Source organism: Ahaetulla prasina, chromosome 16 (assembly GCF_028640845.1).
Source record: "Ahaetulla prasina isolate Xishuangbanna chromosome 16, ASM2864084v1, whole genome shotgun sequence".
Taxonomy (NCBI): Eukaryota; Metazoa; Chordata; class Lepidosauria; order Squamata; family Colubridae; genus Ahaetulla; species Ahaetulla prasina.
Window position 1 is genome coordinate 1,988,234 of NC_080554.1, and position 71,329 is coordinate 2,059,562.

The 71,329-nt window shown below is 44.6% G+C and overlaps 2 protein-coding genes across 2 annotated transcripts; both read right to left on the reverse strand.

Annotated features, from left to right (window-relative positions):
- Positions 1-4,723: 4,723 nt before the first annotated feature.
- On the reverse strand, positions 4,724-5,191 carry QRFP (pyroglutamylated RFamide peptide). Its single transcript, XM_058159556.1, has one exon. The coding sequence runs from the start codon at positions 5,189-5,191 to the stop codon at positions 4,724-4,726; it is 468 nt and encodes a 155-aa protein (XP_058015539.1).
- Positions 5,192-18,033: 12,842 nt separating this feature from the next.
- FIBCD1 (fibrinogen C domain containing 1) lies at positions 18,034-49,670 on the reverse strand. Its single transcript, XM_058159371.1, has 6 exons — positions 49,197-49,670; positions 44,382-44,541; positions 42,004-42,140; positions 22,008-22,104; positions 20,858-21,037; positions 18,034-18,293 (listed from the first exon to the last, which is right to left on the reverse strand). Exons 1-6 carry the CDS (start codon positions 49,668-49,670, stop codon positions 18,034-18,036), a joined length of 1,308 nt encoding a protein of 435 aa, XP_058015354.1.
- Positions 49,671-71,329: the final 21,659 nt, after the last annotated feature.

Genomic DNA, 71,329 nt, shown 5'->3' on the forward strand with positions numbered 1-71,329 from the left:
GAGATAGTTCACAATTACCGACCTTGATCAGGCTGGGAGAGTGGCCAGGCCGATATGTTTCAGACACCCCACAATACTTGGCAAGAATGCAGGAATGAACTAATTGTCTCCTGCAAACTCCCCTCCCCTTTCGCTCCTCTTTTATTCCCCCTGGGAAGGGTCCTTCATCGTTCACCTGTAGCTTTACTCCTGAGTTGACCCTTGTTCTTCTCCTGGCAGCTCTGCACATGCACACACTGGGAACAGGCTCCAGCTGTTTGTCTGCCCCACTGATGTCTGACTCCGAAGGCAGCTGATAACTGGCATATGGCCCTGGCCCCCTCTCTGCCTCCGATGCAGAGCCCTCATCAGAGCCTTCCCCAGACTCCAGGACTGCCCCATGTTCCTCCCCAACCTCCTCACTGTCCAAATGTGCTGCCAGCTCTGCTGGCAGACCACAAAAGGTATAGGGTTTCCTGCTTGAGCAGCGGGTTGGACTAGAAGACCTCCGGGGAGGTCCCATCCATGATATTATATTCTAAGAGAAATGAAACCGGGCAGGGAGAACATTGCAACTGGAGTAAAAATAGACCCCTGAGAGCTCTAATCCATTAAAAGCAATACTTTGATGGACAGCTAGTGGACTCCAGCAATAGAGACTGCTTTAAAGCACCGGCGAGCCTTGACAAGCAGACAGGAGTGGGCAGCACCCACCCCTCCCTTGGCATCGCCTGCAGAGAAGCATTGAAAGGGCAGTTGCTTTGCAAGGCTAACACCAGTTACTCACATCCAGAATAATGCTAGAAAAGTGCATCCTACCATCGGTGTGGGGGAGTGGACCCCACTTTTCCTTTCTCCTGTCCATTAATGCCGACGTCCCTTCAGCCGCAACTTAAGCTTTGACAGTTACGAGATCAAGGAGTATAATTTCATTTCTTCAGCAGGGGGTGGGGATGGGGATGGGCTCAAAGGACTCCCCAGCTGGGTGACTTCACCTCTTGACAATTCCTCCTTCCACACGAGCCAGAAAAAGAATACGGATTTCATAAAAAAAAAAAAAAGAACCTTCTTCATCATTTGCGGCACAGAGAAGCCTCTAGGTCTGGAAATTATATGCATTAATTTCTTTCCCTGGATAACGATCGTATCCTGCTTTTATTTCTCTCACTTAGCTGGATACCCGTGCTCCGCTATGAAACTATGTGATCGGGCTTGATAAATCGACACGTACAGCTTGAAAATTAATGAGTAGTTACGATCGGCCTCTCCTTTCCTCTTCTCTCTCTCAGCCTTGCCCCATATAGGCCTCTCCTATCTTATCCCCTTCTCTCCCTTTCAGGTGGGGAGTAGAATGTCTAAACTCCCAGCCCACAGGCCGGATGAGTCATACCCTGGCCTAGTGGCAGTTGGAACAGAGTTCTTTTCAGGTAGGGGAGGGTGAGTAGAACGTCTTAATTCCTTAGCATCAGAGTGTGTTAATAATAATAATATAAGAAATACTAATGATCTGATGGTCATTTCGAAAAATCCTTTCTTAGCAAGCACCTAGAAGCCAAGAGGAACATACGTGCCAAATTTCAAGTTTGTAGGCTTTACGGTTCTGGAGATTTCGTGATGATGCATATATGTAGATCGGCAGTTCAGCGGTTCGAATCCCTAGTGCCGTGTAATGGGGTGAGCTCCCGTTCCCTGTCCCAGCTTCTGCCAACCTAGCAGTTCAAAAGCACGTAAAAAAAATGCAAGTAGAAAAAATAAGGACCACCTTTGGTGGGAAAGTAACAGCGTTCTGTGTGCCTTTGGCGTTGAGTCATGCCGGCCACATGACCACGGAGACGTCTTTGGACAGCTCTATCTATCTATCTATCTATCTATCTATCTATCTATCTATCTATCTATCTATCTATCTATCTATCTATCTATCATCTATCTATCATCTATGTATAAAATGTGCAGAGAGTTTTGGGGAATGGGTCTTGCAAGCATGGGGAAAGGTGGAGAAAGAGGAAATTAATTTGAATGATCTTAGAATTAATTCATTGGATTCATGCAGAATGCGAAATTACCAAGCTAATATTTCTAAGGACTGACCTAAGAATCAAAGAACTGCAACGGTTCTTGGCCGCTCTAGCTTTGGAGAACATTGCTAAGCCGTTCAATAAATTTTGCCTCCAAGTGCATATATTAGAAAAACACACACACACAATCCAACGTATGTTCACCAGGGCAAAGAATGCAGGGGGGGGGGGGAAAGGTTTATTTTATAGGAAGATGCTTGCTAAGCAAACCGCTGTTTAAATAAAAAAAAAAAAAGCGAACTGGCCAAAATGAAAAATAGAAACAGAGCTGAGGTTGGGGGAAATGTGTCCAAAATATGGGAAAGAATGCAAAGTGCAAGGAGTTTGCAGGTTTTTCCAGAGTGTTTTTTTTTTTTAATATAAGTAAAATGTTGGAAAAGTGGCTGAAACTAATCAGATTTCATTCACCTGGAATAAAAGAGACTACGTCCACCAGATTGATCAGGCCGTCCAAAAAGTTTCCTGTGATAGAACATAAAATATAAAATATTAGGCCTGGAAGGGACCCTGGAGAGCTTCTAGTCCAAGCAGGAGACTATACCCTTATGGACAAAAGGTTGCCTAGTCTCTTCTTAAAAGCCTCCAGTGATGGAGCATCCACAACTTCTGGTGGCAAGCTGTTCCACTGATTAATTGTTCTCACTGTCCGGAAACTTCTCCTTAATTCTAGGTTGGATCTCTCCTTGATAAGTCTCCATCTATTGCTTCTTGTCCTACCCTGAAGGGCTTTGGAATATAAATCAATCCCCTCTGTGACAGCCCCTCAAATATTGGAAGATGCTATCATGTCCACCCTAAGCCTTCTCTTCCTTGGGCTAGACGTTCCTACGTCCCTCCATCATTCATCATAGCCTCCAGTCCCTTTATCATGGTAGTTGCTCTTGTCTGCATCTTTTTTTTTTTGAATCTCAGCAAGCTTTTTGTGTTGTCGTGACCAGAATTAGACACAGTATTCCAAGGGGTGACTAGAACTCTTGTTTGGATCTTTGCCCATAGTTCTGGAGAAAATCTCCAAAATTATCCAGGTTGAAGGGAATTTGGGAAGACTTCTTAAAAGTCTTAATCAATCAATCAATCAGTCAATCAATCAATCAATCAGAATAGAGCTGGAAGGGACCTTGGAGGTCTTCTAGTCCAGGGGTCTCCAACCTTGGCAACATTAAGACTTGTGGACTTGAAGTCCACAAGACTTAACGTTGCCAAGGTTGGAGACCCCTGTTCTAGTCCAACCCCCTGCTCAAGGGGCCTCTGGTGGCTCAACAGGCTAATGCAGCCTGTTATTAACAGCAGCTGCTTGCAAGTACTGCAGGTTCAAGTCCCACCAGGCCCAAGGTTGACTCAGCCTTCCATCCTTTATAAGGTAGGTAAAATGAGGACCCAGATTGTTGGGGGCAATAAGTTGACTTTATATATAATATACAAATGGATGAAGACTATTGCTTAACATAGTCTAAGCCGCCCTGAGTCTTCGGAGAAGGGCGGGATATAAATGCAAATTAAAAAAAAAAAAAAGCAGAGACCCTGTACCATTTCAGAGAAGTGACTGGCCAGTCTCTTCTTAAAAACCTTCACCGATGGAGCACCCACAACTTCTGGTGGCAAGCTGTTCCACTGGTTAACTGTCCTGTTAGGAAGTTTCTCCCTAATTCCAGGTTGCTTCTCTCCTTGTTCAGTTTCCACCCATTGTCTCTTGTCCTGCCTTCCTTCTCTGATAATCCAATACTTACTTTTGTACTTGAGGGCAACTATGTGTGTGTACAATGTGAAAAGGGGGGAAAGAAAAGAAAAGAAATATAAGGCAGTTTTGGCTGGTGCTACAGATGTTTGATCTCAAATGCTTTTTTTTCCCCTTTGAGAAGCACATCTGCTGCAGAGCTGAAAAGTAGCATGGTGAAGGATTCGGGGCACGCATTCCCCCATCTGTCTTCCAGATGTGGAAGATGGCAACTCCCGCTGGGACCATTGAAGGTGGCATTCTACTGCACATCTGGAAGACCCACAGTTGCGCTGGTGTGTGTGTGTGTGTGTGTGTGTGTGTTTGTGGATCTGAAGAGGTGAAAATGGCAGGTGCTGCATTGTCTCCCACCAGGTAGCACCTGGCAAGCGAAAGTCCACCTTGGATGGTCCAAATGACCTTGGGTCTTTCAAAGGAACTGGAGAAAAATTGATTTGTGGCAGTTAGCTTGGATCTGTCTCATGCTCTTCCGAATAACAGAATACGAGAGTTGGAAGGGACCTTGGAGGTCTTCTAGTCCAACCCCCTATCGAGCAGGTGACCCTGTAACATTTCAGACAAAGGGTTGTGCAGTCTCTTCTTAAATTCCTCCAGGGATGGAGCGCCCACAACTTCTGGTGGCAAGGAGTTCCACTGATTCATTGTCCTCACTGTTAGGAAATTCCTCCTTAGTTCTAGGTTGCTTCTCTCCTTGATGAGTTTTTCATCCGTGGCTTCTTGTCCTGCCTTCAGGGGCTTTGGAGGATAGCTTGACTCCCTCTTATCGATGACACCCCTTTAGATATGAAGCCGACTCAATTTTGGGGACGGGAGGAGAAGAAAGAGAAAGAGCCAATTGGAAACTTTCAGATCCCTGGAGATTGCGGAGGTTGAGAAATGGCCGATGGGTTTAGGAGCACATCAAGCATTGCAAATGGATCGTGTCAGGATCACATCAAATGGATCCTGTCAGCTTTGGAGCTCCAGGAAAGCTACCTTTGACACAAAACGCTTCTCGTTTCCGCCTCCCAAACCAGCTGCTAAACCCGCTTTTCTTCCCGTTGTAGTAGCCGTTCCATTGTTCTGTGAGGGTCTCCAAACTCTTGGCTTCTTTCTCGCCGTCTTCCTCCAGCAGATCTGTGATGGCGTTGAGGTTCTTGTCTGCGTCCTGCCTCCCAAATCGGAATCGGATCCCCGCTTTCTCTTTCCCGAAGCTCTGAAGTTCTTTGGCGATGCTAAAAAGGGGGTTCAGATCGACGGGCGAACGCCGCCACTTCACACCTCCGGCCTCCCCAAAGCCAGGTTCATTTGGGAGCCCTTGGAATTCTTCTCCAGGGTGTTTCGGGGCTTGGAGGTTATCGGCAGGGAGAGAGGTCCCAAAACTCAGCAGGAGAAGCCAGGAGAGGTGCTTGGGGAAATTCATCTGTCGGAAAATAAACACCGTCAGATCGCCCGGTCAGTACTGAAGCCCAATGACAGGATGGCAGGTTCATCCATCCATCAAAATCTCACCCGCCTTTTACTCTAGGGCAGGTGTCAGCAACCTGCAGCTCCAGAGCTGCATGCGGCTCTTTGCACCCTCTGTTGTGGCTCCTTGTTGGGTGATCCCACCACTGGCTCTTCCCTCCCAGCCACTCCTCACCTGGCCTGAGAAGGTAAGGGCGATGGCGGGGGATGGAGAAGGGGCAAAGAGATACAGAGAGAGGGGGATAGAGGGGGGAGGGAGGGAGGGAGGGAGAGAGAGAGGGAGATATCTGGTTTGATCTACCTTGGTGGGGGGTGGGCGTGGTTTGACCCCTTCCCCAAAATTCTGCTTCCTTTAAGCAATGCTTCCATTGTTCTGGAAGCGTTTTTTTCAAAGCACTGCTCATACCATATTTCGTTATCCTGAGTCCCATTGATACCATATTTGTGCGTTGGTTAGGGAAATCAGGCAGGGCATCATGGGCTTTTCTACTCCGCAACCCCACCCCCATTTTGAAAGTTATTTCTCGCTAGTGACGGCTGTTCCCCTTTCGCTTTCCTTCAAGCACATGATGGTAATCAGAAAGAGCCAGAAGCTTGGTTTTATTTTATTTTTTAAAAAAAACCCACCCGTCTCAGATGAAAAGTGAAGCTTAATGGATTATATGTGCCAATACTCAGATTCCAGAGATGTGGGAAGACAATGGAAGAAAGTTTCTGAAGAAACCGGGTTTGTATTTGGTTTTTTTTTTTTGAATGAAACTTTCTTTAGAAAACAAAAGAGAAAAGAACTGATAATAACGTGACAAATGGTGAAAGCAGGGGTAAAAATGCTCCCAGTTTGCTCCGGTTCAGGCGAACTGGCAGCGGCTGTGGGATATGATTTGGCGAACTGGTAGCAGCCGCAGCGTGAGGCTCCGCCCACCCTCTCGGATGTCGTTACTTCCTGCGCGTGCACTTCTGAACCTGTAGGGAAGGTAAGTAGATTTCACCCCTGGGTGAAAGCGAAGCACAGGCAGTCCTTGCCATATGACCAAAAGGTCTCTAAGTGAGACATATGCTAAGTGAAGTTTTGCCCTGTTCTGCTTACGCAGCAATCAGGGAAAAGGAATCCAATTCTTTTTAATCCCACCCTTGTTTGCCTTCCTCAAATATCCCCACGGCAGAGGATAAAAGAGAGAATTCAACCCATTTGTCAGGCAAAGAATCCCCCTCCCCTTCTCCGATCCCACCTTTCGGAAAGCTCTCTATCTCGCGCCCGAGATGAGCCTCGGCAAACAAACCCCCCCCCAAAAAAAAACCCTTGCAAAGGCGATCAAATCTTTCGAGTTCAAAAGAGGAAATTAATTTCACAGCAGGAAGCAAGGAAGAGCCACAGACACAAATATTGCTCCATCTACAATCTCGCCTGGCATACGTTGCGGGTCAAGTTCTCCGAAGGATCTTATGCCAGGTTTTTTGAACCATAAAATAATCTTTCTGAGGGAGACTGGAATTCACATCCTTTCCCTCCCCCTCCCCGTCCCCCCTCTCTGTGTGTCTCTGTCTCTCTCCACCTTTCTCACTCTTTCTCCATCTCTCTCTCCCTTTCCCTCTCTCTTTCTCTCTGTCTCTGTCTCTCTCTTTCTCCATCTTTCTCTGTCTCTCTGTCTCTGTCTCTCTCCATCTCTCTCTTTCTTTCTGTCTCACTTTCTCTGCCTCTTTCTTTCTCCATCCCTCTCCCTTTCTCTCTCTCTCTCTCTGTCTCTCTCTCTCTGTGTGTGTCTTTCTGTCTCTTTTTCTCCGCCTCTCTTTCTTTCTCATTTCTATCTCTCCCTCTCCCTTTCTCTCTCTCTTTCTCCATCTCTCTCTCACTCTGTCTGTCTGTCTGTCTCTTTCTCCCAACCTGCCTGGCCAAATTAAGCTGTCCAAATACGATGATTCATTTGGGAGGCTTTGTGTTTGTGTGTGTGTATGTGTGTGTGTGTTGTTTTTTTCCTAGCCAGTTTGTTTTCATCTACAAGAACCTCTGCAGAAGCCGAGCAAGCCAAGATTGAGGCCTACGTAAACCAGCTTGGAGTTCACAGAACTAATAGAATGGATCCTCTGGAATTTTAATCAAGCTTGCAATCTATACAACGGCTCTTGGAAGTAAGACGGGGAAATATTCTCAAGCTGCGAGAACAGAGAATGTAATTAACATCCCAAGAGAAAACCTTAGGAAGCCCGCAGTTTTTTTGTGGGGTTTTTCCCCCCCTTCTCCTTCATCAAAGGGGCAGCCTTGCTGCTGAAGGATAAAAGCAACAGCTATTCGACTTGACTTTGGATGACTTTTAAGAGTCTTTTTTTTCTCTCCCCACCCCCCCACATTTTCTGGACCGCAAAATAGAAATTGTGTAGGCGTGTGTTGTTTTGGGATGCTGTTAAAGCTAAGCCGGATCGTAATCCAACCGGGTTTGATGGAACTCGCATTTCGAGAGTTTTACGAACAGTTTAGCAGCTAACAATTTCTGCAGTGCCTGCTTTACTAACTGGGTGTGTTCCTTCATGGTGGCGATGTAACTTAAGATATCGATCAGGTAGACAAGGACCCCACGGTATAAATGACGGGATGGGAATTCCAGAGTCCTTGACTTACAACCTTAGGCATGACTTCGACAACTTCCTGACCTCCGGACTTTTCGCCGCGAGCTGAAGACGTATCTATTCTTCCGCGCAGGACTGGCATAATTATATTAATTTTAATTGCGGTTTTAGGGTTTTTTTAATGTATTTTAATTATGGGCCAAATTTAATAAGTTTTTTAATATTGGTTTTAAATTGTATTTATTCGTTGTTGGTTTTATTTTTGGCTGTAAACCGCCCTGAGTCCTTCGGGAGAAGGGCGGTATAGAAATTAAATTATTACTATTACTATTACTATTAACAACCTTCTGTTCAGTAACCATTTGAAGTTAGAACAGCACTAAAAAACCGTGACTTAAGATCAATTTTCACATTTACAACCATTGCAGCATCACCTCTGTTCACGTGATTAAAAACATCAGACTGCAACTGGCATGTATTTATGATGGTTGCAGTGCCTCATGGGTCTTCGGATTGCAAAATGGGGTAAATTGTCTCAGTTGTCGTGATTTGCAATGGAAATGTATATTTATATAGTCATATAGTCTATAGTCATAAATCAAGGACTATCTGTAGATCACTCTGGGAAGTGGAAACAGAAAATATCTCAGAGGGCCCCATTTCTACATTGCTTCCAAGAAAGCCATCCGGAGGGGACCATACGATCACCAGATATCTCAGTTTTCTGTTCTTCAGGGAAGAAGCTTTTAATTAAAGAGCCAAAAAAACCCTTCAGGAATGTGGTGGATAATTTCTCTTTCTCCTGGAGAAATTGACCGTCCTATTTTTCCAATCCCTAAGGTCACTACTGCCCAGATGGATTGTCTCCTTTATCTTTCTGCCTATCTCATTCTGAAAGAAAGAGATGAGGTTATTTGGAAGAAAGTAACACCCAGCGACTTTTATCCTGGGTGCAAAATTTGATGGACAGGGGAACAAGGAGATCTTCAGGAATCAGCTGGACTCAGGGAGTTGGACGCTGCCACATGCTAACTCCATCTCCTTGAGTCCAGCTGGATTCCTGAAGATCTCCTTGTCAACGTAGGCCAATCTCAAAAAGTTAACCACGGACTCAAGAAGGTTCAATATTTCTATTTTTGGACCTTGCACCTGCTGTAATTTAAACCCTGATTTTTTTTAAAAAAAATATCTTTTTTTTTAAAAGGATAAAAGACTTGAACAGGGGATGGTGGTATCCAAAAAGATTATGTTTCTGAACGCTGTTATGTTTCCAGCACCATGGATAGCTCTGGAGAAATGGTTTATCTATAACCAGAAACCTTTTCAACAAATTTCGGTTACATCTACCAAACCACGGCTGATCTTAACAAGCTTAGCAGGAAAAGGCATATTTAGCATTGGATGGGAGACCACAAAGAGATCCCAGGGCTATTAGCTAGACTGGGAAGTTGAAAAATTCCAGCACAAGACAACTGCTTTCAAATACGCTGGCCCACCTCCACCTTCAACTGTTTTGGTTAATGACTGTTTTGAAGATCAAACAACACGGAACAAAAAGTGACTTGCAATTGGGTTGGACTAGAAGAGTTCTTCCGGATCCCTTCCAGTTCTAAGGCATTTCAGACGGATGTAGGGCACCACCATCTCCAACCCTCTCTGGACCGGCTCCAGGAGATGCCTCAAAAAACGTGATTTGAGGGTAGTTAATTTTTTCGTCCTGTTTTCTCACCCACCCCCAAGGCAAAATAAATAGGCTGTAATGCTTCCCCAAACACAATAAACTTGGCGTCTCCTTGATTGAAGCAAACCTTCAGCGTGAACTTCATCGCCTCGCGACGCTGCCGTGTTGCTATTTTTATACAAATTGTCTTTTTGTTGTTGTTGTTGTTGTTATTGTTGTTGCAAAGAATGAGATGGGAAGAGAAGAGGTTCAGAAACGCTTTGATTTACCTGAAAGCGTTGCAGGAAGGAAATGATGTGAGTTTGAAGCTGGTTTCCAGTTTGCTGGCATCTGCCTTTTGTTTGGTTAATAGGCTGTGTGGGATGGATGCAATCCCCACCTATGTGTGTGCTTTTGTAAGGTTGTGGAGCATGGGAGGGTGTGAGCAACCCCTGAAGGGAAGGGCAAGTTTGTGTGGGTTTGCATTGGTGCTAGCGTTCGGAGGTGGCACATCTGCAGGAGGTCAGAGGTGTAGCTCTCCTTCCGGTTGCACTGAAAGAAGGAGCATTTGCGCACAGTAGTCCTTGACTTACAACCATTTGTTTTCATGACCGTTTGAAGTTAATGGGACTGAAAAAAGACACTTACAGCTGGCTCACGTCCTCGTAACCTTCGCAGCATCTCCAGAGTTACACGATCCAAATTCAGGCGCTTGGTAACCGACACATATTGAAGAACAATCGGAGCATCCCATCCTCATTGCAACCTTGCTCCTGACCAGCAAAGTCAGTTGTGGTAGCCGGATTCATTTAGTGCCCACATGAGTCACTCGACTGCAACGATTCACTTAACAGCCCTGGCAATAAAGGTCGTAAGATCGGTTCACTTAACCACTGTATTGCAGTCGTAAGTTGAGGGCTACCTGCATAGTGAGCTGATGCTGAGAGAGAAAAGTGGGTTGTTGTTTTTCTTGTTAGGATCTTCGAAAACATCGGTCCACACATTGGCTGTGCCTACAATATGGGCAAGTCCTCCATTTCGGACTGTAATTGAGCCCAGAATTACAGTCATAAGTTGTGGCAGTCGTTAAGTGGCTCATCACGTGACCAACCCAATTATATGACTTTTTTTTTTGCAATAGTTATGAAATGAACCCATTATCCACAATAAAACAAAACTCTTGATCAATTTGAAACAAGAAAATTGGAATGGAGTGGAGTAGAGTAGAGTAGAGTAGAGTAGAGAGTAGAGTAGAGTAGAGTAGAGTAGGGAATAGAGTAGAGTAGAGTAGAGTAGAGAGTAGAGTAGGGTAGAGTAGAGTAGAATAGAATAGAATAGAATAGAATAGAATAGAATAGAATAGAATAGAATAGAATAGAATAGAATAGAATAGAATAGAATAGAATAGAATAGAATAGAATAGAAATTAGAAATGGAATGGAATGGAAATTCTTTATTGGCCAAGTGTGACTGGACACACAAAGAATTTGTCTCCGATGCAGTAGCTCTCAGTGGACATGCAGATTAATAATAACCATAATAATGATACCAATAAGTGGAGGTAGTCGAGAAAATACTTTGAGGAGCTAACTAAAGATTCAAGCGATTGTTTGAAAAGGTGGAAACTTTGGTTAGAAAGTAAGGAGTCCTTGGTGCTCTTTAAGCTTGGTTGTTTTCTTGCAGACGTTTCATGACCCAAACTAGGTAACATCATCAGTGCTACCGGTAGATGCTACCTAGCATTGACGATGTTACCTGGTTTGAGTCATGAAACATCTGCAAGAAAACAGCCAAGCTCAGAGAGCACCAAGGACCCCTCGTTTCAACGTTGAGATACAAATATGCTCAAACTACAAACTATACTAAGGATGGATGGATGGATGGAACAACGGATGGATGGAACAATGAATGGATGATATGAAGAAATAGAAGGATGGAACGAGGGAGAGAGAGGGATGGATAGAATGGAATGGAGTATAAATTAAAGAGGGTTGAATTACTTACATTTTTGTTTCTTCGGGATTCAGACCTCCTCTGATGTTTTGGCAGACGGGGTCTGAATATCCCCGCTTCTCTGTCTTTAAATAAGATGCCTCATTAGTTCTCACCTTTTCTTTTATTGTGCTTATTGCTGTACACATTCCAGAGCCTAAGATACCATAATGAATGGCTGGGATACGGTAGAAATGACAACCTGATTAGACCCACCTAAGGCTCCGCGGGAGAAAAGCAAGAGAATAATCTTGATTGCTTTCAACCTTTGATTTTATTTAATTCGTGTGTGAAGCATCTAAAAACCCTGGTTTCCAGCCTTCGCTCCAAACCCTCTTTAAGCACACCTAAACCCTTGATTTACTGGCAAAACTAGGACTGCTGAAGGAAGTGAATGGTCGTTCGGGGTTTGGGGGCAACCCATGGTCCTCACTTTGGGATAAACCAGGTTTTGGAAACAAAACTGAAGAGGCAGCTTCTTAGTGAGCGTTTTAATTGAAGGGGAAGCAGGAAGTTTTTAACTAAAGAGCCAAAAGTCCCATCAAGCTTTCAGTAAGATTTTGCCAGTAAGATGTCGGCAGTACAGCGGTTTGAATCCTAGCGCTGTGTAACGGGGGGAGCTCCCGTTATTTGTCTCGGTTTCTGCCAACCTAGCAGTTCAAAAGCCAGTAAAAAAGGCAAGGAGAAAAATAGGGACCACCTTTGGTGGGAAGGGAACAGCATTCCATGTGCCTTTGGTGTTGAGTCATGCCGGTCACATGACCATGGAGACGTCTTCGGACAGCGCTGGCTCTTCGGCTTTGAAGCGGAGATGAGCACCACCCCCTAGAGTCGGGAATGACTAGCACATAGGTGGGAGGGGAACCTATACCTTTAAGATTTTGCCAGGCTGCTATTTATACAACTGGTACTAGAAAGATACTAGTTAGTTAGATAGAATCTCAAAATACCTAGAATATAGGTGGGAAATTATTGATCTGTTGTGAGACTCTACGGATGTTGTTTTGGGACAGTATTGTGCCTCTTCTAGTGACAACACATCTTAGGATCTCTGAGGTTCCAAAATAGTACGCTCAGTGTGACTGGATGAAAGTTGCGGGTTCTTTTATTGCTGTGAATTTTTTCATGCTTTTAATTTGGATGTGTTCAATCATTATGATGATGTCATAAGCGGGGACCTTTCCCCCCTCCCCCTCCCCTGTTTTTTTAGCAGATGTTTTCCCTGGACTGTGCTAAACGTAAGCAAAGAAAGAGAGTGAATATCATAATTACTTCTCTTTTTCGATTATTTTTCACTTCCTCCCCTATCAAACCCTGCAATTCAGTGGCTACTTTTGAACGGATTTGGAATTGCATTAAGAGTCTTCAAAAGCTGGTCCGTACAACTCTGGGGACCGACTGAGGGTCCAGCTAATCCTTAAATCTTTGAGGGAGGTCCCTGAAGGATCAGCAGGGATCGGAGAGCCGGTCTGGGATTAGTCGGGCTCCCATCTCATCCTCCCATTCCTCCCAGTCTCTTTTCTGTCATTTTATTTTATTTATTTATTTATTTGTCACAACAGTATATATAAGCATAAGCATGAAATAACTATACGATATATAAGCATAAATATAATCCTAAGTATGTAATAAATATATAACATAACATAACATCAGAGTTGGAAGGGACCTTGGAGGCCTTCTAGTCCAACCCCCTGCCCAGGCAGGAAACCCTACACCATCTCAGACAGATGGTTATCCAACATTTTCTTAAAAATTTCCAGTGTTGGAGCATTCACAACTTCTGCAGGCAAGTCGTTCCACTTATTGATTGTTCTAACTGTCAGGAAATTCCTCCTTAGTTCTAAGTTGCTTCTTTCTTTGACCAGTTTCCACCCATTGCTTCTTGCTCTACCCTCAGGTGCTTTGGTGAACAGCCTGACTCCCTCTTCTTTGTGGCAGCCCCTAAGATATTGGAACACAGCTATCATGTCTCCCCTAGTCCTTCTTTTTGTTAAACTAGACATACCCAGTTCCTGGGTATATGAAATTGGATACAATCAAAGGGAAGATTAGGACAGGAACGGTAGGCACGTTGGTGCTCTTATGCACGCCCCTTACAGACCTCTTAGGAATGGGGAGAGGTCAATAGTAGATTCTCAGCACAGCTGGGAATCTTTGCGTCTCAGCCTGATGGCCATTCCTGTTGAGCTGAATCCCAGCAGACGAAATGTGCTTTTCGTCAAACGGAAAGCTTCTCTTACCAAATCGCAGTGCGCAAGGGGATCTCCGAGATCATCCAGCCCAGCCCAACCCCAAACTTACTCAGGACAAGCACTCCCCGACTTACGACTTACAGAGGAAGCCAGAATTTCCATCGCTGAGCAAGAAGGCAGACAAGCGAGCCGCGGCCCAGTTTTACGGCCATTTTTTTTTTGCCGTGGTTGTTAAACGAACCATGACAGTTGTTAAGTGAATCACGCAGTTGTTAAGCAAGCAAGTTGTCTCGACTTTGCTTGTCGGAAGCTGTCTGGGAAGGTCGCAAACGGCAGTCTTACGAACCCAGGACGTTGCATCATCGGTTGTAAATACAAGCTAACTGCCAAGGGCCTGGATTTGATCACGTGACGTGGGAATGCTGCGATGGTCATAAGTATGAGCAATCCCATTCAACTCCTACCAACCTCTCATTTCAATGTGTTCACGTCTTGGATTTGAAACCAAAGATGGGGAAAATGTCACTTGGCTTGAAAAGACCAAAATAATTGCATTTTAGTTCTGGGCTAACAATGGGAGGTTGATGTTTCCTTTTTTTTGAGCCGAACAAAACCAGCTTACAAGGCACCTCTGCCCTGAGCATCTTGGTTACTTCCACTCACCAACTAGCAGCTTCTGAATATCTCGGCTGTAGTATTATTATTATTATTATTATTATTATTATTATTATTATTATTATTATTATTATTATTATTATTATTATTATTATTATTATTATTATTATTATTATTATTATTATTATTATTATTATTATTTTCCCAGCAGGCACTCCTTGCCATGACTCTGCATTTTCAAACGGTGGAGAGCAAAACCTTATTCTCTGCTTTCTAACTGCAGGCTTTTCAAGACCGCAGAAGGGCAGAAGTGGGCACCTTGGTACTCTCTGAGCTTGGTTGTTTTCTTGAGGACGTTTCATGGCCCACTTAGGTAACATCATCAATCCTAGGAGGGAGTGGGCTTTGTGGAGATGAGGAGGAGGAGGAGGAGGAGGAGGAGGAGGAGGAAGAGGAGGAGGAGAAGGAGGACGAGGACAACAACCGTGGTACTCTCTGAGCTTGGTTGTTTTCTTGAGGACGTTTCATGGCCCACTTAGATAACATCATCAATCCTAGGAGGGAGTGGGCTTTGTGGAGGTGATGATGATAATGAGGAGGAGGAGGAAGAGGAGGAAGAGGACAACAACCGTGGTACTCTCTGAGCTTAGTTGTTTTCTCAGACATTTCATTACTAAACTAGGTAACATCATAAGTTCTAGGAGGAAGTTGAGGTTTGGTTTATATACAGTAACTTTGAGCTTAGTTGTTTTCTCAGACATCTCTCTCTCTCCCTCCCTCTCTCTCTCTCTCTCTCTCTCTCTCTCATTCTCATTCACTGGAAGGGTAGAAAAAGAGGGGGAAACACCCCCCCACACACACACACGTCATTCAAAGTCTGTAGAAGTTGTCCTTGCTTCCCAACATCCTGGAAGAAAAGGCAATTGTTTTAAAGAGATTCCAAAGCGATACAAGCCGCAGCTGATTATATGTTTGTTCATATTTTTCAAGTCTTGATTTTGTCAGCTCTGGACAAATAGAGCATCATGTTGCTTTTTGAAGCGTGCAAACAAACACTCTGGAACGGAGGCGAGAACCGTACCCGAACGAAAGACGCCTCCAACTTTTCAGGGAGAAATTAGAAACAGCCAAACTGCCAACTTTTTTGGCTGGCCGGCCATATCTTTTCCGACCAAGCTTGCAAGCATATCCTTGAGCCACAGCTGTAAAAGACAAGCAGGGTTGTTGTTGTTGTTGTTGTTTTTACAAAGGATTCTTCCGAAAGACTTCTCGGGAGCTGCAGTCGTGAAAATGTGGTTTGAAGACCCCAGGGTCTTCTCTGTAAATTCAAAGATAGCTAGTCCTCAACTTACAATCATTTGCTTAGTGGTCCAAGTTACAACAGCGCCCTAAAAAGTGACCATTCTTCACACTTATGACTGTTGTAGCATCCTCCAAGGTTATGTGATCAAAATTTGGGTGACTGGGCAGCTGGTTCAAAATTTGGATGTTTGGCAGCTGGTCCAAAATTTGGGTGATTGGCATCTAATCCAAAATTTGGGTGATTGGCAGCTGGTCCAAAATTTCAGAGACTGGCAGCTGGTCCACATTTATGACGGTTGCAGTGTTCGGTTGTGATGTGATCCCCTCTTGCAACCTTCTGAGAAGCAAAATCGGGGGGGGGAAGGCCGATTCACTTAACAACCGTTTCGTTTAGCAGCAGAAAAATTGGGCTCAGCTGTGGTCGTACGATTTAATTTCTAACACAGCGCATCCCGAGAGAGATAATTACGGCGGCCGTCTTTCCTTGGAGGAAAGAAAGAATGGAGCCGAGAAAAGGGACGAATCTGACAAAGATCTGTTAAGGATAAACAATTTTAATTGTTTCTGTTTATAACTTGGTTTTACAAAGGAAAATCCGAGATTAAAACCAAGACAATATTTACAAAAAAAAAAAAAAATGCATGTTCTAATAAAAGTATATAAAATCAAACTTTAGGCAGGTAGTTCTTGACTTTACAACCATTTGTTAGTGACGGTTTGAGGTTACAGTAGCACTGAAAAAGCACTGACTTACTTACAACCGGTCCTCGCACTTACAACCGGTCCCCGCACTTACAACCGGTCTTCACACTTACAACTGTTGCAGCATCCTGACAGACACGTGATCAAAATTCAAGTGCTCAGCAACAAACACGGGACTGTCATATGTGTTCTTCCCAGTCGGCTTCCAACCAGCAAAGTCGATGGTGGGGAGGTAGCCCGATTTGCTTAACAACCATGTGATTTACTTAACAACTACAATGATTCATATAACAACCGTGGAACCTGATTGTTAAAACCGCCGTGCTTAGCAAAAGAAATTCTGGGCCATGGGATTCTGCAACTGTTATGAATAAATGGTTGTAAGTCAAAGACTACCTGCATGGAAATTTATTTTAAAAAGACACTTTAATTTCCATTTTTTCCAGGACCCCTCAATTCAACCGCAAGCTACAAATATCTCTCCCTTTGTCTCCAGGCTCCATAGCTATTCCGGTCACCATCATTATTCCCTTCTTCTTCAACTCCAAGAGAGTCCACAAAGTTAACTCACAACTTACGCTAGATGGAAGCTATGGTTACGGAAAACTTCAAGGAACTTGACTTTGATAAGTCCTGTAGATTTTCTGGCGTGTGGCTTGGGTTCTCTTGGCTGATTCATCCAGATGGAAAATACCGTTTTTCTCATTGTTGGCCCAGTACTAAACTGGCTTCAGGGGTGGGCTCGCAGGGGTTCGGGAGAACCTCTAGCTAAGATTCTGTGCAATTCGAAGAACCCCCAAATCCCACTCCTGGCTGGCCCCGCCCACCCACCTTTCCCCTCCCAGGAGTTCCCACGCAGCCCGTTTTGGATGCAGGTAAGTGCAGGGCTCACGCGGAGGCTTGGCGATGAAAAATGGACCTATTGGAAGTTTGGGAAGGCCAGAAATGGACCCGTTTCCAACCTCCAGAGGGCCTCCAGAGCCCGGGGATGGCAAAAATGCCTCCCCCCCTCCGCCCTGGTGTAGGAGGCTGACTAGGCCATGCCCATCATGGCCACGCCCACCCAGCAACCCCTTGCTAAAATTTTTGAAGCCCACCCCTGACTAGCTTTCTCGCACCAACACATTTCTGCATTCAGTAGCGTTCAGGCAACGAAAACCAATTTGCGTCCAATGATAAATTTACCTCCTATCTCCATCCATGCAATTTGTTGTCGTTCCCCCCCCCCCCGCCCCCACCTCCCGTTACAGCTTTCTCCCTGAGCATCTCTCCTACCTAAACTGTGACTCATTCTTGTTACCGGTGAAATCTTTTCTTCCTTTCCGAGCGGCCTTCCTCGGAGCTCACCTCGGATGAATAATTAATGTGTGGCTCTCCATAAAAACAATTAGGGCATTTTTAATTTTTTTTTAAAAAATGGAGGTCCTTGGGAAGATGCTCTTGAACATTTAACTTCTTAGAAGAGCAATGAAGGACCTCTCTTAAAAAAAACACACCATCTTGAATTGGTAGGGGAGGTGTAGGATTAGATGAAAACAGATCTACAAGAATGCTCGTCTTGCATCCGAGAGAGGTATACGATGAGTGTCTTCTCCAAAAGCTTCGGCTGAAGGACACGAAGAGGACATTTGACACAGTCAAGTGTAAGAGGTGACAGAGGGGATGCCTCAGCTTCTGTGTTTCTCCGGTCCAGACCCAGAAAAAAAAACCACAGTGAGCTTCAAGGGGAAAGCGGGAGAGGGACCAAGGAAGAACACGGAAGAGCTTCAGCTATTTTTCATCTTTGACCGGCCTGATCTTCATTTCGGTGAACTTGAGCGAATATTGCCAACCTGTCCAGGAAGACCACTCGATTCCGTCCGCGTAGGAGCTGTGGTGGCCCTTGAGGTACTGACCGTTCAGGTTGGACGTGTGGCAGTTGCGGTACCACCAAGCCCCGTGGTAGAAGGCAGCACAGTTGTTTTCCGAGTGGTCATTGTCCAGGTCTTTGGTGGTGAATTTCATGGTGCTGTGTTTCAAGAGAGAATCTCCTAGGAAGGAGAAAGCATGTTAGATTGGCGAGATAAGGTCAGGATGAAGTTTCATAGAACTGTAGAAGAAGCGACTGAGGTCCTTCTCTCTCAGTGAGGATGTCCCCAACCTCATCTTGGAGGGACGTCCACATGGAGACCCATCAACCCTCTGTGAGAACTGTCTCCATCATCAAATTACAATTTATGCTAGAATGTTACGTTCCACCATTCCACAAGATTCATTCTGAGTGGCGCTGGCATCCCTTCACATCCCGTCTTGGGAAGGAACCATAACTCCATCACATCATGGAAACTCGGAAGGGAACATTGGGGTCATTTAGTCCACCTTCTGTTGAGGGCAGAACAGCAAATTAAAACCTTCTGGCCAGATGGCAACCCAACCTACCTTTGAGAAAGAAAACAGCTGCATCCAAAGAATAGGATACGGAATAACAGAGTTGGAAGGGACCTTAGAGGTCTTCTAATCCAACCCCCTGCTCACGCAGGAGACTTATACTAGGGATTTGAACCACCGAACTGCTGACCTTTCTGATCGACAAGCTCAGCGTCTTAGCCACTGAGCCACCTAGCCAGGATATATACATATATATATATAACACTAGCAGTTAAAAGGAAGAAACAGCTGTGATCACACATTGCTCCTAGAAGCACGAAGCTGTAAACACCAGCCTGATGATGACGAATGAGACTTCGTCGAAATGTCACCAAGACACTTCCAATTTTATGTGGGAGAAAACCCAAATAACCAAAGACCTACATATATATATATATAAGTATATATATGTATATATGTGTGTGTGTGTGTGTATGAAGCTGGTGTTTACAGCTTCGTGCTTCTAGGAGCAATATATATAACTTTTCTGACTCTGTTATTCCGTATTCTGTAAAAGCAGGTTTTGGGAAGACTTAAGGGAGTGAACCAAATTGTGAGTCCAGGAATGGTGTGGCTGGCTGGGTTTCGTGTTTTTCCCTGTCAGAAAACCAGAAAGGCTTATTTCCAGATCAGCCCCGCTGACGGATGGCTTCCAAACACGTTTGCAAAGCGGATATTCCGACTGAAGCGTTCTTTACCTTGGGGTGAAATATTGATTTCTGACATGAAATTTAAATTCTGAATGGGTGTTTGAAGTGGAAATTTTGCTGCTGTGGTAGGCCAGGCTGGTTAATAAGACTGGGGGTTTTCTCTCCATGTTCTGCGCAGGGAGCAGCCATTTCCTCCCCACCTTCCTTTCTTCCCTCAGAACGATAACGTGAAAAATTACACACAAAACGACTTCCGTGCGATTATTAAAACATATACAGGTAGTTCTCGGCTTATAACCTTTCATTTAGTGACCGTCTGAAGTCACAACGGTACTGAAAAAAAAGTGACTTACAGCCTAGCACAGCAGTCAGCAACCTGTGGCTCTGGAGCCGCGTGTGGCTCGTTTATCCCTCTGCTGCGGCTCCGTGTCACTCAAAATATGCGTTACAACCACCAATGTGAGATACCCGCCGGCATGCGATCTATTGAGCTTTTCAACCCCTGGTAGGCCAATCATGAATAAATCCAAGAAAAGTTTCAGAAGAAAACAGAACGTTTAATTCAACTACATATGCTAGTTCTGTGGCCAGGAAATAGTCAGGCACGGGAAAGGTTTTGTGGCTTCCGATGTTTTCTTTTCTGTGGGAAATGGGTTCCAAATTGCTCTTTGAGTGTTTAAGGTTGCCGACCCCTGGCTTAGCACCAAGCAGGTTTTGGAGACCTTAGTGCTCTCAGAGTTTGATGTTTTTGTTTCATGACCCAACTAGGTAACATCATCAGTTTTAGAAGGGAATGAGGCGGGGTGAAATACTACAGGTTCGCACCGATTTGGGCGAACCGGTAGAGGCAGCGGCAGGTGGTTCAGAGAACTGGTAGCGGCGGCAATACGAGACTCCGCCCACCCACCCGGATGTCGTTACTTTCTGGTTTTAACCAGGAAGTAACCTGTTTTTTACCCTCTGCGTTCCAAAATCGCACATGACGGATATACGCACTCCCGAATCTGTAGGGAAGGTAAGTAGATTTCACCCCTGGAAGGAGATATGTGGGAAGGAGGAGGAGGAGGGGGGGATTGTGTGGAGTCCTGGGTGCTCTGCAAACTTGGTAGTTTTCTTGCAGGCGTTTCATGACCCAACTAGGTAACATCATCAGTGCTACATTTTATCCATCAAACTGAAAGTAGACAATAAGGCCAAGATTGATGAGGCCCATGGTTTTGGGTACTTCAACCATGGTGTATTTGATTAGGTTGGGTGTATTGTGTCCTAGTGCTGTCATGAATTCTTTACTAGCATTGATGACATTACCTAGCTGGGTGAAGAAGCGTCTGCAAGGAAACTACTAAACTAAACTCAGAGAGCACCAATGACCCCACAGTCCTCCCCCTCCTCCTCTTCCTCCTCCCTCCACTCTCTTCTAGCACTGAAGAAGTTACCTAGCTGGGTAATGAAATGCCTGCCAGAAAACAACAAAAACCCAGAGAGCACCGAAGACTTCACAACAAGAAGCAAGGGTCGTGTTTAGAAAGGAGACCAACCTGCTGTTCCAGAATAGTCAGCAATGGTGATGGGGTAGCCATCTTCCTCCGGATCCACCGAGAACAAGCCGACGGCAAAAGTCCCGTAATGGGCATAGGCCGTGCCGTTATCGAAATCCTCCAGGTCGATGCGCAATTCATAAGTTCCTTGTGTGCTCAGAGCATGGATTCGCTTCAGACCTAAGTCCAGAAGAGAGGAAGGAAATCGTCAGCTTTGCGTTTCTCCTTCTCTCCTTCCTGGCCAAGGGTAGCAAGGACTCCTGCCTTGAGCAAGGGGTTGGACTAGAAGACCTCCAGGGTCCCTTCCAGCCCAGACTGGATGTTTACGTGAATTTGATGATGGGATTCCTGCTGTTATATATTCTGGGGTTGAAAGCAAAATAGGCATTTCTGTTCCTAGTCAAACGGGTGGCAAGATATATTTTTTTTATACCATTATTTGCTGCTTCTTGGGGTATCAAGGGCTTGCGTTGTCTTATATATTTATTTGTATCCCACCTTTATTATTTTTTTACAAATAACTCAAGGCGGTAAGCATACCTTTCGCTTCCTATTTTCCCCACAACAACAACCTTGTGAGGTGGATTGGGCTGAGAGTGAATGACTGGTCCAAAGTCACCCAGCTGGGTTTCATGCTTAAAGAAGGACTAGAACTCCCAGTCTCCTAGTGATTAGCCCACAGTCATCCACCTGGCTTTCATACCTAAGGCGGGACTAAAACTCATCATCTCCTGGCTATTGGTCCAAAAACATCCAGCCGGCTTTCGTACCTAGGTGGGACTAGAACTCTTTTGTCTCCTGATGATTGGCTTAAAGTTATCTAGGTGGCTTTCATGGCTATGGTGGAACTAGAATTCACAGTCTCCTGAAGTTTGGCCCATAGTCACCCAGTTGGCTTTCATGCCTAAGGCAGGACTAGAACTCACCCTCTCCTGGTGATCGGCCCAAAGTCATCCAGCCAGCTTTCATTCCTAGAGTGGGACTAGAATTCCCTTGTCTCCTGGTGATCCGCTCACTCAGCTGGCTTTCTTGCCTAAGGAGGGACTAGAACTCACCTTCTCCTTGTGCTTGGCTCAAAGCCACCTAGTCAGCTCTCCTGCCTAGGATGGGACTAGAATTCCCTGTCAACATTCCCCAACGATGGACCTACCCAGCCAGTGTTCTCCCGTGAGTTTTCCAAATCCATCTTTGTACGCTTCCCAGCCGCGGAAGAAATTCACGGATCCATCTTCCCGCCTCTGAAAGACCTGGAGGGGCGCAGAATTAACAAGAGTGGGCGCAAACCCAAACACACACAGAAACACACAAATAACCCCACAGACACACACACACACAAAACTCCGCTTGCTGATGTCCGAGAGCCCCTGTTGCTTTCGCTGCGCCGGTTCTTGCTTTCCAACCGTCACGCTGCCTTCGATCAGAGGCGCTTATTAGGTTTTGAGTGCAAAATACGCATTAATTAGAGGGTTCGAAATTGGCTAATTAGACTGGAGTGGTTCGGCATCGGGAAATCTGCAAACGCTGCCTGTCAAGATTAATAGGCAGCTGGGGTTGTGTGAAAAAGCATCCCTTCCATCAGATGGGAAAGGAAAGGACAGTCCAATTTACCGGTTTCTGCTTTATGACGGGCTCCCCGGAAAACTCTCTGCCCTCCTGAGGGGGTCGGTTGCGACCAACGATCGTTTCTCTAGCAAATGGAAATGTCGTTGGGGAAGGAAGGAAGGAAGGAAGGAAGGAAGGAAGGAAGGAAGGAAGGAAGGAATGGGTGTCGATTTGCATCTCCGCTCCCTTTCCATCAATTATTGGACCTTTATGGGACCGGTCCCCGACTTACAACCATTTGTTTAACACCCGTGTTTTATTTTGAGCTGGGGTGTAAGCTGGGCGGCCAATAAATTTAGCAAGTAAGCTAAAATAGAACGGAATGAAGTTAAAACGGCACTGAAAAAAACCCCACTCCTCCTGTCTACAACCATTTGTTTGCGACCAAGTTACAACAGCACTGGAAAATGGGCCAATCCTCGTGCTTACGACCATTGGAGTATCTCCCACGGTCCTGTGATCAAATTCGGGCCCTTGGCAACTGAAATGTATTTACAGCCGGGGGTGTGTGTCACGTGATCGCCATTTGTGACCTTCCCAACCGGCTTCTGATAAGCAAAGTCAACGGAGGAAGTCAATTGATTTGCTTAATAACTATGTGGTTCACTTAATGACCGTGATGATACATTTAACAATCATGGCCCAAAAGTTCCTAGAATCAGGCGTGACTCTCTCACTGAACAATCACTGAACAAGTCCCCGTTGCGGTCGCAAGTTGAGGATTACCTGTGTCAGAAGGAAATGGATAATGTGGTTTTGGTACATGTTTGGAAGCGGGCGAGGCTGATTTGGGATCTGGGACAGGCATTCTTACACTCAAGGTAGTCCTTGAGTAGGGGATGTAAAGAGAAGAGGGTGACCAGCAACAAGGTGGATGGACTCAGTTCCAGTGGTGATGATGGGAGAACCAGTGGTGATGATTGGAAGAGCTGAAGGACCAGGTTAGAGACAGGATCTATGGAGTTGCTGAAGGTCAACACTGACTTGATGACACATAATCAGTCTATCTCTCCATCCACCCCTCCGTCCCTCCATCCTTCCATCCATCATCTGCCTATCTATCCATCTAAGTAAGAGCAATGCTATTTCTAGAGATGTCCACAATGATGTGACTAGTGGAAGTAACCCTCTTCTCTTTAGAAGGTGATCAGCAACAAGGTGGATGGACTCAGTTCCAGTGGTGATGATGGGAGAACCATTGGAAGATCTGAAGGACCAGGTTAGAGACAGGTCATCATGGTGAACATTTATCTGTGGGGCTGCTGAAGGTCAACACTGATTAGATGACACGTAATCCAGTCCATCCACCCATCCATCATCTACCTATCTATCCATCTAAGTAAGCTATGCAATTTCTAGAGATGTCCACAATGATGTGACTAGTGGAAGTAACCCTCTTCTCTTTAGAAGGTGACCAGCAACAAGGTGGATGGACTCAGCTCCAGTGGTGATGATGGGAGAACCATTGGAAGATCTGAAGGACCAGGTTAGAGACAGGTCATCATGGTGAACATTTATCTATGGGGCTGCTGAAGGTCAACACTGATTAGATGACACGTAATCCAGTCCATCCACCCATCCATCGTCTACCCATCCGTCCATCTAAGTAAGAGCTATGCGATTTCCGGAGATGTCCACAAAGATGCTAAAGAGAAGAGGGTGACCAGCAACAAGGTGGATGTAGTGATGAGACACCCATTGGAAGATCTGAAGGACCAGCTTAGAGACAGGTCATCATGGAGAATATTCGCCCATGGGGTTGCTGAAGGTCAACACTGATTTGATGAAGAGACATCGATCAGTCCTTCCCTACCTGTGAATCAAAGTCAGCCTTCTTAACCTGCATAGCATCACAGGTAGCCATCTTCACGCCAGATTCTCAACAAAGGATCTCCCAACCTCTAGCAGCTCAGCCGCCTGGAGGGTTTCCAAGCTGGAGAAGACTTTTTGAATAATTCGTTTTCTGGTGAGGCTCTCAAATTAGCCCAGGGAAATGTCTTCCTTTGATTGAAAGGTTAATTTATGGACTGGGATAAGGAAACCTACTGACCGCTTGCTGTTAATTAAGCCCTCATCCCTGGATTTAATCGCTCTGAACTTATCCTGGGTTCACTTTAATTGGGAAGGAACTCAAGAAGATGCTTTGAGTGGCCTTCAGAGGCTCATCTCAGGAGCTTTTCCACTTTCTCCAAAATCATGTGTAACACGGAGGCGCTTTCCTTTCTCCAATGATTACAGCTGGCCCTCAACCACTCATTTAGTGACCGTTTGGAATTACTGCAGCACTGGGGGGAAAAAACTTACGGCTGTTTTTCATACTTATGACCATTGCAGCATCCCCAAGGTCACATGATCAGAACGGTAAAGCCAGGTCCATATTTTGAAGCCAGCTGTGGGAGGAATGGTCACAGGGATTGGGTTTGTCTAGTCTAGAGAGAAGAAGGACTACGGGAGACATGATGGAAGTGTATTCCAATATCCCAAAGAAGAAGAGGGAATCAAGCTATTCTCCAAAGCACCTGAGGGTACAACAAGAAGCAAGGAGAGACCCAACCTAGAACTAAGGAGAAATTTCCTGACAGTGAGAACAATTAATCAGTGGAACAGCTTGCCTCCAGAAGTTGTGAATGCTCCAACACTGGAAGTTTTTAAGAAGACGTTGGATAACCATTTGTCTGAAGTGGTGGAGGGTTTCCTATCTGGGCAGGGGGTTGGACTAGAAGACCTCCAAGGTCCCTTCCAACTCTCCTATTCTATTCTATTCTATTCTATTCTATTCTATTCTATTCTATTCTATTCTATTCTATTCCATTCCATTCCATTCCATTCCATTCTATTCTACTCTTCTCTTAATTCCTATTCTATTCTGTTCAATTCTATCCTTAATTCCTATTCTATTCTATTCTACTCTTCTCTTAATTCCTATTCTATTCTGTTCAATTCTATCCTTAATTCCTATTCTATTCTATTCTACTCTTCTCTTAATTCCTATTCTATTCTGTTCAATTCTATCCTTAATTCATATTCTATTCTATTCTATTCTATTCTACTCTACTCTACTCTACTCTACTCTACTCTACTCTTAATTCCTATTCTATTCTGTTTAATTGTATCCTTAATTCATATTCATATTCATATTCTCTTCTCTTCTCTTCTCTTCTCTTCTCTTCTCCTCTACTCTACTCTACTCTACTCTACTCTACTCTACTCTACTCTACTCTACTCTATTCTATTCTATCCCATTCCATTCCATTCCATTCCATTCTATTCCAATCCAATCCAATCCATTCCATTCCATTCCTAATTAATTGGGTGATCTGGTACGTTAATATCCTGAAAAACATTAATCTCTCTGAGTTGCACACAGCAAATTCTCATCTTTTTTTAAAAAAAATCTGCAACGGATTTTCTGGCAATTTCATGCTGCATAAATTTTTTGTGATTAGGTTATCGCACCAAAAAAACCCCCAAAACCCTTCCGATATACTACATTGACTTTTTGGGGGCAGGCAAAATGTGACTCCCCCCCCTCATTATTTCTCCTTGAAGTCTGCGTCTTCTCCTCTTCTCTCATGAAGACAAAGCGCCACAATTTGCAGCTCAATGGCAAAACTTTCCTCTTTTGATTTCCACCCCCCCACACACTTTTTTTTCTTTTTGCATTATTTATTCCTTTTGCAGGATTATTATTGTGGGGTTTTTTTGGTGTTTTTTTTGTATTATTGGGCACAGTAGAATTCCTTTTATGAATGCATCAAGGAGACCCAACTGAGGTGCCAAACAATAAAAAAAATAAAATATATATATAAAAAAATAGAGCACCGCTGGGGAACAATTAAGAAAGGTCTCATTTAAAAAAACATAGCTGGGAAAAACTTGAAAGGGAAAAAAAAGGAGAGCGCAACCCAGGAACCCAGTGGGTACCGGATTGCATGCTGAAGAGCACCGTTGTCCCTTTTGCAGCAAAGGGAGATGAAGAGCTGTGGGTTTTTTTTCTTTTATTTGTCTAAAATTAGGGTTACCAAGGACTGCATCTCTAACGATCCATCTGTTAAACTACTGAAGTCCGCAGATGACACAACAGTGATCGGTCTCACGTGAGACAATGATGAATCCGCATACAGACGGGAGGTGGAACGACTACCCTCGTGGTGAGACCGGAACAATCTGGAACTGAACACACTCAAAACCGTAGAAACGGTGGTAGACTTTAGGAGAAACCCTTCCATACTTCCACCTCTCACAATACTAGACAACACAGTATCAACAGTAGAGACCTTCAAATTTCTAGGTTCTACCATATCGCAAGATCTAAAATGGACAGCTAATATCAAAAACATCATCAAAAAAGCACAACAAAGAATGTTCTTTCTGCGCCAACTTCTGGTTCAAAAAACTTTGTCTAAGACTGTTTCTCAAACTTAGCCACTTTAAGAAACTTTAAAACAGCAGGCTGGCTGGGGAATTCTGGGGGTCGAAGCCCACCCATCTTAAAGCAGGCTGGCTGGGGAATTCTGGGGGTCGAAGCCCACCCATCTTAAAGCAGGCTGGCTGGGGAATTCTGGGGGTCGAAGCCCACCCATCTTAAAGCAGGCTGGCTGGGGAATTCTAGGAGTTATGGCCCACCCATCTTAAAGCAGGCTAACTGGGGAATTCTGGGGGTCGAAGCCCACCCATCTTAAAGCAGATTAGCTGGGGAATTCTAGGAGTTAAGGCTCACCCATCTTAAAGCAGGCTGGCTGGGGAATTCTAGGAATTGAGATTCATCTTAATGAATCTTAAAGCTTGCAACTCTTTGCTCTTCAGGAGCTGCCTTTTAACAGCCCATGGAAGTGTGAAAATAAGTGTTATTCTCCGCTAGTGGAAGTCAGTAAATCTGCTAAAAGCTAAAGCATTTGAGATTTGTGCTTGTATCTCTAAGGCAGCGATTTTATTTACCCAGTTATGCAAGAAATGTCGGCTAACGTAACTGAGGGTCAAGAAAGCTGAACAGGGTTTCCTTCCAGCCTCAGAAAATGAACCCGCGTTGGTCTGTAGGCTTGTTAAAAGGTTTAAGAAAAAAACAGATAAAATTTAGCAGATATTGGTGGTGAAAGTGAAACAAAAGATCTTAAGCAATTACCTTATACTGTAAGTATTCATTTATAACCGATCTATTTGTTGAATCCCGAGAGGGTGAAAATTTAGCCCAGGTCTGAGACGCTGACAAGGCAAAAAAAAAAAGCCATTCCTGGTAAAATAACCCAATTGTGGGAAGTGAAACAAAAATCCATTTTCTCTGTAGCAGAACTGTTAGCCTTTCCTTAGAGATTTCACCTAGAAACCCAGATCAAATGTCCCTTTAAAAAATAAAAAAGACAACATAGAAGATATAGAAGTGGCATAGCTTGGACTGCGGGAACAAAATCCTACAGCACTTTTTGAAAAGGGTTTCTTGTTCCAGCTTCTCGCCTTCTTTGGTTAAGTTAAAAAATTTGAACGCGAACTAAATCTTTATTTTTTTTATTTTATTTATTTAATCACATTTATATACCGCCCTATCTCCCAGGGGACTCAGGGCGGTTTACAGCCTAATAAGAACATGCATATAAATACAGAATAAAACACCAATTTAAAAAACTTATTAAATAAGGCCGAATGTTAAAAATTGCAATAAAAATAATAAAACCCCATTAAAACCAAATTCAAAATTTAAAATTCTAGTCCAGTCCTGCGCAAATAAATAGATGTGTCTTAAGCTCGCGGCGAAAGGTTCGAAGGTCAGAAAGTTGACGAAGACCCGGGGGAAGTTCGTTCCAGAGGGTGGGAGCCCCCACAGAAAAGGCTCTCCCTCTGGGCGTCGCCAGTCGGCACTGCCTGGCTGACGGCACCCCGAGGAGTCCCTCCCTGTGAGAGCGCACGGGTCGGTGGGAGGCAATCGGTGGCAGCAGACGGTCCCGTAAGTAGCCCGGCCCTGAGCCATGGAGCGCTTTGAAGATGGTTACCAAAACCTTGAAGCGCACCCGGAAGGCCACAGGCAGCCAGTGCAGTCTGCGCAGGAGAGGTGTCACGTGGGAGCCACGAGGGGCTCCCTCTATCACCCGCGCAGCTTCATTCTGAGACAACAGTTTTGAAATGACCTTACAGGTTTTTCCTTGGCTTTCAACCAGTGGTGAAATTTGAACCGGTTTACTACCGGTTTACTGGCTGCGCATGCTGGCTTATTTTGTGGGGTAGGGCTTATATTATGAGCATCCTGAAAAATCGTGCTAGGGTTTATTTTCCAGTTGGGTCTTATTTTCAGGGAAACAGGTTATTGATAGGTGAACTAAGTACCATCAAATCAGGATTGATTCTTAGCAGCCAGACAGGGGTAAGAGATAGATCCCATCCTGCTAATACAATATTGGCTGCTAGTGCTAACATGTCAGAGCATTCTAAGGATCAGAGAATAATCGTGATTATTTGAAATGCTAATTAGCAAGGCTGCTGCGATTGTCCTTGGTGATAAGATGAGTTAAGCATTTGTGCCTTTCATGACAAAGACGGGAAGTAAGCAAAGGCATTTGAAGGGCGTTTGTGGGCCTGGTGATGGATTATTTGAAGATCCCCACGGTGACATCTTGATAGCATTCTGCCAAAAGAAGCAGTCATCAAGGAAAAAAAGCAAGAGGACCAGCGACTGGCATTGCAGATGTAGCAATGGAAACAAGGAGATGGATTTTTGCAAAATATATATATATAAATAAAAACGTGGCGATGGGTTAAATGCAATTTCAAAACAAGAGGTTGATGACTCTTGGAGAGCTTCAAGTTGCTGAAATGGACCCACCAGCTTTCTTCTCAAGGTTTATCTCTAAGAGAACCACTCCTTGATATGATCACTACGGATGACTCGATAGCGCTCTTCCAATATCTAAAGAAGGACCAGGGGAGACATGATAGCATAAAAATAGTATAAAAATCTAATTAAATAAATAGCAGTGTTCCAATATCTCAGGGGTTGCCACAAAGAAGAGGGAGTCGAGCTGTTCTCCAAAGCACCTGAGGGTAGAATAAGAAGCAATGGGTGGAAACTAACCAAGGAGAGAAGCAACTTAGAACTAAGGAGAAATTTCCTGACCGTGAGAGCAATTCATCAGTGGAACAACTTGCCTCCAGAAGTTGTGAATGCTCCAACACTGGAGGTTTTCAAGAAGAGACCGGACAACCATCATAGGGTTTAGGAAGGGTGCTTTCCTTCCAAGTCTGTTATTCCTTCTTTAGCTGGGTAAGAAGAGAGTTGGTGGCCCCCATCTCATCAACCTTCTCAAGAAGTTTCTCACAATTGTTTGAAGAACTCGACTGATGGCATTCTAAGAGATGAAAAGAGCTTTGTCCATTTTAAAAGCCTACTTCCAAGGAAGAGGTAAAGTGCAACAGGGATAACATTCCATAGGGATGTGGGAAAAGTTGTATGTGGCATCAAATGATTCTTGATTGAAGGAAATACTCAGCCAAGATCTTCCTTTCCTTCAACCATGCTTGGTGGGCATGGTGTAGCTTGGTGGGTGCGGCTTGGTGGGCGTGGCAGGGGAAGGATACTGCAAAATCTCCATTCCCACCCCACTCTGGGGCCAGCCAGAGGTGGCATTTGCTGGTTCTCCGAACTACTCAAAATTTCCGCTACCGGTTCTCCAGAACCTGCTGGATTTCACCCCTGGAAGCTGCCTTATTTGTTTCACCAGTGCTGAGCTTCTGATCTTTGAAGACTCTCTTTTCCCTTTAGAAAAACTAAATAAATTCTCATCATCATTTTGTTTTCCTCGCAAACAAAGATCTTTTTTTTTTTTTGAAGTTAAGCCCTACATTGGCTGGAGACCCTATGCTGAACGCGAGGCAGGCCTGGTGGAACGGAAAGGGGATTGAGCACAAAATGTAACCGAAAATGTAATTTATTTAAACTAATTAATGCAGGGAATACAATCGCTCCCTCTTTGGCCCCGTTTGAAATTATGGTTCTCGGCTTAGTTTTGGAAAAGTGCCTTTGAGGCTCATACCCATGGCTTTTGGTGACCTTGAGTCCTGTGTACTTGCCCTGAATAATTTCAAAGGGGCCTTTGGCATGCAGCTTTGATCACAAGCATAGAATTGATAATTTCTCTCTCTTTGCAACAGCTGCGCCTGAAAAAATGGGATAACATTATTAAGGTCCTGGCCAGGCAAGGAGGGATGGGATGGGATGTGAGAAAGACTGTGGGTGAGAAGGGGAAGAGATGCTGCCTACAGCATAAAATTTGGAGGGAACTGACAGATGAATAATGGGCATTGGAAAAAAAACTAGTTAGAAAGGATGTTTCCTAACCTAAAGGTAAAAGTTCCCCTCGCACCTATGTGCTAGTCATTCCCGACTCTAGGGGGCGGTGCTCATCTCCGTTTCCAAGCCGAAGAGCCAGTGCTGTCTGAAGATGTCTCCATGGTCATGTGGCCGGCATAATTCAACGCCGAAGGCACACAAAACGCTGTTCCCTTCCCACCAAAGATGGTCCCTGTTTTTCTACTGGTATTTTTTACCTGCTTTCGAACTGCTAGGTTGGCAGAAGCTGGGACAAGGAACGGGAGCTCACCCCGTTATGCGGCACTAGGGATTCGAACCGCCGAACTGCCGACCTTTCTGATCAACAAGCTCAGCGTCTTAGCCACTGAGCCTTTCTGCATTCCTAACCTATCAGGCAGTAAAAAGAAAAGATAGGAGCTTTGTACTTTCAGATTTGCCGGATGGATATCAGTCTCCTGAATGGACTGGATAGGAAATACACAAAGGTGGCCTAATTGTACTTTATTGGAGAGCCAGTTTGGTCTAGTGGTTAAGGTACCAAAGTAGAATCTGGGAGGTTGTGAGTTCTATTCCCGCCTTAGGCATGATAGACATAAATAAACAAATTGTAAGGCTACCTTAACAGAATCTTGTTATCTTGTCATTCTTCTCTTTGTTAAGTTAAGCACACCTAGACTCTTCTTCGTACGATTTTGCCTCAGGTCACTTAATCACCTTCATTGCTCTTCCCTGCACTCTTTGTAGCATCTTTTTCGTATCGCGGTGACCAGAACTGGCTGCAGCCTTCCAAATGTGGCCTCCCCAGTGCAGGATAGAGCGATATTGGTTTACTTAACGAGCTCAGAAAACAAGCTGGCAGTTTGTGGTGAGCTTGCTGACTGCGGGATCTCTTTGACGTGGAGAAATTCAGTGACCTCATCCGAGAGGAGTTATAGAGCACTTAGGGGCCACTTAACCCAACTCAGGATTCCCGAAAGGGTTCCAGAATTTGCTGAAAGGGATGAGGTAAAGCTGTGGAAGAAACACGCAGCCCGTTTATATCAACCTCCGCTTCGGGCAGCTCACGTTGTGGGTGCAGGGATTTTTAAAAAAGAAAGAATAGAAAAGTTATCTCTTTCAAAGAATTTTGGTTGGACTAGAAGATCTCTGAGGTCCCTTCCAGCACTAGTGTTGTGGTCCACCAGCTGCCTGCAGAGCTGGCAATGGAGTCGGACAGCGATGAGGCTGAGGAAGAGCGTGGGCCAGTCCTGGAGGTTGGGGGAGGCCTGAATGAGGGCTCTGCGTTGGAGGCTGAGGTGGGGCCAGGGCCATCGGGGAGTGAGGTGCAGACTCCAGGGCCTCCAGAGGCTGACAATAGTGAGGCAGAGGAACAAGAGGAGCCTGTTCCTAATGCACGCATGAGAAGAGCTGCCAGAAGGCAAGAGCAGCTCAAACAAAGAGGACGACTCGGGAGTAGGGCCAAGAGATGATTGGCCCCTCCCATAAGGCTTAAAAGACCAGCAACTGTGTTTGGGCTCTTTGCCGGAAAACAATGTTGATAGCTTCATTTTGATGCATTAATTTTGTATCGGTGTCTTCTGAACTTTTGCCAAGAAAGGCCTTTGGCAGTTTGCCTAATTGGACCCAAGTTGGCGATAGGATTGAGGAATTTGTGTTGGGAGGAATTTGCTTTAATTTAGTTGAACTACGCTGAGAATGAAGTAATTCTCAGCTGTTCGAATAAAGTTTGTTTGTTTTTACCTACTTGGGCCTGGGTGACAACCCCTACGATTCTATCTTCTATTCAGGAAGCAAGTATAAAGTATGTGAGGAAGGTTTTGAGAGATGGGGGAAGGAAATGCTGCTTAGGGAACAGATAAGAGACAGCATAGCCCTCCACTCCATAATGGGTGGAGAAAAAGATTCAGATTAATTTCACAGGCTGTGAAAGAAATGGTGGGAGGTTTGTACTTTCAGACATGTAAATTTCTATTAATGTAGCTTTAGACTAAAGTAGAATTAGCATTTATGTCATGTTTCCTGCTTGGTCTATCTGGAAAAGCTGCCATCAGGAGCAAGGTTATTCTTATCACATCTCGACGTTTTGCCTATATTAATTGTTTTTATCGTAATCCCTTCCTGAGTGTTGTCTGGCCCCATTTAACCTGGTTTGCTCTATCGCCCTTTCTCTGCGGCTCCGGATAGTTTGTGCATCGTCCACCAACCAACCGAAGGGCCGAATTGGTTTTTCTGCAATTGGCCTACTCATTGGCCAATTTGTAGGGAAATGTCAAGCAAAGGGTGTAAATGATTTAATTTGACAATCTGCTGCAAATTTGTACCCGGAGGCTTCGATTGCTGCGCCACGTCGCCAACGTGTTGATTGGGAAAAAAAATAAAAATAAGCACGGCTGTAAGGGAAATAATGAATGAGGTTCCATACTTTCATGTTCTGCTTTTGACTAACAAGCTAAGACTCGGCCTTCCGACAGATTGTCCTGAAACAGATTTCTGCTCTTGACCAATATTTGTAATCAAAAGGAGAAGAATTGGCTGGAACAAAAGAGAAGTTCCCCAGCAAGGAAGGGAAAAAAATAACAAACCCACAGGGAATCTGTAGAGGTGTGCTAAAAATCTCCCTTGGCAACTGATGTAACAGTAACAGTGTTGGAAGGGACCTTGGAGGTCATCTAGTCCAATCCCCTGCTCACACAGGAGACCCGTTCTAGGGATTCGACCCGCTGAACTGCCGACCTTTCTGATCGACAAGCTCAGTGTCTTAGCCTCTGAGCCACCTGATGAGAGAGAGGTATGTCTAATCTAATGACGAGAAGGACTAGGGGTGACATGAGAGCAGTCTTCCAATATTTGAGGGGTTGCCACAAAGAAGAGGGGTGTGTGTGTCAACCTATTTTCCAAAGTACCTGAAGGCAGTGTAGGAGATCTAAGTCCAGCCCATTTTGAATGCCTTTCTTATCTTCCGCTCATTTCCCTTGACCGTTAGTTGGTCAGATTCTTGTAGAGAGCTTAAGTCTTTTGAATTGCCTGAATCTCCTGATTTCCCCGGCGTTTGACAGGCAGGTCAAGAAGTACAGATGGATGGATGGAGAGATGGAGAGAGATGATAGGAGTAATAGATGGAAGCTTATCAGAGAGAGATCCAACCTAGAAATAGGGAGAAATTTCCCGGCAGAACAATTGATCAGTGGAACGGCTTGCCTCCAGAAGTTGTAGATGCTCCAGGGCCTCAAGAAGAGATTGGGAATACATTTGTCTGGAATCCTCAAACAGAAGTTTGGACTAGAAGACCTCCAAGATCCCTTCTAACCCTATTGTTCGATGTTCTGTGTATCAATAAGGGAGAATATTTGTAGCCCAGGGTTGAAATGAGGGCTCCTTGGTGCCCTCTGAGTAGTTTACTTGCAGATATTTCATGACCCAAACTAGATAATATCACCAGCAGTGATGAAGTTATCAAGTTTGGGTAATAAAATGTCTGCAAGAAAGCAATCAAGTTCAGAGATCATCAAGGACCCCACAATCTGCTCTTCCTCCTTCCCCTCCTCCTCCTCCTTCCCCTCCTCCTCCTCCTCCTTCCCCTCTTCTTCCTCCTCCTTCCCCTCCTCCTCCTCTTCCTCCTCCTTCCCCTCCTCCTCCTCTTCCTCCTCGTTCCCGTCCTTTCCCCTCCTCGTTCCCCTCCCCTTCCATCCCCCTCCTCCTCCACAAACCCCATTCCCTTCTAACACTGATGATGTTACTTAGCTGGGTAATGAAACTTCTGCAAGAAAATCACCAAGCTCAGAGACTGCCAAGGACCCCACAATCTCCTCCTTCTCCTTCTCCTTCTCCTTCTCCTTCTCCTTCCCCACCTTCTCCTCCTCCCCCTCCTCCTCCTTCTTCTCTCCCTCCTCTTGATGATGTTACCTAGCTGGATAATGAAACATCTGCAAGAAAACCACCAAGCTCAAAGAGATTATTCCCTCATTCAGACAGCGTCATGTCTAAAGAACTTCATAACATAACATAACATAACATAACATCAGAGTTGGAAGGGACCTTGAGGTCATCTAGTCCAATCCCTGCTCACACAGGAGACCCGTTCTAGGATTCGACCCGCTGAACTGCCGACCTTTCTGAGATAAATTGAAACGAGAACCAGTCCAAAAAGCTGCAAGACTTCTTTAGCTGGGTGTATAAAGTATCGATATATCCATCACATAATCATTTATTCCCGCTTTCTTTATAAAACCGAGTTGCTCCCAAGAGTGGGAAGGTGGGTGGGTGGGTGAGGGGCAGCCTCAGAAGAAACTTTTCCCTTTTCCGAAAGCCGCAAAGTGCTACCCACAAACTTGTCAGAAAAGATTAATTAACAAATTAGGACGGTGCTGGGATGTTGGCGAGGAAAAAAGGGTCATGTGTTTTTAAAATCAATTCCTTCCCTTCGCACAACCCAATTTTCATTTAAGTGTAATTGTGTGAAGGGGGAAAAAAAAAACACCATTAAAAGTGTGGGCAGAAAGGAAGTTTGGTGAAGTGACATGGCGAGGTATCTTAGAGGCAGGTAGGTGTGTTTTAAGCGGCCTTCTGGTCACACACAAATGGAAGTGAAAGAACCGGAAAGCCGGTAATTTACACCTCTAGGCATTTGTGACTTCTTCTGTTTTTTTTCTTTAAGTAGATTTTATTTAAACAAAAGTGGCGGAAAATTCATGGGGACCCCAAAAAATCAGTACTGTACAACTCTGCAACTCCGTCCCCCGCCCCCCCAATAAAAAGGAACAATGAAAAAGATAATCTTTCAAGTCAGCTTTGGCTCGTAACAACTTCATAGAGAAGAACCAGGCAGGGTTTTCTTGGCAAGATTGCCGAAAATAGTAATAGCATCTGTTATTTTCAAAACAAAGCTTGTTACTCCGGTTCGAAGATTTTTTTTTCCCCTAAATATTTTCCCATTCAAATAACTAACCAAGCTGGAGCCTCTTAGATTTAAACAACATTAATAAGGTGTCATTTGTGAAAAGTAGCTTTAACTGCTGCTAATGTTTTCAGAGAGAAAAGGGAGGGAGGAAGGAAGGAAGTCGGTTGGTTTTATGATCCTCAAATTCCCAACCAACAACTTTAGAGTGAGTTTTCTTTCCAGGAAAAAAGATAAAAGAAAGGAAGGAAGTCGGTTGGTTTTATGATCCTCAAATTCCCAACCAACAACTTTAGAGTGAGTTTTCTTTCCAGGAAAAAAGATAATCTTTCAAGTCAGCTTTGGCTCGTAACAACTTCATAGAGAAGAACCAGGCAGGGTTTTCTTGGCAAGATCGCCGAAAATAGTAATAGCATCTGTTATTTTCAAAACAAAGCTTGTTACTCCGGTTCGAAGATTTTTTTTTCCCCTAAATATTTTCCCATTCAAATAACTAACCAAGCTGGAGCCTCTTAGATTTATACAACATTAATAAGGTGTCATTTGTGGAAAGTAGCTTTAACTGCTGCTAATGTTTTCAGAGAGAAAAGGGAGGGAGGAAGGAAGGAAGTCGGTTGGTTTTATGATCCTCAAATTCCCAACCAACAACTTTAGAGTGAGTTTTCTTTCCAGGAAAAAAGATAAAAGAAAGGAAGGAAGTCGGTTGGTTTTATGATCCTCAAATTCCCAACCAACAACTTTAGAGTGAGTTTTCTTTCCAGGAAAAAAGATAAAATAGTGACATCAGCTGGCTCAGAATCCAGCAAGTCATAAGGTTGATGGCATGGATGTAACCAGCGAGACATCCATTAACTTCTAACCCTATCCTTCTATGTTCTGTGTATCAATAAGGGAGAATATTTGTAGCCCAGGGTTGAAATGAGGGCTCCTTGGTGCCCTCTGAGTAGTTACTTGCAGATATTTCATGACCCAAACTAGATAATATCACCAGCAGTGATGAAGTTATCAAGTTTGGGTAATAAAATGTCTGCAAGAAAGCAATCAAGTTTGGGTAATAAAATGTCTGCAAGAAAGCAATCAAGTTTGGGTAATAAAATGTCTGCAAGAAAGCAAGCAAGTTCAGAGATCATCAAGGACCCCACAATCTGCTCTTCCTCCTTCCTCCTCCTCCACAAACCCCATTCCCTTCTAACACTGATGATGTTACTAGCTGGGTAATGAAACTTCTGCAAGAAAATCACCAAGCTCAAAGAGATTATTCCCTCATTCAGACAGCGTCATGTCTAAAGAACTTCATAACATAACATCAGAGTTGGAAGGGACCTTGGAGGTCACCTAGTCAACCCCTGCTCACACAGGAGACCCGTTCTAGGGATTCGACCCGCTGAACTGCCGACCTTTCTGAGATAAATTGAAACGAGAACCAGTCCAAAAAGCTGCAAGACTTGTTTAGCTGGGTGTATAAAGTATCGATATATCCATCACATAATCATTTATTCCGCTTAAGTGTAATTGTGTGAAGGGAAAAAAAAAAACACCATTAAAAGTGTGGGCAGAAAGGAAGTTTGGTGAAGTGACATGGCGAGGTATCTTAGAGGCAGGTAGGTGTGTTTTAAGCGGCCTTCTGGTCACACACAAATGGAAGTGAAAGAACCGGAAAGCCGGTAATTTACACCTCTAGGCATTTGTGACTTCTTCTGTTTTTTTTCTTTAAGTAGATTTTATTTAAACAAAAGTGGCGGAAAATTCATGGGGACCCCAAAAAATCAGTACTGTACAACTCTGCAACTCCGTCCCCCCCCCCAATAAAAAGGAACAATGAAAAAGATAATCTTTCAAGTCAGCTTTGGCTCGTAACAACTTCATAGAGAAGAACCAGGCAGGGTTTTCTTGGCAAGATCGCCGAAAATAGTAATAGCATCTGTTATTTTCAAAACAAAGCTTGTTACTCCGGTTCGAAGATTTTTTTTTCCCCTAAATATTTTCCCATTCAAATAACTAACCAAGCTGGAGCCTCTTAGATTTAAACAACATTAATAAGGTGTCATTTGTGAAAAGTAGCTTTAACTGCTGCTAATGTTTTCAGAGAGAGAAAAGGGGAGGGAGGGATGAAGGGAAGGAGGGGAAGAAAGGGAGGGAGGGAGGGAGGGAAGGAAGGAAGGAAGGAAGGAAGGAAGGAAGGAAGGAAGGAAGGAAGGAAGGAAAGAACGAAGGAAGGAAGGAAGGAAGGAAAAGGGAGGGAGGGAGGGCGGAGGAAGGGGAGGAGAGGAAGAAAGGGAGGAAAGGAAGGAAGGAAGGAAGGAAGGAAGGAAGGAAGGAAGTCGGTTGGTTTTATGATCCTCAAATTCCCAACCAACAACTTTAGAGTGAGTTTTCTTTCCAGGAAAAAAAAGATAAAATAGTGACATCAGCTGGCTCAGAATCCAGCAAGTCATAAGGTTGATGGGATGGATGTAACCAGCGAGACATCCATTAACTTCTAACCCCTTTGCCCAGCTCTAAATCCAGACCGGCCAAGAGGGCATAACAAACTGATCAGGAGTTCCTTCCTTGATTTAAGGCACACACCCATTTGTCTTGCTCAGACTGGGACCAAACAAGGGAAACCCACTGGGAAGGTTAGCAGCAAACTCTGGAGCTGAGATAAAACCTGATTTTTAAAAAATGATTATTATCAAACTTGGCAACTTTTAGATGTGTGGACCGTCTCCCAGAATTCCTCAGCCAGCGTGGGAATTCTGGGAGTTGGAAGTCGACACATCTTAAAAGTTTGCCAAGTAAGTTGGCAGACCAAGGATCTAAACTGTTCTTTAGAAAAGCACTTAACATTCTGAGCTAAAACAAACCCAGGCTCATTATGTTGATTAGGGTGTATCAATTCAACGGTACCCACCAAGCATCTAACTGCTGGCATATCAAACAGGCCACTTTTCTGTACAGCAAATGGGCCAGGCAGCCATATCTATTAATAATAAAGTTGACATTATTGCAATCTTTCACATTTACACTTGTATAGATTTATTTTCCCATCTGCTGTTCTCCGGAAATTAGTTTATTTTGCACCCGCATGATGAAGCCAATGCTAGTTGTTTTCGTTTTAGGAACTCTGCTCCCCCCTGTCCAAATATAATCAAATGTGCTCATGGTAGCAATTACCCGTTTCTTTTCTAACATTAAGATGGACTTTGGGGGGGTGGGTAAAAAAGGAGATTTTAATTCTCCCAAGAGACGAAGAAAGTTGGATGCCTGGCAGAAGGATGGGCATAAGGGAGTGGAAGGGAAGGGAAGGGATAAGAAGGGAGAAATGGGATGGAGAGGAAGGAAGGAAGGGGAAGAAAGAAAAAGAATGAGAAAGAAAGAAAAAGAAGGCAGGAGGAAGGAAGGAAGGAAGGAAGGAAGGAAGGAAGGAAGGAACTAGAAGGGAAGAAAAGAAAAATGAGAAAGAAAAGAAAAGAAAAGAAAAGAAAAGAAGAAGGAAGAAAGAAAAGAAGGAAAAATGGAAAGGATGGAGGAAGGAAGGAACTAGAAGGGAAGAAAAGAAAAGAAAAATGAGAAAGAAAAGAAAAGATGGCAAGAGAAAGGAAGGAAGGAAGAAAGAAATAGAAAGGAAGGAACTAAGGAAGAAATAAAGAAAAGAAGAAAGAAAAGAAAGAAAGGAAGGGAGGAAAGAAGGTAACAGTAACAGAGTTGGAAGGGACCTTGGAGGTCACCTAGTCCAACCCCCTGCTCACGCAGGAAATCTATACTAGGGATTTGAACCGCCGAACTGCCGACCTTTTTTGATCAACAAGCTCAGTGTTTTGAGCCCCCTAACCAGGGAAGGAAGGAAGAAAGGAAGGAAGATGGAAAGATAAAAGAAAGGAAGGAAGGAAGGAAGGAAGGAGAGAAGGAGTAGAGGGAGGGAGGGAGGGAGGGAGGGCTAGAGGAAGGAAATGAGAAGAAGAGGAAGGAAAGAAGCAAAGAAGGGAAGGAGGAAGAAAAAGATGAGAGCAGTAATGAAGGAGATTCAAAGAGAAAGGAAGGAAGGAGGGAAGGAAGGAAGGAAGGAAGGAAGGAAGGAAGGAAGGAAGGAAGGAAGGAAGGAAGGAAGGAAGGAAGGAAGTCGGTTGGTTTTATGATCCTCAAATTCCCAACCAACAACTTTAGAGTGAGTTTTCTTTCCAGGAAAAAAAAGATAAAATAGTGACATCCAGCTGGCTCAGAATCCAGCAAGTCATAAGGTTGATGGCATGGATGTAACCAGCGAGACATCCATTAACTTCTAACCCCTTTGCCCAGCTCTAAATCCAGACCGGCCAAGAGGGCATAACAAACTGATCAGGAGTTCCTTCCTTGATTTAAGGCACACACCCATTTGTCTTGCTCAGACTGGGACCAAACAAGGGAAACCCACTGGGAAGGTTAGCAGCAAACTCTGGAGCTGAGATAAAACCTGATTTTTTAAAAAATGATTATTATCAAACTTGGCAACTTTTAGATGTGTGGACCGTCTCCCAGAATTCCTCAGCCAGTGTGGGAATTCTGGGAGTTGGAAGTCGACACATCTTAAAAGTTTGCCAAGTAAGTTGGCAGACCAAGGATCTAAACTGTTCTTTAGAAAAGCACTTAACATTCTGAGCTAAAACAAACCCAGGCTCATTATGTTGATTAGGGTGTATCAATTCAACGGTACCCACCAAGCATCTAACTGCTGGCATATCAAACAGCCCCCTTTTCTGTACAGCAAATGGGCCAGGCAGCCATATCTATTAATAATAAAGTTGACATTATTGCAATCTTTCACATTTACACTTGTATAGATTTATTTTCCCATCTGCTGTTCTCCGGAAATTAGTTTATTTTGCACCCGCATGATGAAGCCAATGCTAGTTGTTTTCGTTTTAGGAACTCTGCTCCCCCCTGCCCAAATATAATCAAATGTGCTCATGGTAGCAATTACCCGTTTCTTTTCTAACATTAAGATGGACTTTGGGGGGTGGGTAAAAAAGGAGATTTTAATTCTCCCAAGAGAGGAAGAAAGTTGGATGCCTGGCAGAAGGACGGGTATAAGGGAGGGGAAGGGAAGGGAAGGGAAGAGAAGGGAAGGGAAAAATGGGATGGAGAGGAAGGAAGGAAGGGGAAGAAAGAAAAAGAATGAGAAAGAAAGAAAAAGATGGCAGGAGGAAGGAAGGAAGGAAGGAAGGAAGGAAGGAAGGAAGGAAGGAACTAGAAGGGAAGAAAAGAAAAATGAGAAAGAAAAGAAAAGAAAAGAAAAGAAAAGAAGAAGAAGAAGAAAAGAAGAGAAAGAAGGAAGGAAGGAAGGAGGAAGGAAGGAACTAGAAGGGAAGAAAGACAAATGAGAAAGAAAAGAAAAGATGGCAAGAGAAAGAAAAGAAGGAAGGAAAGAAAAGAAAAGAAAAGAAGGAAGGAACTAAGGAAGAAGAAGAAAAGAAGAGAAAGAAAGAAAAGGAAGAAAGGAAGGAAAGAAAGAAAGAAGGAAGGAAGGAAAGAAAGAAAGAAAAGATGAGGAAGGAAAGAAGGAAAAAGCAGAAGAAGAAAAAATGAGAAAGAAAAAGATGGAAGGAGGAAGGAAGGAAGGTCAAGAGGGTGAAGGAAGGTAGGAAAAGCAGGAAAAAGAAAAGAAAAGAAGGAAGGAAGGAAAGAAAAGATGAGGAAGGAAAGAAGGAAAAGCAGAAGAAGAAAAATGAGAAAGAAAAGATGGAAGGAGGAAGGAAGGAAGGTCAAGAGGGTGAAGGAAGGTAGGAAAAGCAGGAAAAAGAAAAGAAAAAGAAGGAAGGAAGGAAAGAAAGAAAGAAAAGATGAGGAAGGAAAGAAGGAAAAAGCAGAAGAAGAAAAAATGAGAAAGAAAAAGATGGAAGGAGGGAAGGAAGGAAGGTCAAGAGGGTGAAGGAAGGTAGGAAAAGCAGGGGAAAAAAGAAAAAGAAAAAGGAGGAAGGAGGAAGGAAGGAAGGGAAGGGAAAGAAGAACATTTTCGTAAACTTGACATTTGCCCATCACTGAAGACGAGAGGCATTTGCAAGAATCAAGGAGGGACAGATTCATAGAAAGAAACAAACCCCATTTTTAAAAATTCTTGAAATCTTCAAAGTCATTGAAGACATTCCGACCCACTCAACCTTTTGCTTGCTGTCCAAGACCACACCAAGCGCAAATTCCCTCGCCCCTCCCTCCAGAAAGAAACCCCCCCTCCTCCTCCTCCCTGATTCCCTTCCGAGGTCCCACCTGGCCTTCTCCTCCTTCCCCCCTTGCTTCTCCTCAGTTTGATGTCCACCTTGAGGGAAGGTCAAGCGGTTTAAACTCCAGGGAGGGGGGAAGAGAAGAGACCCACCCAGAGCGGCCATGCCCTCCCCTTACCGTCCATCCTCCACCATCGGTGGTCATGTCGCAGTAAACCTGGAACCCCTCGGGGTAGTGGGTGGGGAAGACGGAGAAGACCCCATCACTCTGTTGTCCACCGGCGTAGACGTCAAAACAATCCCGAGGCTTTGAGCCTGCAGCAAGAGATGGAATAAAAGGATGATGTCAGATCCGTGTAGCTGCCATCCTTCCGAGGAAGGGGACTGTGGGAAGGGTCTCTAGTTTCTTTTAGTCTAGCTGTATGCCCTGAAGGACCTCATATCCTGCTTTGAACCTGCCTTGCTATCACCCCTTTTCCGATAAAAGGTCCCTTTTGAAATTCCAGATAGCTCAGTGGCTAAGACGCTGAGTTTGTCGACCGAAAGGTCGGCAGTTAAGCGGTTCGAATCCCTAGCACCGTGTAATGGGGTGAGCTCCCTTTATTTGTCCCAGCTTCTGCCAACCTAGCAGTTCGAAAGCACTTAAAAAAATGCAAGTAGAAAAAGGGATCAATTTGGTGGGAAGCTAACAGCGTTCCGTGCTCCTTTGGCGTTGAATCATGCCGGCCACATGACCACGGAGACGTCTTCGGACAGCGCTGGCTCTTCGGCTTTGAAACGGAGATGAGCACCGCCCCCTAGAATCGGGAATGACTAGCACATAGGTGTGAGGGGAACTTTTACCTTTTACCGTTGAAATTCCAAGTTTCAAGAGTCTTTACTTTCTTGAACAAGGGGGAGAGGCTGGGCCTTACAGATAATTTGTTAAGAAGAATGGGGGAAACGAGGCAGGCAGGAAGGTTAATTAATACCCTAATTAGAGCTTCACTCAGTTCTTAGGAGGGGCTCTCTTATCTGTGCTAATTGTTTGTCTCTATAAACTGTCTTTTCTTCTCATGGTTTCAAGACCCTGGATGAACTTTGAAGGGTTTCATTTGTGGGACAAATTAAGCTCAGAATTGATGGAAGACACGGAAAGAGATTTCTCCCTCAGCTTTGCCAAACCACAAAAACAACAACAACAATATGTATTTCGGTCCTCTTGGCGAACGATGGGCCTCCTACGGGAAGGTGGAAGGGTTTGGTTTCCCTACTCAAAGGATATCTCCACCTCAGCTTTCAGGGAAAGTGTTCCCTGAGGTAAACGAAAAGAGTCAACCCGGATGCGATTTCAAGTGAAATGGATTCTGAAAACAAGAGCGATGGGTCCGTTTTAGGATGAGGAACGTGTTTCTGATAGAGGAGAACAATTTGTAGCTCACGATGGTACTATGGGGTACTCTCTTGAGCTTGGTGGTTTTCTTGCAGGCGTTTCATGACCCAACTAGGGAACACCATCAGCATTAGAATGAATGGGTGTGTGGAGAGGAGGAGGAGGAGGAGGAGGAGGAGGAGGAGGAGGAGGAGGAGGAGGACTGTGAGGTCCTTGTGCTCTCTGAACTTGGTAATTTTCTTCCAGGCATTTCATGACCCAACTAGGGAATATCATCAGTGCTAGAAGGGAGTGGGGTTTGTGGAGAGGAGGAGGAGGAGGAGGAGGAAGAAGAAGAGGATAAAGAGGAAGATAACACTTCCCATCAGGTAACATCTGAAGAATGTTGACTGTCATAAATACAGGTAGTCCTTGACTTACAACCATTCATTTAGTCTTCAGAGTTACAACAGCACTGAAAAATGGCCATTTTTCACACTTACAACTGTAGTCGCATCCCTGTGGCCATACAATGAATATTCAGGCGGTTAGCTACTGATTCATATTTATGACAATTACAGCGTCCCCCAATTACAGCGTCCCCACGAAACAACCAGGCTACTCAGTTAACCACCGGCAGTGATTCGCTTAACGACTGCGCTCAAGAAAGATCGTAAAGGGCGAAAACTCACTTAGTAACCGTCTGGTTAGTGATGGAAACTTTGGGCACAACCAGGGGTGGGGCTGCTGGGGGTTCGCAGGGGTTCGGGAGAACCTCCAGCTAAGATTCCGTGCAGTTTGGAGAACCCCCAAATCCCACTCCTGGCTGGCCCCGCCCACTTTTCTCCTCCCCTCCCAGGAGTCCCCATGTGGCCCGTTTTGGATGTAGGTAAGTGCAGGGCGTGTGAGGAGGCTCAGGGAGGGCAAAAAACAGGCCTACTGGAAGTTCGGGAAGGCCTCCAGAGCCTGGGGAGGCTGTTTTCGCCCTCCTGGAGGCTCAAAGAAAGCCTCCGGAGCCCGGGGAGGGCAAAAACACCCCCCCACCCCACCATGGTACAGGAGGCTGACTAGGCCACACCCACCATGGCCACGCCCACCCAGCAATCAGACAGAGAACCCCTTGCTAAAATTTTTGAAGCCCATCCCTGGGCACAGCTGTGGCCGTAAGTCAAGAAGGAAAAGAGGGGGGAGGGGATTTGACCCACCATTCGGGCATCCTTTGGGCCGCGTGGTCCGGGATGGGATCCGCTGAAGGTCCGCCTTCATGCGTGGTCGGGCGAGGCCGCGGTCCTTCTGCAGAGTCTCCAGAATATCGCTGACGGAGCTCACCAGCCTCGCTATGTTGGTCTGGCTTTCGGAAAGCAGCTGCACGTAAAAAAATAAATAAAGAATAAATAAAGATCCCCTCACCTCTTGATCTTTCACTTACTCGTTCCTTCTTTTTTCTTCTTCTCTCTTTTGGGAAAGACCCTGTGTTTATAGCTAGTCCTCGACTTACGACCGCAGTGGAGCCCAAAACCTCTGGGGGCTGAGCAAGGAACAGTTATTAAGTGACTTCTGCCCTGCTTTACGGTGCCTTCCTTGCCACCGTTGTTCAGGGAAATCCCTGCGGTTGTTAAGCGAGTAACACGGTTGTTAAAGGGAATCTTTCTTTTCCCCCTTGACTTCGCCGGTCGGAAGGTCGCGAAAGGGGAAACACCCTCCCCGCCACCGTCGTAAATACGAGTCAGTCGCCGAGTGTCCGAATTCAGATGGTCCTACGTCGCTTTTTTCCAGTGCTGCTATAACTTTCGAACGGTCACTAAATGAACCGTTATAAGTCGAGGACTACTTACAATGAATTTGTAAGAGAAGAGAGCTCCATTTACAAAGTATTAGGCCGTTCATTTCTTTCGCCAGAAAAGAAAAATGGGGATTTATCAAGCCAAGCGGGGGCTGGTGCATGCTTTTCATTACAGTGGGAAGAAGATCCAAATATAATAAATAACGATTTTTTTCACCTCCCCGTTTATCCGAAAGCTGATACCTTTCATCAGAAAATCGCTAGTTTCTTCTACTGGCTGCATCCCGCAACTTTAAAAAATAAATAAATCAACAAGTCGTTTCCATCAATGTCTTAATTTGGTCAATGTATTGACCTGACCTTTGGATTGAACTTTTGATTTTTAAGGTGAGGGGCGGGGCGTGGTTTATAGTTCATTTATTTATTTTATTTTATTTTATTAGATTTTTATACCGCCCTTCTCCCGAAGGACTCAGGGCGGTGTACAGCCGAAATAAAATACAGAGTATATACAATTAAAAGAAATTAAAAGAAACTATTAATAAATGGCCGATAATTTAAAAAAATTTACACATATTTAAAATCTCTAAAACCCCAATTTAAAATCAACTATTTATGCCAGTCCTGCTTGAGTGAATAAGTATGTTTTTAGCTCACGACGGAAGGTCCGAAGATCAGGCACTCATCATCAAATGTGAGCAATATTTCTTATTCCACAGCCCTGCAGGCTAGGGAAGCAGGATGTTCTTGTCTTGTCAAGGATGGCAGCCAGATATTTATCACAATTTTGGTAAATCATGCTTGCCAATAGTATATGGGCCCCTCCGTTGGCTCTGGTCTCTTTTACATTATTTTGATTTCTGCACAGAAGGCTTTAAAAAAGCAACGGTCAAAAAGTTGCTGGAGAACATTTTAGCGTTTTAAGATTTGGGATTAGTAACTGAAAAATGGACATCAGTCCTCAAAGCTAAACTCTAAACAGGCACAAAACTTCCAAATTTGCACCTGACTGAAAAATATTTACATTTTGTCTTTTAGACCAATGAAAATTTCCCCAAATTTATTGGAGCAATGCAAGGGAAATCTTTGGCTGAATATTCTAATTGCTTTAACATTTGAGTCCAAATGTTGGCTTACGTTTGTGCCAAAAAAAGAAGAAGAAGTAATTAATAAATTCAGATTTAATTTGTTGATGCCCAGAGAGAATGTTGGCTGTCATATCTACAGGAAGTCCTTGGCTTATAACCATTCGTTTAGTGACGGTTCAGAAAAAAAAGTGACTTATGACCAGTGGTTGGCTGCCACCGGTTCGGCCAAACCGGTAGTTGTGACCTGTGGATTGGCCTGCCCACCCGCCCGGACGCAATCCCATCCTATATCACTGTGTTGTTTGACGTCAGACGCATTTGCAAACAGCGCGCGCAAGCGAATTCCCATGTTTTGTGACACTGCACGCATGTGTGGACGGCACATGCCCGAGTGAATTCCCGTGTTTTGTGATGCACATGAGTGGACGGTACATGCACAAGCAAAGCAAGTGTGCGTACGTGCGTTCTCACATTTCCGGTGCTGGGCGAACCAGTTGTTACGGTATGTGACGCCTGCCTCTGCTTGTGACCATTTTTCACACTTACGACCGTTGCGGCCTCCCACTTGATCAAAATTCAGACGCTTGCCAAGTGACTCATATTGGCCCAGTGTGCAGCAAAGTCATTGGGGAAGCCAGATTGGTTTACGTCCTCCATTTCGGAGAGAAATTTGAAGACATCGCCCAACCCATTTCTCCAGTCCCAGATTTTTTGCATTTTTGAAAGGCTGTTGAGGCTCATGTTTCTTTTATATTTCTCTCCTAGTCTCTTAAAAAAAAAACGTTGCACTGCCGTTAAAGAGAAAAGAAATTGTTGTGGGAAACAAAGCTTGGTTATATATCAAAACAAGAGAACCATCTCGGCTGCCCTGTTGGGTCCTGCGCCTGCTGTTTTCAAAAATTACCCCGTTTCCAGCACTAAAGGAGAGCTAAGTGAGCCAAGATTCTGGAATTCTGTAATAGCCAGGAGTTGATGTAGTTTTGCAAATTGCCATGCCAGAAAAGAGATTCAACATCAGCCAGCTTTGCAAACAGCCTCACAAAATGAAAGAAAGAAAGAAAGGAAGGAAGGAAGAGGGAGGGAGGGAGGGAGGGAGGGAGAGACAGAGAGAAAGAAAGGGGAGGGAGAAAGGAAGGAAGGAAGGAAGGAAGGAAGGAAGGAAGGAAGGAAGGAAGGAAGGAATAAGGGCCGGTGAATAGCGCAGGCTGGTAAAGCCTGTTATTAAGAACACAAAGCCTGCAATTACTGCAGGTTCAAGCCCGGCCCAAGGTTGACTCAGCCTTCCATCCTTTATAAGGTAGGTAAAATGAGGACCCAGATTGTTGGGGGGGCAATAAGTTGACTTTGTAAAAATATACAAATAGAATGAGACTATTGCCTTATACACTGTAAGCCGCCCTGAGTCTTCGGAGAAGGGCGGGGTATAAATGTAAAACAAAAACAAAAACAAAAAAACAAAAAGAAAGAAAGAAAGAAAGAAAGAAAGAAAGAAAGAAAGAAAGAAAGAAAGAAAGAAAGAGAAAGAAAGACCCATGACGTACACACACCGTGGTCGTGCGCTCTCGAAAAAGCGAGCTTGCAATTGCAAGAAGAGGACGCAAGGCACTTTGCATTTCATTTGAATTTCTGAAACAATCTGCAATTCAGAATAGAACATTGCCCTTGTCAAACGAACGACTCGGCAAAGATTAATTAGCACTTTCAAATTGCGCCTGGTATCGAATCTGGCCAATCTGGGAAGAACTGCCATAAAACGGGAACCTCTTCCAAATCGATTGGGTGAAGATGGTTGGAAGCTGCTGTCCCAGGTTTTAAGACTTTCCGATGTAAGAGACGGTGGTCTTGGAGCAATCATCCTCAACAACTTTAAGATGTACTGGACTTACGTCCTCGACTTACGACCGCAATTGCGACTGTAACTTTCACTGCCAAAGTAAAAGCCTGTCTAGGTGGCTCGAGTGGCTAAGACGCTGAGCTTGTCGATCAGAAAGTTCGGCAGTTCGAATCCCTAGCACAGGTCTCCTGCGTGAGTGAGCAGGGGGTTGGACTAGATGACCTCCAAGGTCCCTTCCAACTCTGTTACCGTTAAAAGTGATGCAAGACTGGGTTTTTATGACCTTTTTCTGCAGTGGTTGTTATTAAGCACGTCAACACTTTTTTTCTTTTTGACGGATCCAGTCATTAAGTGAATCACACAACGGTTAAGCCGGTCCGCCTTCCCCATGGACTTTGCGTTGCAAAAGGTGAAATTGAGGATTGCCTATATTTTTTAGTAATCAGTCAAATGCATTTTTAGCCCACCATCATCAAAAGAATTCCTAGTGGCTTGCGTAAAATTGGCTAGGCCTCTACCTACATTCTCTCTCTCTCTTTTTTAAAAAATATACTTCATTGTAAATGTTTTAAATGTGAAAAACGGTCATAAGTCGCTTGTTTCTGTGCCATTGTAACTTTGAATGGTCACTAAATGAACTTTGTAAGTGAAGGATTACCTGCATGCCTCTTGTCTGGACTGCCTCACAAGACCGATGGTGCCTCTTTCCCCTTGAACCCAAACCTTCGATCTATCTGTTTTGGCCCAGCTCCCCAAAGACGACAAACCCCCTGAAGTGAACTCAAAAGATTCTTTAATTAGGAGCGCCGGCAACCCCGGCAAAAATTTTCTCTCTCAACACAGACTAACAAAATCCGTCTGGCAGAGAGATGAATAGTTGTTCTGCCACATCTATTCATCTCCGCCCCCTGCTTTTTATCCGCAGAGCTAGGGTGGGGCTTTGCTAGCAGCGGTGGCTCTTCCATCCCAAGGACCAGCCCATAGATTTCCACTGCTCTCCTCTCCTCTGCCTTCTGCGCATCCGTGCATCAGGCACTGGACCCAGCTATTCCTCCTCTTCCTCATCAGTCACCTGGGGTCTGTTGACTCTCCATCTGAGTCAGGCTCCACCTCTCTCTCTCTCTCTCTCTCTCTCTCTCTCTCTCTCTCTGCCAGCTCCATTCCCTCTTCCCCCTCAAAGCTCTCAGGTTGCCTTGACGCTGGCCCTGACTCCCACGCCTCCTCCTCCTCCTCCGATTTGGCTGCTGGAGGGCCACAAAACTACCCCTTCAAATTGAACCTCAGCTTTGACGATCAAGTCCCATCTTTGACTCACCTGTATGAGCCGCCCTTGTTCATTCTGGAGGGCACTCAGCTCTTGCCCGATGGCGCCGTGCCCCTTCTTCAGATTTTCACACTCCGTCCGGAGCTGCGTGGCGTGAGAGAGAAGCTTGGTGACCTCATCCGAGAGGCCTACCATCAAGGCCCTCTCTTGCCCCTTGGACGACTTGGTCTCGGCATCGTGTTCCGTCACGACTCTCAGGAGGGACGACTGCAGGCCTTCCAAGCGGACGAAGCTGTTGGCTTGGTTGGGACAGTTGGGGTCAATGAAGATGTTGATGCGGGAACTGTCGGCTTTCTCGATGGTGACCAAAGCGTTGGCATCATCTGGGTTGGTGGTGATGACGGGCGGGGATTCGGTGACCGGTGTGTGGTAGTGGTTCATGAAGAGGATGGCGGCCGTGACGGTCACGGCTAAGAGGATCACCACGGACAGAAGGACGGTGCAGAGAATGTAGCCGCAGTTCATTCTCTAGGAACAGACAGAAGGCGGGGAGAGGGTGAGGTCATTTTGGAAGCCCACCATGATGTCCCATGGAGGAATCCAGCCCAGTCCTCTCAGCCCTGCGATCTTCTCTGTGTTCTCACTTAGCCCTTGCAATGGGGAGTGATGACAATAGAGCTGGATCCAGAAAATGAATAATAATCGATATAGAACAGAATGGAAAATAGAATGTAGAATATAAAATAATAAAAGAGTTGGAAGGGACCTTGGAAGCACTCTAATCTAACCCCCTGCTCAAGCAGGAGACCTTATAGCATTTCAGACAAATGGTTGTCCAGATTCTTCTTGAAAACCTCCAGGGATGGAGCTTCCACAACTTCAGGAGTCAAGTTGTTCCACTGATGAATTGTTCTAACTGTCAGGAAATTTCTCCTTAGTTCTAGGTTGCTTCTCTCTTTGATAAGCTTCCATCTGTTGCTACTATCATCTATCTCTCCCTTTCTCTCTCCCTCCCTCTTTCTCTCCCTCCATGGTCTTTTATCCATCCACCCATCCACCCATCCATCCATTCATCTACATCTTTTATCTATCTATCTATCCAGCCATCCCTTCTATCAATCTACCCATGTCTTCCATCATCTGTCTGTCTGTCTGTCTGTCTGTCTTTCTCTCTCCATCCATCCATCCATCCATCCATCCATCCATCCATCCATCCATCCATCCCAGGGGTGAAATCCAGCAGATTCTGACATGTTCCGGAGAACCGGTAGCGGAAATTTTGAGCAGTTCGGAGAACCGGCAAATACCACCTATAGCTGGCCCCAGAGTGGGGAGGGAATGGAAATTTTGCAGTATCCTTCCCCTGCCATGCCCACAAAGCCACACCCACCAAGCCACACCACACCCACCAAGCCACGCCTACAGAACCGGTAGTAAAAAAAATTGGATTTCACCACTGATCCATCCCTCTTTCTGGGACTTTAAAAAAAATCCTACTCCTCTTTAATGCCGTGTGAAGATCTGCCAGACAAGTATTAAAGAAGACAGCTATTAAGATGGTTGAGAGCCCAATATAACTGCAAGTCAACAGAGGAAAACAGTTTGTTCAAAGATGATGATTGTATGAAGATGTATGTGCCATCCAACTCCCAATGTCTAAAACGAGTCCATTTAAAAAAAAATATATCCCAGAAAACAGAAGCGTAGAGGAAAATAATGGATGAAAATGAATAATATCCCCATAAATTAACTAATGCAACTAATACAATTGCGGTACCAAAAATAGAAAAAACTGTCAATCCAACAAAATAAACAGGGGGAAAAAACCCTCCTTTAAAAAAAATCAGTATAATTAACATAAACCACCCAATTCTGCCTACATTCATTTCATCAAGTAATAACGCATCACACTGCGCTTCTAAGTTTATTTACTCTCATAAAATATTATGAAATCTGTGTGCAAGGGAAATGATGGTGTCATTTTTTTTGTAGTAGTAGTAGTTAAAGAAATTGCCTTTTCAAAAATGGGTAAGTGACATATGTCTTGGATCTATTCTTTGATATTTGGGATCATGGTACTTTTCCAATCACTCAATATAATTCTCTTGGCTGTTCCCCACGAATGTTATTATAAGCGATACTTAAAAATGGTGAGGTTGCTATAGTTGTAGTTTGGGGATATACAGATAGTTCTCGACTTACGACCGCAATGAGTGAGACATATGCTGAGTTTGCCCCCCAAATAGAGGAAAAAGTACAAAGGTATAAAAAGAAAAAAAAAATAGAAAAGAAAAAGAGAAACGTCTAACTTTCTTCAAATTGTTTTAAATGAAGGCTGTACACCGCCCTGAGTCCTTCGGGAGAAGGGCGGTATAAAAGTTTAATTAATTAATTAATTAAATAAATAAATAAATAACAAACACATTAAACTTTTGAGCTAAAATTCTATAGTACACTGCCTTTCTCTAATCGCAAACATTTCTAATGGTCAAATCCCAAAATTAATGTGGCATTTCTTTCAGGCAAAACCGATTTTGTTCCAGCTGCATTCTCATATTCAGACCTTAATCGATGAAAGCCGGAGGGTTAGGAGAGAATGAAGAGAAATGACTGATAGAGGTAACAATGTTGGATTTGCTGGAATAAGTTCATTTGTCATTCACACTGTGGAAATAGGGGGGGAAAAACTAGATTTATATTTGGGGTGTGCGTTTGGACCTATGTCCTTTGGTAGACTGAAAGATCTCCATTGAGATACATGTGGATTATCCCCAATTAATTCTGTTCTAATTCTTCTTTTGGTTATTGGTTAGTGATTATCCTTTTCTCTCTCTTTCTCTCCATTCCGAATGTTTACGGCATTGTATTCCCTTTTATTCTGCATTTAATTCCTTGCTTTTATGTTTCCCCAAATTGAAAAGCACCTAGCATTGTTCGGCACGATGGCTGGATAGATAAATCTAATAAATGAATCAATAAGCAGATAAGTAAATGAATAAATCCCTCTAGCTGGCTCCTTTTATGCACAGCTGCCTTTCCTAACAGATGTGGTTTATGGGATCCTTCATCCACTTTGAGTTTTCTCAAAACTCTTTGAGTTTCATTAGCCAACTAAGTAATATCATCAGTACTAGAAGGGAGCGGGGTTTGCAGAGAGGAATTTTATTTTTTATTTATTTTATTTTATTAAATTTTTATACCGCCCTTCTCCCGAAGGACTCAGGGCGGTGTACAGCCAGAATAAAATACAGAATATATACAATTAAAAGAAATTAAAATAAACTATTATTAAACGGCTGATAATTTAAAAGATTTAAAAATTTAAAATATTATTAAAACCCCAATTTAAAATCAACTATTTATGCCAGTCCTGCTTGAATGAATAAATATGTTTTTAGCTCACGACGAAAGATCCGAAGATCGGGCACTTGACGTAAGCCGGGGGGAGTTCGTTCCAGAGCGTCGGTGCTCCCACAGAGAAGGCCCTACTCCTGGGGGCCGCCAGCCGACATTGTTTGGCGGACGGCACCCTGAGAAGGCCCTCTCTGTGAGAGCGTACGGGTCGGTGGGAGGCATGAGGTAACAGCAGGCGGTCTCGTAAGTACCCGGGTCCTAAGCCATGGAGCGCTTTAAAGGTGGTAACCAGAATCTTGAAGCGCACCCGAAAGACTACAGGAAGCCAGTGCAGACTACAGAGCAGTGGTGTTATGTGAGAGCCACGAGCGGCTCCCATTACCACTCACGCAGCTGCATTCTGGACTAACTGCAGCCTCCGGGTGCACCTCAAGGGCAGCCCCATGTAGAGAGCATTGCAATAATCCAGCCGAGATGTAACCAGAGCGTGAGTGACTGTGCATAAGGCATCCCGGTCAAGGAAGGGATGCAACTGGCGAACCAAGCGAACTTGGTAGAAGGCCCTCCTGGTGACGGCCGCCAGATGTTCATCAAAGGACAGCCGACCATCCAGGAGGACACCCAAGTTGCGAACCACCTCCTTTGGGGCCACTAACTCGCCCCCAACAGTCAGCTGCGGGTGCAGCTGACTGTACCGGGGTGCCAGAATCCACAGCCACTCCGTCTTGGAGGGATTGAGCTTGAGTCTGTTTCTCCCCATCTAGACCCGTACGGCTTCCAGGCACCGGGACAGCACTTCGACTGCTTGGGGAGGAGGAGGAGGAGGAGGAGGAGGACTGTGAAGTTCTTGTTGCTCTCTGAGCTTGTTTGTTTTCTTGCAGACAGTTCATTACCCAACTAGAAGGGAGTGAGGTATATGGAGAGGAGGAGGAGGAGGAGGAAGGGGAGGACAACGACTGTGAGGTCCTTGATGTTCTCTGAGCTTGTTTGTTTTCTTGCAAATATTTCATTAACCAACTAGGTAACATCATCAGTACAGTTGCCTGATAAGTTGGGGTGAGAGGATATCTGTCTTCCATTAGTTCCATAGGCTGCCACGAAGAAGATGGGGTCCACCTATTCTCCAAAGCACCTGAAGGCAGGAGAAGAGACAATGGATGGAAACAAATCAAGGAGAGGAACAATTAAGGAGGAATTTTCTAACACAGAAGGCTGTTCCCATCCTGAAACATTTTTTTTGAGACATTCAAAGACCACCTTGAGACATTCCTTTGTGTCCGTTTTTGGATCTCTGGGCTGAATGCGCGTCTCCTGCGAACTTTGGCCGTGGACACGAGCTGCTTGCTGGAAACGAAGACTTCTTTGACCCTCGCAACTCCGAAGGAAGATGGAAGAGGAGTGATGGATGGTTCTGCAACCCGGTAGGATAGTAAGTACACTTGATTTACAACTCCTTCTGAAGCTGAGAAGCCGCTGGTTAGAGTTGAAAGCCCCACAGGAGATGGTTTCGGGGTGGCTGTCTGGAGGAACGATGCTCAATCAACCTGCCCTCTCCTCTCCTCACAGAACTGAACCAGCCTTGGGCATTGTGCAGTCACAACTCTCATAATTTCTTAGGAGGACAAACAATGAAAGCTGCAGCCCAACAGATGCTGAGAAGAACAATTTGAGCTCAGGTAGCCTAGCAAAGCCGCTTAAAGCAAACAGGTGCACACACTGCTTACACAAATATGTATATGTGAGGAACTATAGAACAGAATAGAATAACAGAGTTGGAAGGGACCTTGGAGGTCTTCTAGTCCAACCCTCCCTGCTTAGGCAAGAAACCCTACACCACTTCAGACAAATGGTTACCCAACATCTTCTTAAAAACTTCCAATGTTGAAGCATTCACAACCTCTGGAGGCAAGTTGTTCCACTGGTTAATTGTTCTCACTGTCAGGAAATTTCTCCTTAGTTCTATGTTGCGTCTTTCCTTGATGAGTTTCCACCCATTGCTTCGTGCTTTGGAGAATAGCTTGACCCCAACTTCTTTGTAGCAGCCCCTGAGATATTGGAAGACTGCTATCATGTCTCCCCTAGTCCTTCTTTTTATTAAACTAGACATACCCAGTTCCTGCAACCGTTCTTCATGGGTTTTAGCCTCCAGTCCCCTAATCATCTTTGTTGCTCTTCTCTGCACTCTTTCTAGAATCTCCACATCTTTTTTATATGATGTTACGAGGTGGGTAAAATGAGGAGCCAGATTGTTGGGGGCAAGAGGCTGACTCTGCAAACTGCTTAGAGAGGGCTGTAAAACCACTATAAAGCAGTATATAAGTCTAAGGGCTATTGCTATTGCTATGGTAGTAATGCACTTATATTGTGGTCTGGTTTTGCAGCTTGTGCACAACACATCACAACCAGCGAAGCTTCTTCTTTGAGGAAGAAGTGTTAATTGCAATGCTTTTGAAGTTTCCTAGCAATCAAAGCATCAGATACTTCCTTCAGAACAACAGAAGCGTTACACCACTGCAAGCTTTGTCCCCGTTCAGACATGCACAGCAGGGTTGTTACGCTTTTCCAAAAGAGACACAGCCAATTCCAAACCCCCCCTTCCCCCTCCCCTCCAATCTTGGTTTGGGATGACTTTAAAGAGACTTCATTGCCTGAGAACAGAAGGCGATATCGTTCCTTCTGCTCAGAGGTAACGATTGGAGGGAATTGGGGTGGCTGCGCCCCAATTCAGAGGAGTTCGCTGGCTGCTCTTCTTTGCGATAGATAATGGACTCTTTGTTTATGAAGCGTGATGCCAGGAAGTCACGAGTGGGCTTTTGGATTTGATGTTTGAAGAAACAAACACGGCCAAGAAAAAGCAACAACGACCCCCAACTCTGAAGATCAAACATCTGAATATAAAATGCTCGGCAGCAGTGTGGGGCAGCAGCCAAAAAAGCCAACGCAATCCCAGGCTGCATTAACAGAGGGATGGAATCAAGGTCACGTGAAGTGTTAGTGATGCTTTACAAGGCCTCGGCAAGGCCACATTTAAAATGTTGCCTCCGTTTCGGCTCACCACGATATTAAAAAGATGTTGAGACTCTGGAAACAGAATGGAAAAGAGCAACAAAGATGATTAGGGGGCTGGAGGCTAAAACATACAAAGAAAAAGGACATGTTGTGGTCCGCCAGCAGCCTGCAGATCTGGCAGCAGAGTCGGGACAGTGAGGAGGCTGGGGAGGACCATGGGCCAGTCCAGGAGTCTGGGGAAGGCCCATGAGGGCTCTGCATCGGAGGCAGAAATGGGGCCAGGGCCATCTGGGAGTTATGTGCGGACTCTGGAGCCTCCAGAGTCAGAGAGCAGAGAGGCAGAGGAACAGGAGGAACCTGTTCCTAGTGTATGCACGCGCATAGCTGCCAGAAGGCAAGAACAATTAAAACAAAAGGGACGACTCAGGAGTAAGGCCTGGAGATGATTGGCCCCTCCCATCAGGCTTAAAAGAGGAGCAAAGGCACATGGGCCCTTTGCAGGAAAGCAACGTTGTTAATTCTGTTCCCAGTGGGCATCTCTGTTTGATTCTGGACTCCGCGTGGCTTTGCCAAGTAGGTCTTTGGCAGCGTGTCAAGGGAGATAAAGGTTGGTGATTATCCCGAAGGAGTTATCTCGAAGGACTTTTTGCAAATAATTGGGACTCAGCTGTGAATGAACATAATTCACAGCTGTTGCAATAAAAGAGGTTTCTGGGACAACTCCTTTTTTTTTAATGACTCAGGAAGCCTAGGTCACAACAGGACAGTTGCAGGAATTTGCCTAGCCTCATCTAGTGGAAAGAAGGACCAGGGAAGACATGACAGCAGTGTTCCAATATTTGAGGGGCTGCCACAAAGAAGACTGGGGGGGGCAACCTATTCTCCAAAGCACCAGAAGGACAAGAAACAACAGATGGGAACTAATCAAGGACAGAAGCCACCTAGAACTAAGGAGAAATTTCTGGAGAAAATGGTATAGCGTTATCCGCTTCAGTGGGGGTGGGGGGTTGGACTAGAAGACCTCCAAGGTCCCTCCCAACTCTCTTATTCTGTTCTGTTTTCACACCTTCGGCTGGCGCTCCGAACTCAGTTGCATCTCCTTGAGTTCTCTGCCGCTTTGGGTTTCTCAAACCGAGGACCGCCTTCTGTTCCTTCCCTCTGTTTTCTATTGTTCGGCTCCTTCCTTCCGTGTGGCTGCACATTTTCCGTTGTATTCGCTCCGGAGAAGCTGGGATGTTTTCTGATTTTCAAGGCAGCTGTCAGAAGGCCTAGAAGAAGAGGTTGCATCTTGCCAATATGCAACCCAAGACAGGTTTCTCGCTGGGAAGACGAAGCCAATCCTTGCTACTTCTGCAAAAAAACCGAACCAACCTGGGCCCTTTCTCCTCTTTTTATTATTAGAATTTTTTTATTAGAATTTTATTGGCCAAGTGTGATTGGACACACAAGGAATTTGTCTTGGTGCATATGCTCTCAGTGTACATAAAAGAAAAGATACGTTCATCAAGGTTTCCTTCCGTGGTTTTCTCCTCCTTTCCATCGTGGTATCTCAGTGCAAAATCTGCTTCGGTTGACGTCTCCCTTCAAGCCTTCTCTCTTTTCAACCCCCCACCCCCGCCACCATTTGCATTAAGATGACTTCAGCAATAAGCTCCTTAGGAAAGGAGGGGAGGGAGGGAGCGGAAGCCGCCTTCCCCACCGTTCTCAAGTTATGTCCTTGCTATGGGAAGCGTGCCGCAGAAAAGGGACAGGTTGCAGCGGCCCAGAGGCCGAGGCCCTTAAACCGAAGGGCCAACGCTAACCTAAAGGGCCATCCTCAAAACCCACCGAAGGGAAGGACCTCGGTCTCAACCTTCCTTTGGCTGGTTCTCCGAAAGCAGCCGTTGTGCTTATACTGTCATTTTTTATTTATTTTATTTTTTGCAATTTGTGTTCTCCTCCCGACCGAAGATGCCAAGACTGATAACCGAGACATCTCTGAAGTTAAACCAATTATCCCCTGAGCATCTCTTCCAGGAGGTGGAAGAATCAAGAAGCGGGGGAGGGGGAGGGGGGAGGAACCAGACATAGGTTGGGTTGGGGGTCTAAAGCTGACATCAGCAATGCAGAAGGTAAATCTTGGCTTAACGCCAGTAACTGTGAGAAGGATCTTGCCGTTTCTTCTTGGACAATCATGTATCGATGAGACAGGAGTGTGCCGCAGCAGCTTATAAAGCCAACGCAGTCTTAGGCTGCATTAACAGAGGGATAGAATCAAGATCACGTGAAGTTCTTAGTATAATGAATAATGTAAGGAAACAATAGGACAGGAACGGTAGGCATGCTGGTGCTCTTATGCACGCCCCTTACAGTCCTCTTAGGAATGGGATGAGGTCAATAGTAGACAGTTTTTGGTTGAAGCTTTGGGGATTTGGGGAAGAGACCACAGAGTCAGGTAGTGAGTTCCAAGCATTAACAACTCTGTTACTGAAGTCATATTTTCTGCAATCAAGATTGGAGCGGTTCACATTAAGCTTAAGTCTATTGTGTGCTCGTGTATTGTTGCAAATGAAGCTGAAGTAGTCTTCGACAGGAATGACACTTTACAAAGTACCACTTTACAAAGCCTTAGTAAGGCCACGCTTGGAATACTGCATCCAGTTCTGGTCACCACAACATAAAAAAAAGATGTTGAGACTCTGGAAAGAGTGCAGAGAAGGGCAACAAAGAGGATTAGGGGACTGGAGGCTAAAACATAGGAAGAACGGTTGCAGGAACTGGGGATGTCTAGTTTGATGAAAAGAAGGACTAGGGGAGATGTGATAGCAGTGTTCCAATATCTCAGGGGCTGCCCCAAAGAAGAGGGAGTCAAGCTATTCTCCAAAGCACCTGAGGGCAGGACAAGAAGCAATGGGTGGAAACTCATCAAGGAGAGAAGCAACCTAGAACTAAGGAGGAATTTCCTAACAGTGAGGACAATTAACCAATGGAAATTTCAGAAGTTGTGGGGGCCCCATCACTGGAGGTTTTTAAGAAAAGATTGGACAGCTATTTGTCTGAAATGGTATGGGGGTCTCCTGTTCGAGCAGGGGGATGGGCTAGAAGACCTCCAAGGTCCCTTCCAACTCTATGACTCTATCTCCCATGATCTGTGATCAAGCGTGGCTTCTTTCGAACCTGACACGAAGCCTTGGCTTCTGCAATAGTTAACCCAAAGCAAAGAGAGTTCTTTGCTTTAGTGCCAACAGCAGACCGAGTCTATAAACCAAGCTGTGCAACGCACGAGGAAAAAAAAATCCAATTATTTATTTGTGATCAGGAAGCATTGCATTGCAGGGAAGATTAAAATTAGCCTGGGTGGGGAGAGGGGCTGGGATCTCCAAAGCCGTTTTGCTTTCATTTGGACGTAAACGATCAGCTATTAGGACTGGTATGGCAGTCTATTTTCCGCGCCTGCCAGCCAGCTGTCGAGGTGCAAACTGTAGCCAAGTTACCGGTGGCTGATGACTTGCTTATGGTTTTTTTACCAGAACACAAGCGAGGATGAGATGTTTATTAGGAGATGATGGGACAGCTTGCCAAGAAGAACCGTTAAGTGCAAATTACATCAAGATTAAGGTAGCCATGCACCAGAGCCGTCCTCTCGCTTGCAAAAAAAAGCGGCTGGCCACTGGATGATCAGAAACTCAACAACACAGAAATCTGGACCGCTTGAGGTTTATTTTGGGAAACGGTGCTGGTTATATTTGCTGCCTAGGCGAGGAAGAACATAAAAATTGAATTTTAAAAGTTGAATTTCGGGGTGGGAAGGGAGAGACGTGGGATATGTGTGTGTGGAATAAAAAGGAGACTGGGTCCAGAATGAGGATCAAGTACAAACATGAGTGAAAGGTACAAAGCAATGAGAGGGTTGAGTGGGATTTGGTTGGGTTGGGTTGGGTTGGGTTGGGTTGGGTTGGGTTGAGTTGAGTTGGGTTGGGTTGAGCTGAGTTGTGTTGTGTTGAGTTGTGTTGTGTTGTGCTGTGTTGAGTTAAGTGGGGTTGAGTTGGGTTGAGTGGGGTTGGGTTGGGTTGAGTTGAGTTGGGTTGGGTTGAGCTGAGTTGAGTTGAGTGTGTTTGGGTTGAGTTGTGTTGTGTTGTGTTGTGTTGTGTTGAGTTAAGTGGGGTTGAGTTGGGTTGAGTGGGGTTGGGTTGGGTTGAGTTGGATTGGGTTAATAAATGACTGAATGAGGAAGGAATGCAAGGCAAAGCTAGGAAGGAAGAGCAAATGATTCAACAGAAAGGGTGAGTTTGAGAGAGCTGTACAGTACAAATAGTCCTCAATTTACAACAGTTCATTTCAGTGACCATTCAAAGTTGCAACAGCACTGAAAAATGTGACTTATGGCCATTTTTCCCACTTAATGACCGTTGCAGCATCCCTGTGGTCAACGTGATCAAAATTCAGATTCTTGGCAACTGACTCACATTTATGACAGTTGCCCTGCCCTGCCCTGCCCTGGGGTCACATGATCCCCTTTTACGACCGTCTGACAAGCAAAGTCAATGGGATCACCCAACAACCCTGTTACTCATTTAACAATTGCTGGGTGGCAATCGTGGTTGTATGTCAAGGACTTACCTGCATTGAAATCACCCTGAAAAAAAGGGGGAGGTGGGACATCTGAAGAACAAAAGACCATTCATGAAGCAATGTATGAAGAAGGTGGAACTGTTCTTGCTGCCAGGACATTTCTCCTTAATTCTAGATTGGTGAGCCCCAGTCAATTTTTATTTTATTTTATTTATTTTGTCAAGCATGTATATTATGACAGATACAAGTGTCAATTATAAATACATGTAAAGGATATGAATAAAATAAAATATTAGGACAGGGACGGTAGGCACACTGGTGCGCTTATGCACGCCCCTTACAGACCTCTTAGGAATGGGGTGAGGTCAACAGTAAACAGTCTTATGTTAAAGTTTTGGGGATTTGGGGAAGAGACCACAGAGTCAGGTAGTGCATTCCAGGCATTGACCACTCGGTTGCTTTAGTCGTATTTTCTGCAATCAAGTTTGGATAGGTTTACCATGAGTTTGTAACTATTGCATGCTCTTGTATCGTTGTGGTTGAAGCTGAAGTATTCACTGGCTGGTAGGACATTGTAGCAGATGATTTTATGTACTACGCTTAAGTCAGACCGAAGATGGCGAAGTTCTAAATTGTCTAAGCCCAACATTTTGAATCTTTGAAATATCTCTGGATTCATTCGATTGTATTAATGTCCCATATGCAGTGCAGGTTCCAGACAGATGAGCTGTATTCAAGAATTGGTCTGGCAAAAGTTTTGCACGCCCTAGATTACAGTCCAATATAACTGGAGAAGAAGCTATGCAAGGATAGGTTAGCAACTCTTAATGCTTTTTTTAGCAATTTTGTTTTACTTTTTTCAGATCCCATCCAGGAGATATCACTTTTCTTTTTCGATGGGACTGTGGTGGATTTCTTTTTTTGTTTAATTTCCCAATTTACATTTGAAGATCCCTTTATCTGCATTGCAACGCTGATATGCCCGAATCCTCCACTAGTAAATTTAATGGTTCGCAATTCAAACCGATGCAAATGCAATAGCTATGTGCATTAAGGAAAGGGCATTTTAAAAAGCACAATACGTAAGTTAATTTGAGTGTGGGGTGGGGAAGGGGGAAATAGGCGTATTGTGTGAAGTCCTGAATGGAAGCTTGCTAAAGAGAGATTCAATCTAGAAGTAAGAAGAAATTGAGAACAGGTATGCACTGGAAAAGAAACTGTGGGTTTCAAAAAGAGACTGGACTGGGATGGTATGAGGTCTCCTGCCTTGAACAAAGGGCTGGACTAGAAGACCTCCAAGATCCCTTCTAACCCTAGGATTAGAACTGCAGAAAAAATAATTGCTACCAACCTGCCTTCCATTAAGGATCTGTATACTGCACGAATCAAGAAGAGGGCCCTGAAAATATTTACAGATCCCCCACATCCAGGACATAAACTGTTTCAACTCGTACCCTCAAAATGACACTACAGAGCACTGCACACCAGAATAACTAGACACAAGGACAGTTTTTTCCCCGAAGGCCATCACTCTGCTAAACAAACAGTTCTCTCAACACCGTCAAACTATTTACTAAATCTGCACTACTATTAATCTTCTCATTGTTCCCATCACCAATCTCCTCCCACTTACGATTGAATGACTGTTCTGCACACCAGAACAACTAAACACAAGAACAGTTTTTTCCCAAACACCATCACTCTGCTAAACAAATAATTCCCTCAACACTGTCAAACTATTCACTAAGTCTGCATTACTACTACTATTAATCTTCTCATCATTCCCATCACCCATCTCTTTCCACTTAGGACTGTATGACTATAACTTGTTGCTGGCAATCCTTATGATTTATATTGATATATTGATCATCAATTGTGTTGTAAATGTTGTACCTTGATGAACGTATCTTTTCTTTTATGTACACTGAGAGGATATGCACCAAGACAAATTCCTTGTGTGTCCAATCACACTTGGCCAATAAAATTCTATTCTATTCTATTCTATTCTATGACTGTAACTTTGTTGCTGGCAATCCTTATGATTTATATTGATATATTGACCATCATTTGTGTTGTAAATGTTGTACCTTGATGAACGTATCTTTTCTTTTATGTACATTGAGAGCATATGCACCAAGACAAATTCCTTGTGTGTCCAATCACACTTGGCCAATAAAATTCTATTCTATTCTATTCTATTCTATTCTATTCTATTCTATTCTATTCTATTCTATTCTATTATTCTTGACTAATGTATCTTTTCTTTTATGTGCACTGAGAGCCTATGTACCAAAGACAAATTCCTTGTGTGTCCAGTCACGCTTGGCCAATAAAGAATTCTATTCTATTCTATTCTATTCTATTCTATTCTATTCTATTCTATTCTATTCTATTCTATTCTATTCTATTCTATTCTATGATTCTTGACTAATGTATCTTTTCTTTTATGTGCACTGAGAGCCTATGCACCAAAGACAAATTCCTTGTGTGTCCAATCACGCTTGGCCAATAAAGAATTCTATTCTATTCTATTCTATTTGTTGTTCTACAGAACTTTTCCTGCAAACCAGCAATTGTCCCAACTAGGACTTCTGGCTCCTTCTTTGACAACCTCTTTGTTGAGATGTTTTTTTATGAGCAACCTAGCTGATCGCCTAAGGAAACTTAAAAATCACCTCCAGGCAACTGCAGAGGGAGGAGTAGAGAACATAGTTTGAGTTTCTACAGAGGTTCTCAGTCCTCCAGGTCATGGTTGTCCCAAAGGTGCTTTTTCAAAAGGCAACTGGACTTCCTTGTTTTTCTTTGAAGCCCTTTCGCTTCTCATCCGAGAAGCTTCTTCAGCTCTGCGGAAGCACCTCTGGGACAGCTTAGTTTTGATTTGCATAACCGCCAATCATCCCCAGTGAAAGCATTTCCAGATACCGAAGAAGAAAAGATGCTACAGATATTGTTTTAGTCTGGAAGAATAGGAAGCGCTGAACGTTTTGCAATACGTAGATTTATCAGCCGCAAGGAATCAAAGTCACTCGGAAATAAGTATGATGAGTCCTTGAATTTTGACCACAATTGAGCCCAAAATTTCCACGGCTAAACAAGACAGTTGTTAAAGTGAAATTTGCCCCATTTTATGACCTTTCTGGCCATAGTTGTTATGTGGGTTACTGCAGTTGTTAATAGCAAGAGCACTTAGACTTATATACCGCTTTACAGTGTTTTCCATCCCTCTCTAAGCGGTTTTACAACAATCTGGGTCCTCATTTGACCCACCTCGGAAGGATGGAAGGCTGAGTCAACCTGGAACCTGGTGAGATTCGAACTGCCAAATTGCAGGCAGCCGGCAGGCAGCAAAAATAGCCTGCAGTACTGCACTCTGACCACTAAGCCACCGAGGCTGGCGTGTTGGAAACACGGTTGCTGAGTGAATCTGGCTTCCCCATTGACTTCGCCTGTTGCAAAAACAACCATCATAAATACATTACCAGTTTCAAGCATCCAGATTCTGATTATGTGACCCTGGGGATGGTCGTAGGTGGTGCCGCTGTCACGTTGAATGGTCACTAAACAAACCGTTGTCAGCCAAGGAGTGTCAGCTACAGTGTCGACCATGAACCCTAGAATTTCAAATGTCATTTAGCAGATTAACAGAGTCGGAAGGGACCTTACAGGTCATTTAGTCCAACCCTACACCATGTCTGACAAATGGCAGCCCAGTCTCTACTTGAAAGTTTCCAATGATGAAGCTCCCACAACTTCCAAAGGCAACTTCTGTTCCATGGGGTTGAGTGTTCTCACTATCAGAAAATTCCTCCTTATTTCCAGGTTAAATCTCTCCTTGGTCAGTTTCCATCCATTGTTCCTTGTCTGGCCTTCGGGTGCCTTCGAAAATAGCTTGACCCCTTCCTTCTCTCTGTGGCAGCCCCTCGAATATTGGAAGACTGCTATCCTGTCTCCCCTGGTCCTTCTCTTCACTAGACTAGCCAGGCCCAGTTCCTGCAACTGTTCTTCGCATGTTTTAGCCTCCAGTCCCCTAATCATCCTGGTTGCTCTTCTCTGCATTTTTTCTAGAGTCTCAACATCTTTTTTACCGTGTGGTGGCCAACGGCTAAGTTGTAATCCAGCATTTTTCAGATGAGGGCCAAACAAACTACCCTTAAGTTTGTTTTCCCCATGTTTGGGTTGCATCATTGCTATAAGCTTCTTGGGATGAAGCGATGTAAATCTTTTAAGCATTTTGACCTTATTAGCAAGTTCTTATCCCATTCAATATTTGAATAGCTTTCCCCCTGTGTTTAATCTTCTTTACTGGAAGCTAAACACACGTCGCTCACTTTCAGCCCTGCCTATCCTTGGAGTTTGCCTGCTTGTCCTTCCGTTCCTGGGCTTTCAGACTTGAATCTATCCCCAAGTTTGTCAATATACTCACTCAACTGAGATAAGCCAGGTTGGGTCACCTTCCTCAAAGGCTCAAGAGAGTAACGGAGCAGCTGCCACCCACACGCCCACACGCCTGGTCCATTATTGGGCCCAGATGGCTGTTTGAACAAAAAAGCAATTTCCCCAACTCAAGAAATTCTGTTTTATTATTATCTTTGATCAGTAGACGCGAAGCAATCTCTAAGAAGGTTTGCCCAAAAGTCAACTCCGTCAAAATCAATAGCGCTTTGACTTCAGTGGAAATGGATTTGGGATCGGCGCATCCATGTGGAATGTACCAATAACGCTCTCTCTCGGGGGTGGGGGGGAGGGAGTGCCCTGGATCACCTTTGTACATGTAGAAATAACCCTTCAAGGAACTTCGGCCTCCTGGTACGGAGGGGTCTTAGGCTCCACGATTAAGCAGAGGGATGGGGTGAACAATTCTGCATGAACAGCTAGCTACCTATTGGATTACAGGCTTAGTACTGTAACTCACTGCCAAGGATAGGAGGAAATTAGAAGGAGCATGGATGGGCTGTGCGACAGTCTGATAGCACCAGTTTACATGGCCTTAGTGGTTTCCAAAGCATCATGCTCCTTCCTTCCTTCCTTCCTTCCTTCCTTCCTTCCTTCCTTCCTTCCTTCCTTCCTTCCTTAATTCCTTCCTTCTCATAATGTTTCTCTTTTAATTTCCATATTTTCTCTCTTAATCCTCCCTCCCTCCCTTCTCATAATTTTCTCTTTCAATCTTCCACATTTATCTCTCTTAATCCTTCCTTTCTCCCTCCCTTCCTTCTTTCCTTCCCTCGTCCCTCCCTCCCTTCTCATAATTTTATCTTTCAATCTTCCATATTTTTTCTCTCTTAATCCTTCCTTTCTCCCTCCCTCCCTCCCTTCTTTCCTTCCCTCGTCCTCCCTCCTTCGCATAATTTTATCTTTCAATCTTCTATATTTTTCTTCCTTAATCTTTCCTTCCTTCCTCCTCCTTCTCATAATTTTCTCTTTCAATCTTCCATATTTTCCTCTCTTAACCCTTCCTTCTCCCTCCCTCCCTCCCTCCCTCCCTCCTTCCTTCCTTCCTCCCTCCCTCCCTCCTTCCTTCTCCCTTCCTCCCTCCTTCCTTCTCCCTTCCTCCCTTCTTTCCTTCCCGCCTTCCTCCCTCTCTCCCTCCCTCCCTCCTCATAATTTTCTCTTTTCCTTCCCTCCCTCCCTCCTCCCTTCCTCCCTCCTTTCCTTCCCGCCTTCCTCCCTCCCTCCCTCCTTCCCTCCTTATATTTTTTCTCTTAATCTTTTCTTCCTTCCTCCCTCCCTTCTCATAATTTTCTCTTTCAAACTTCCATATTTTTTCTCTCTTAATCCTTCCTTTCTCCTCCTCCTCCCTCCCTCCTCCCTCCTCCTTCCCCTCCCTTCCTCCCGTCTTTCCTTCCTTCCTCCCTCCCTCTCTCCCTTCTCATAATTTTCTCTTTCAGTCTTCCATATTTCTCTCTCTCTTAATCCTTCCTTCTTCCCTCCCTCCCTCGCTCCCTCCCTTCCCTCCCTCCCTCCCTCCTTCCTTCATTCCTATAATGTTTCTCTTTCAGTCTTTCCTATTTTCTCTCTCTTAATCCTCCCTCTCTCCCTCCTTTGCATTCCTCCTCTTTGGTATCCTTGGAGGGGTGGGCTACAGGATTGTTGCTTTAAAACCCTTCACTCACCGTGGAAAACACTTATTTTAATTTTCCCCTGTTATTTATATGCAGTTTTTGACCTGTGCCCTTCCTCTAGATTTTCATAATTTTTTTCTGTCTTGAAGCCAATTTTTTTTTGTTTGGGTTTTTTTTTTTTGTTGTTGTTCTCTGCTCTTCCCTCTCCTCGTTATCTTCTCTCCCTCCCTCCCTCCCCCTCTCTCTCGTTGGTATTTACATTTTAATTGTTTTCTTCTTGGAATAAACCAGCCTGGGAATATAATCAAAGGGTGCTATGAAAATATTTGTAAATAATATGGAAGAAACAGATTTTCTTTTTTTTTTTGGAAAGAAAATCATTTCCAAGCCTCAGCATCTCACGTTCTACCTTGTCTTTCAACCGTGCGCCTTAAACCCACAGCTTTTGCCTAATTAAATTTTTACAAAGACGAGGCAGCACCACTGATGGGTTCTTTGTAAAAATACAGGCAATCCTTGACTTACAGCCGTTTGTTTAGTGACCACTCACGGTTACAACAGCACTGAAAAAAGCGACTGATGATGTCTTGCTTAGCAACAAAAAGGTTGGATCTCAACTATGGTGGCGAATTCTCTTTGGGGCATTCTCTGTCCAGGGTGCTGAATACATCTGCTTATCCCTAGCATTGGTTTATTTATTTGTCGAGTACGTATTAGATAATATTTATAAGTATAAGCATGAACTGAATACATAAAATGAATACAATTAAAGGGAACAGTAGGACAGGGACGGTAGGCACGCTGGTGCTCTTATGCACGCCCCTTACAGACCTCTTAGGAATGGGAAGTGAGGTCAACAGTAGGCAGTCTAAGGTTAAATTTTGGGGGGTTTGGGGAAGAAACCACAGAGTCAGGTAGTGCATTCCAGGCATTGACCACTCTGTTGCTGAAGTCGTATTTTCTGCAATCGAGTTTGGAGCGGTTTACCTTGAGTTTGTATCTATTGTGTGCCCGTGTATTGTTGTGGTTGTGAACCATGTTAGCTTAAATATTTATTTTAGCCCATTGAAACTCTCTGGATCACTCCAGATTCACCTCGTTCTGCTTATGACTACCTAGTCTTGGTGACATCAGAAAGAAGAGGCTACCGGTTGGCGTAGAGTTTATGGTAGTTCTATCCCATTCACATCTGGAAAAGTCCTTCCAGAGTTGGAAGGGACCTCATAGGTCATCTAGTCCAACCCCCTCCCCCACTCAAGCAGGAGAGTCTACACCATTTGTTGATGATGAGGTCCTTCTTTAGAACTGAGTCCTTGGCTTACGACCACAGATTGGGCCTTATATTTTCATTGCTATGCAGTTGTTAAGTTAATTTTGCCCCCGTTTTACAACAGTTCTGGCCACGGTTGTTAAGTGACTCACCGCAGTGGTGAAGTTAGTAGCACGGTCTTTAAGCGGACCTGGCTTCCCCATTGACTTTGCTTCTCGGAAGGTCCCCAAAAGCTGATCGCACTGCAACTGTCATAAGTACATGCCAGTTGCCAAGCGCCAAATTTTGATCGCATGACCATGGGGGATGCCGCAACGGACGTATGTGGAGAAAATGGTCGTAAGTCACTTTCTCAGTGCCGTTATACCTTTGAACCGTCACTAAACGAATGGTTTTACGTAGATGACTACCTGCAGAAGGATGAGGGGAACATCTAATAACCAAAATGGTTTCTCCTTTCAGGAGAACCAATAAACGCTCATTAAAACGGTGGGGCGGGGGACATAGGATATTTTTTCCTGCATAGCACTAATTTCAAAGATCAGGTGTTAAATCTCCAGGGGACAATCTGAGACAGCCGAGACCCCCACACACACACCCCTCCCCCTTATTCCAGGAATGCTCCAGACCCCCCCCTCCCCAAATTCCCTTCTCCTCCTTTCCCCCTGTGCTTTGCCAGAGGAAAAATAAAATAGCATCATTTCTACGTCTGTAGAAAAATTCCCTCTCCTGTCCTCATCAAGATGTTTAAAATTAGCACTTAATGCTAGAAGGTTTTTTCTCCTTCCCCCAATATTAGCAATAATTAGATGGAATAACTTCATAAACAACGTTTACCAGGTAACCAATTTGTAAGCTGTGTGTTTGTTTGTTTGCTGGCTTGCTTGGCGCTGCCGTTAGAGTAATTTCAGTCTCCTGCTTCAAGAAATCCATTTTCTCTACAGAGAAGTAGACCAGCTTCAACATTCACAAAGAGACCTACGTTGCATCGAACAATTTCACAGTTCGGGCTTGTCATTTCCAGGCAGGCTAGAGAAAAATCTGGCTCAATCTCTAGAGAAGCATAATGTTAACCTAATATTCATCAGGTTAGGAGGCTACAACCGCATGCTTGGAGTGTGTAGAATGAGGAACCACATCTGTTCGCTCAACTCCTTGGAGGAAAACATACTCTAAATAGTAAAACGCCGGATGGTCTCCAATCTTTCTGTCTGATCAGATTCCTTAATTCTCATTCTGGTAGCGTTCAGATCATTTGATACCCGGGATAAAAATATTCAGTTATAGCCTCAGTAATTATAAGAACTTGGCACACCAACAAGCTTTGGAAAATCTTCACTCCATTTGTGAGCAGAGAAAGTGGACGGAAGACTTCTTTTAAGAGAAGAAGATGGACGTTCTCCATCCGTTTCTATAAGCGAGCTTCTTGCTTGGACCAGAAGCAGCACATTCTCAATGGGAAGAATTCCTTCTTGAGATCTTCTACTAAAGAGAAACTTGACGAAGCCATCGTGGCGTGAAAAATAGGGCAACCATCTCCACCACATTGTCACTCACTTCCCCTCAAAAGCCTTTCTCCAAAGTTCTCCTCCTAGAAGTCCTCCTAGAAGTGTCAACTTCTCATCCTTCGTCTTGCAAGAGAAGTGATGGAGGACAGCCAAACCCTCAAGGTTTTCTTGGGAGTAGCTCAGCTTCTTCAGAAAATATGCTATATATGCCATATGGAAATGAACAAAGCCTTCCCAGCCCTTGGCTTCATCTCTGATGAATTAAGAAGGACACCTGGACCAAGCTGGTGTTCTTCTGCAGTTTCAACTGGCTAGCTAAGGGAACTTCTGGGCGAAGGCCATGTCCCATGGTGGGCCTCATCTGAACTTCTTTTTCCACCTCTCCAGCTTCTTGCCCTGAAGGTAGGCCACTCCTATGCTCTCTACTTTCTCTTGGGGACCAAACTTTCTAAGATCTGGGTTATAGGTTGTGTCTGCGGAGAAGCCTATTCAAAGATTATGGTGCCCACATGCATTTGGAAGAGGTGGAGGAAGCCTTAAGTGGCTTTTTCTCTCTGCTCCCAAGACAAGAGGTTACAACTCCCTGGCACTCAAGAAAAGCAAGTTCCATCTGTCAAATCTCTTTCTGCACCCTTGACACTCTCTCCACATACATTCAAAAAAAACATCTGCCAGATAAGAGTTTTTCGATTTAATAGAATAATAGAGTTGGAAGGGACCTTGAAGGTCTTCTAGTCCAGGGATCTCCAACCTTGGCAACTTTAAGACTTGTGGACTTCAACTCCCAGAGTTCCTCAGCCAGCTTTGAAGTCCACTAAGTCTTAAAGTTGCCAAGGTTGGAGACCCATGTTCTAATCCAACCCCCTGCTCAGGCAGGAAACCCTACACCACTTCAGACAAATGGTTGTCCAATCTCTTCTTAAAAACTTCCAGTGTTGGAGCATTCACAACTTCTGGAGGCAACTGATTACTTGTTCTCACTGTCAGGAAATGTCTCCTTAGTTCTAAGTTGCTTCTCTCCTTGATTAGTTTCCACCCATCGCTTCTTGTTCTACCCTCAGGTGCTTTGGAGAATAGCTTGACTCCCTCTTCGGTGATGATTCGGTGGCACCATCAGCTATTTTGCAAACATAATAAATTAAGGGTGCATTTTCTGTTTCCACCCCCAGTACATAGAGAACCTTTTACATACAGGTCTTCCTAGACTTACGGCCACATTTTCCATTGCAAAGCAAGGCGGTCGTTAAACGAGTTTTTCCCAGTTTTGCAAAATTCCCCGCCACAGTGGGTGAGCGAGTTACTTGCAGTTGCTAAGTTAGTGACATGGTTGTTAAGCGAATCGGGGGTTCCCCGTTGACTTTCTTGGTCAGACGTTTGCAAAAAGTTGATCGCGTGACCCGGGACAACGCAACCGTCCTAAGTACATGCCAGTTGCCAAGCGCCTGAATTTTTATCTCGTGACCACAGGAATGCTGCGATGGTTGTAAGTGTGAACAAGGGTTATAAGTCACTTTTTCCAGCTCTGGGGTGACTTTGAATAGTCACTAAACAGATGGTTGTAAGTGAAGGACTGCTTGATCTGGAGCATATCTATGCCTCCCAGAAATTTATTGCGCCCTAAATTCAACCCTGACTCTACACAACACTGCAAACCAAGTTGGCTTGTTTAATTCTAGCCCTGCAGGTCAGGGGCAAGATCTAAATTTTTTCCCCTACTGGTTCTGTGGGCGTGGCTTGATGGGCATGGCAAGGGAAGGATACTGCAAAATCTCCATTCCCTCCCCACTCCTGGGAGAAGGATACTGTAAAATCCCCATTTCCTCCCCACTTCTGGGAGAAGGATACTGCAAAATCCCCATTCCCACCACACTCCAGGGGAAGCATTCTGCAAAATCCCCATTCCCTCCCCACTCCTGGGAGAAGGATACTGCAAAATCCCCATTTCCTCCCCACTCCTGGGAGAAGGATACTGCAAAATCCCCATTCCCACCCCACTAAAGGGGAAGCATTCTGCAAAATCCCCATTCCCTCCCCACTCCTGGGAGAAGGATACTGCAAAATCCCCATTCCCTCCCTGGGAGAAGGATACTACAAAATCCCCATTCCCTCCCCACTCCAGGGGAAGGATACTGCAACATCTCCATTTCCACCCCACTCCTGTGGGAAGCACATTGCAAAATCTCCATTCCAACCCCACTGGGAAGGATATTGCAAAATCCCCATTCCCATCCCACTCTGGGGGCCATCCAGAGGTGGTATCTGCCGGTTCTCCAAACTACTCAAAATTTCCACCTGCCGGTTCTCCAGAACCTGTCAGAACCTGCTGGATTTCACCCCTGATGCAGTTAGATTCTCTCATTCACATAAATGTCAAAACATGCCCCAAAATTGCCCACGCTATGTTTTTTTAAATTTTGAACCACACCATCGTTT

Bases quoted from the DNA above. Each gene is read 5' to 3' on its own strand.
- QRFP (XM_058159556.1), bottom strand. From the start codon at position 5,191: ATGAATTTCCCCAAGCACCTCTCCTGGCTTCTCCTGCTGAGTTTTGGG.
- FIBCD1 (XM_058159371.1), bottom strand. From the start codon at position 49,670: ATGAACTGCGGCTACATTCTCTGCACCGTCCTTCTGTCCGTGGTGATC. The intron at 42,141-44,381 runs GTGGGTCAAATC...CTCTTGCTGCAG, and splicing joins GCCCAAAGGATGCCCGAATG to GCTCAAAGCCTCGGGATTGT. The intron at 21,038-22,007 runs GTAGGTCCATCG...TTCTGGACTTAG, and splicing joins CACGGGAGAACACTGGCTGG to GTCTGAAGCGAATCCATGCT.